Consider the following 72,089-nt stretch of genomic DNA (forward strand, 5'->3'; position numbering starts at 1 on the left):
ATGGCCTCCCACCCCCCTCCTTCCCCTCCATCATGGTTTGGGCCAATGACATCTTATGGAGAGACCACCCAGGTCATGATTCCAAACATGAATTTTGTGATTCTATTTGTAGTAGTAACTCACAGTTTAATAAGCTCTTCTAAATACCATTTGGAATATAGATGTTTTATAAATAAACAAAAATATTAAGTTAGCACTCATTGAAAAAGAAAAAAATACAAACCTGCTGAAATCACAGTTAACATGCAACTATGTACTTTTACACCAGTTTGGGAGTGTGTGTAGATGTCCATGGCTGAACTATGCAATGGAGGTGTATATTTTATAACCTACATGTGTACTTTATGACTCCTCCCACACTCTACCCAAAACATGCCCTGAACACATCTATACACTTTTGACAATGATAATTTTCCTCCTCTGAAGGGACACCACCTTGTAGTGGTGGAGTGGCTTGTGTGTTTCAATGACTTGGAGGACTATGCTGTAGGGCCAACCACATCAGACAGGCCTCTGAGGAGAAACCAGATGAAGAGTGTCCCAAACCTGTGTGAGTCAAGATGTTGTTTAAAGCAGTAGTGCTGTGAGTCAGCTCCTGTTTTATTTTCTCCCCGTTTATGCTGGTTACAATGGGAAATAAGAAAAGACAGATATGTACCTAATCATGGGTGCAAGGCCTTGTTCTTGATCTGATTCAGACCATCTTTGTTGCTTGCAGGACTCGATATTTAATGAGCCGAGCCTTGGTGCAGACTGGGTGTCATTGATCCCTGGAGTTAGACTGGTTCCACTGAGATCAGGAAGCAGTTTGTTGGCTTCCACATTGTCTGCAAAGTGGCAGAAGAAGTTAGCTTTATCATTCGGGGAGCCAGTGCCTATTCTCCCCCCGAGTTAACCAGAGGGAGTGGTTATTGGGAATAAGGCTTGACACAGGAACAACTTATGCTGGGTTGGTTCAGCAGGGTACCTTCATCATTGGATTATAGAAAACAGGACTTGATTGGCCCAAGTGCCTAAGGCCCCTCCTATAGTGGGAGGGGACTTAGGTGCCTGGACCAATCAGGCCCTAGGATCCTGTGGGTTGGGCAGGGGAGGGGCGGGCCCGCCTCATTTGGACGGAGGTGGGCCTGCTGGCGGACGTGCGAGGAGCTGTCTGGTATAACTTGCTGGTAAGGCCAAGGGGGATTCTGGGGTGGGGGTTCATGGGGGGGTCCGGCAGGAGGGGTTGGGCACCCTCCTGCCAGCGATCTTAGGGGAGGCATTGGGGGGGTTGGCAGGAGGGGTTGTGTACCCTCCTGCCGCGATCATCGGGGGGCAGGTTCTGTCGGCAGGAAGGGTTGAGTACCTTCCTGCCGGCGATCATCGGGAGGGTGGGTTCTGTCGGCAGGAGGGGTTGGGCAACCTCCTGCCGCGATCGCTGGGGGAAGGGGAGACTTGCGGCAATAGCCGCAGCCGCTATACTAATCATGGCAGGGAGATCCTTGCCGTGATTAGGTATAGTGGCTGCGTCTACTTACCATATAGGCCAGCATTTTGCTAGCCTACATTGTAAGCGTCTCCCATTCTGCTAGGGAGACGAGTAGGGCCGCCTAGGTTCGCTTAAGGCTACCGCCTAGCCTTAGGCAAGCTTAGGCGGGCTTGCGGGTTTCTCTTGGCTCCCTGGAGGCACCTTCAATATAGGCTGCCTGCCTGGGGAGCATTTTTTTTTTTTTTTTAGAAAAAGTGCCTCCCGATTGGCTGATTAGACAGCTGTAGGACGCCTACAGCTGCCTACAATTGGGAGCACTTTGCAGAATCAGGGCCTTATAGTATAAGCAAAATTGAAGGATACTAAGATATGCGCTGAAATCTCAATCTCTATACTTTGGAGGAAACGCGGGAGAGGGGAGATATGATAGAGACGTTTAAATATCTTTATGGAGAGGATGTGGTATATAAACTTAAGGCTTAGGGCTCCTTTTGTTAAGCTGTGCTAGCGGGGTTAATGTGCGTGACTTTTCATCACGCGTTAACCCCACGCTGGCCTAAAAACTACTGCCTGCTCAAGAGGAGGCGATAGCGGCTACTACGGTATTACGTGCATTAAACTGCTAGTGCGCCTTTGTAAAAGGAGCCCTTAGTTTAAATACCTACATAATGTAAATGCTCATGAGTCGAGTCTCTTTAATTTGAAAGGAAACTCTGCAATGAGAGGGCATAGGATGAAGTTAAGAGGTGATAGGCTCTAGAGTAATCCAAGGAAATACTTTTTTACAGAAAGGGTGGTAGATGCATGGAACAGTCTCCCAGAAGAGGTGGTGGAGACAGAGAGTGTGTCTGAATTCAAAAGGGCCTGGGATAGGCTTATGGGATCTCTCGGAGATCTGTGGATCTGCAGACTAGATGGGCCATTTGGCCTTTATCTGCCATCATGTTTCTAAATGCTGATCGGATACAAATCTACTATACAATACTCCCCCGCAAATTTGCAATTCGGAGTTTGCAGCTTCAGTCATTCGTGGGGGAGGGGAGGGGGGAGGTTCTTCCAACTTATGATCTTGTAGTAGAAGCCAGAAAGGGCTGAAAATGGACAAATAGGTATAGATCTAGCGTTTCATTCGACTATACGTACTTCAGCCGGTATTCCCGTTCAACTCTCACAGCAAGAGAAGCCTTAAAACCCTGCTGGAAGAGCTCAATCGTTTTCTCCCTGGTGTTAATATAGTGCAGGAAATGGCCAATGCGTGCATGCCATGTCAGAGACTGTGACTGAAACAACTCCACACCTCTGCCTGTGTTCCGGCAGGTCAGGTTCTTTCTCTCCTCCTGAAATGAGTGATGTTTTCCTACCGAGAGGCCCTGCCAGTGAATACTTCTGAATGACATTGCAGGAAATTAATACAGTACTTCCCCGTGAATTTGCAATTTTTTGGACCACATCCATTTTTTGCGGATTTTCACAATTCGCGGGGACTACAGGTACGTAACCCCTGCATATTTTTTTTTTTTTGGGGGGGGTACTGTAATGACAAAGTTTAAATTATGAGATAATGAAACTATATTTTAAAATGTTTGTGTTTCCAAAGTTTTCATAAGTGTGTATATGCAGGACACTTTTGGGCAGACTTAGTGCATTCAAAGAATCATGGGACATCTCCGCCACCTCTGCTTCCAACCTTTTGCCACCATAATCTATCTTGGGCAGGGTGGTGTTTCCTCTCTCATCCCTGCTGAGCAGTGGAGAGCTAGTTGGAATCAGGGTGGAGTACGGGCAGGTGGGTTGAGTGATACTGCCTCAAGAATCCCCTCCTACACTCTTTTAAGCAACAAGATCTCCAAATTCACTCCCTTGCTGTTGTACAACCACATTTTGGTCATCATCATCTGGTTCTTCAGAAGGGTAAGTTTGGTAAGTTTCCCTTAACTTCCCCTCCCCCATATACTTCATCAACTGAGGATCCTCAATGTAAATATACACAGAGAAGGGGCTCAAAAAATGGAGTCATTGGAAAAGGAAGTTCAGGAAACAATCCTTGCAAACTAGAGTCATCCAGGCTGTATGGTTCTGCACTGGAAATTGGAGAAAGTAGAAAATGCTAGGAATTATGTTAAAAAGGGGTGGTTAATAAGACTAAGAATGTTATAATGCCCCTATATCGCTCCATGGTATAAACTCACCTGGAGTATTGCGTTCATTTCTGGTTTCCTTATTTCAAGAAAGATATAGCCGCACTAGAAAAGGTTCAAAGAAGAATGACCAAGATGATAAAGGGGATGTAACTCCTCTCGTATGAGGAAAGACTAAAACGGTTAGGGCTCTTCAGCTTGGAAAAGAGACAGCTGAGGGGAGATACAAAATCCTGAGTAGAGTAAAATGGGTACAAGTGGATCAATTTTTCACTCTGTCAAAAATTATAAAGATTAGGGGTTACAGGGAAATATTTTTTAAACCAATAGGAGGAAATTTTTTTTCACTCAGAGAATAGTTAAGCTCTGGAACGCATTGCCAGAGGTTGTGGTAAGAGTGGATAGCGTAGCTGGATTTAAGAAAGGTTTGGACAATTTCCTGGAGGAAAAGTCCATAGTCTGTTATTGGGAAAGAGACCTGCTCTTCCCTCTCTCCTCAATAACGGTCCTCCCAACCTCTTACCCTTTTCCTCTCTCCCCTCTTAAGCCCACATAGAACTCTTGGTTCTGTGATATATATAAATTGTTATTATTATCATATCGTAATTTTTGCTGTACTTTCAGAACTGCACACAGAACTCTTGGTTCTGTGATATATATAAATTGTCATTATTGTAATTTACGCTGTACTTTTTGAATTGCACGGCCTTCTACTAACAGGTCCACTTGGAAATTTCTTCCAATCTGTATACCTTATACTCTCGCTCAGCAAATTGTATATCTATAATTTTGCTTCCTTAATGTTTCTGCACTCTGTATTTCCTCTGACTATCTGCACATTGTAACTCGCTGAATGTCCAGCTCTCTTGATTGTAAACCGCCTAGAAGTCGCAAGATTGTGGCGTTATAGAAGAATAAAGTTATTATTATTATTATTGTTATTATTATTATGGGGGGGATAGGTAGCATGGAATGTTGCTTCTCCCTTGGCCAGGTGCTAAGAACCTGGATTAGTCACAGTGAGAACGGGCTACTGGGCTTGATGAACCATTGGTCTGACCCAGTAAGGCTATCCTTATGTTCTTAAAATGAAATGAGGATATTCAATTTGAGATTCCTGAACTTTCAAAAAACGTTAGTTACATCACTCAAGGAACTCTTTCAGAGATTTCTGACTGATATCTGTAAATTTCCAGCTCAAGCAATACCACCTTTGAGCCAAATTTACTATTTGCCATCTAAAAAGCGCACTACTGGGAACAGTCATTGATTTCACTGGATAGTTTGAATGTGTCTGATCTCTTTGAAACTTCTGTGGAGGCTTTGGATAGTCATGCAATTCTTCTTGTAACTTTTGCCTCTGAAATGGACAGAAATCATGTTTTGACTTTGTTCTTTCAACATAGAACTGAGCTGCTTTTGTATAAATTAGTTTGGAACCCAAGAACACAAAAGGTAGTTCCTAGCATTGTGGAATAGGGTGGTGAGAAACGGGGGAATATTTTTTCTTCATTTTCCAGTTAAATGTTTAGTAAGAGTTAATAATTTGAGATTTTTTTTGCTTTGACCCTCAGCAGGTACAATCTTTTCTTGATCTTAAATTTCCTCTCCAGTCTGAAAATGATCAGGTTGTATGCGGTCACTGATTCCAGTACGGACTTGTTAGGATTCTTGTCAGGCACTATTTGCCTTTTTATTTGTTTTCTATCTAGTTTCCTCATGATTTTATAGCTCTCATCTCTTTTTGGGGACTAAGGGAACAAATTTTCTTTTGGAGTAAGGTATGAAGGATTGTTTTGATTTTTTGCCTTGATGTTCCTGTTTACTGTATTCAAGTGGGATTGCTTGAATTTGTATTTTGAAATAATAAATATAAAGTAAAAATTAAAAGAACATGTTCACAAACATGTTGGTTAAGTTGGTGTGGTAGTTGTGTAACAAAACAAGAAGATAATTTTTTTTTTTTTTACTACAGTAACTTAATGCATTTTCTGATCCAAAGAAGACGGCATTGACAAAAATGTGGGAGCTAAGTGTCAGTTCTAAATTAGCAATGTGAAGGGGTATTTTCGATATGACATGTAAGTCTGACTTTTGACATTTCCTGCAAGTCATGCAAAGTCAGAGGCATAGGAATGTCCATTTTCAAAACTGGCAAAACCGCTAGATGTCCAGTTTTTTGTGTATGTGTGTTTTTTTTAAACCGCGTATTTAGAAGTCTTGGCTGTCAGGAAGTCCAACCTTAGGATGTTTAACTATTTGGGCCATTTTTGACTACAAAAATGTCCAAGTTCAAAATTCCCAAATCCAGACCATTTAGATGTGGGAAGAGCCAGCATTTACTTCAATATTTATATACCACTTATAAACTAAGTAGCTTATATACAGGTACTCAAGCATTTGTCCCAATCTGTCATGGTAGGCTCATACTCTATCTAATGTACCTAGAGCAATGAGGGATTAAGTGACTTGCCCAAGGTCACAAGGAGTGGCATAGGATTTGAACCCACAACCTCAGGGTGCTGAGTCCTTAGCTCTAATCACTATGCCACACACTCCCCTGTCCATTGTAATGGACTGACCACACAGACAGGTCAACAGAGCAGAGGGGCATCTTAGAGGGCACTGCTATGAACTTCACATAAAGGGTGCCAGAAGTACATCTGTACTTTGTGTCTGCAGTGGTTAACTGGTCACTTTGGATACCTTCTGCACTTAGACCTGTTTTTAGATCGCCTAAGTCACTACATATAAGTTCCATCTAGGTAGTCTTGTTAAACTTTTGGTTATACTTGCAGTCCGACTAAGTCTAGGTCAGCCCACGTCCCGCCCAAATCCTGCCGTCACCACTCCTCCTTAAACACCCCTTTCAGCTCTGGGTGTACAGCGGCACTGAAAAGGCCTAAGCTGTTTTTAGATACATCTAAAACCCGTTTCGATTATCGGCACTTGGACGACCTGTCTTTAAGATCAACCAAGTGCCGATTTGGGCGGAATTTTAGACGTTTTTCTGTTTCGATTATGAGCCCCATAGTATTGCAGTACAATTGCTAGGATCAGCCTTCTATATAATAGGGTCTGCTCATGTCTGGGGGACTGAAGTGGGATAAGCTGCTTGGGTGGATAAAATGGAAGGGTTATGCTCTCAAGGGATGAGTGTTCAGGAAGCACATTCAGATAAAACCTTACATTCAACCCACTACTTGGTAAGCTAACTGGGCAATGGACAAAATCTGCACCTATCCGTCTGCATTCAGGACAAGGACAAAGACTGGCCAGATCTCTTAAAAAAACATTGAGAAAGTATGATTTTGTTTTGGAGTGCTATATAGAGCAGCCAACACACAGGTGGAATAAATTATATAGAGAGGCAGAAAGTAAAAGGGTGTTAGAATAATGTCAATGATAGCAAGCTTTTATATCTTCTAAGAGCTTTATTTGATTGCTGAAGTTTGTGTTACACCTTGCTAAGTAGTGAAAATAAATGTGTTCATGGTTATTTGTTGAACGGATTTCAGTTAAGAACTCCATCATTCATCTATAGGAGGCAGAACATATATTGCTTAATAGTTGTGTTGAATGAGAAAGAGTGTAATGATGCTCTCCTTTTCACACTGGAGCTACTTAATGGACGGCAGAAGAGCTGACTGTGAGCTGTGGGATTGCCAGGCTGACAGATTTAGTATTGATTTTCTGGCTCGCTAAGAGCCGTTCTGCAGTATCAGTGCTTACAATAAACAATCCTACAAGAGCTGACACTATTGTCAAGTAGGAATACATTATTTAATAGAAGTTAATCAATAGATAACAAGAATTCTCTTTGTTAAGGAAGTACTATTGGTAGGATGTTTGTCTTTCAATTTTTTATTACCTTGAATTGATTTCTGAAACTTGACCAGAACGTTAACTCCCACTTGAATAACAGGATAACCAAACTTCATTTCCTATGTTGACTAGTGATTTAAAAATATATATATATTAAATAAGCCATACATTTCTATAAAATCTTTCTGAGAATGTAGCATATGTTTTGCTCAAATATGCATAAATAGAATGAGAATAATGTCCTCATCTATAACTTGATAGGATGATTCACTACAAATCATATGAACATTCCATTGCTTTCATTATAGTATAAACTCCATCATATTAAAGGTAATTCTATAAAGGGATGTATACTGTCAGTGTAAAGTAAGTACCAAAATTGGAGTATTTTACATATACTGTGTGTGTAGAAGTGGCAAAAGATGTATGTAAATGGAAGATTAGGTGTATACCTTCGATAATCTTCTTTCTGTTAGTCCCTGTAGGATACCAAATGTTAGGTGTTCAATCCCAACCCGCAATCCAAGAGTTGCAGAAACCCAACACTTTTCTGAGCATAGGCTCCACCCCTCCCCCCCCCCCTTAACCTGAGAACTAGCAAGCATATCCATTTAAGTCCCAAAGCCAAGCCACATACCTGAACAAATCCATGACAAGGGGAAGATCAGAAACAAAATGCAGACTAAAGGGTACTAACAATACACCCAACAATCCCCCCCAAAATACTCTACTAATAGAAAATTATCTTGTTATTTCTAATTTTTGATCCTGTTCACGTTCACGAGGAGCTCTTGTGATTACCACTTGTAAAATATTTCATATGGTTATTTTATTAACGTCTCTTTTTTTAATATATATACTGTATTTTATTGTTATGTATATTTGCTTCTTTAATTCTCAATACACTGTGGCTCAGCAAAGTCATTTAACTTGCCATTAAGAGGAGGAAAAGCCTCAGGCTCCAACCCGTTGCACATACTTTCTATACAGGCAGAACCCTCTCTGGCAGAAAAACCTCCTCCATAGGCAAACAATGATGCAAAATCTTCTTCCCAATCAGTTAATCAAGTCAGTCAGTCACTCACTTATTTAAAGCAGGAAAATAAAGACCCCCCCCACGCTCCTCTCAATTTTACATACAAGTATGTTGATGTCAATGTCAAGTTGGGTCGAAAATTGTTATCCCCGACTCGACTTTGACATCTTTCTAAGTAAAATTAAAATTATTTTTTAAATATATGATTGAAATTCTTCAAGTTAATGCAAAGAATACTATTTAAAATACTATTTAGAATATTTAGATGACTAAAATTGCAGAGACCTATGATGATTTGATATGTAAATACTTAGCGGCTTTGAAGTGATTGGAGCCATGGTGGGTGGTATTGCTGAGGTCTAAGAGTGCTTGGATTTAATATTATTGAAGTAGAGAGATTGGATTGTAGGTACTATTCAGATAACATTAAGCCATGCCCGCAACATGTCACTTCTGCTCTTGAACTTAAATGCAAAGCCCAACCCTTTGATCAGGTAACTCCTGAAATTACTCAAAGTACTTTGACCCTCCATTCGAATTTCTTATACATTTTGAAGTCTGATGTATTTTAAGTATTTGGTTTTTAATGGATGTTATCATTGTTGTGTTCACAACTTCATACATTATTATAATCTATAGTTAAATCAGTAAGAGAGGACAATCTGAAAGAGCACTGGATTGGGACTAAGGCACAGAGCTTCAGAAGCTTGAGAGGTAATGCTACATACCATTTTTCATTTTAAAAGTACAACAATATACTGAAACTGCTTTAATTGTGAACTATGAAATGCCCAGCATTAGCAACTAACATCCAAATGCATTAACAGCCTACTTGGTATATTTACCATTAGCATATGGTAAGTCTCTCATTAAGATCATTTTTTGGAAGGGGACAGAACTGTTTGAGGCATGGACCAACAGTGCACCTAGACAGTGACACTCGGTTCCCTGCACTAAAGCATAGTTGGTGCAAGACCACTCACTGCTTTCAGAATAGAAAGCACTAGCACCCCGAATTCTGCATATGGCATTCAATATTGTACATGCCATTTTGGGTGTGTACCCAATTTGCATGCACAATTTAATTGAGTAACGAGCCAATTAGCCTCAATTGGGTGCTAAAATCAATTATTGGCATGAATTGGCAACAATTTGGATTTACGCACACATCTTGCTAGCTGCTAGTCTATAAAGATGCTTACATAAATCTTTTAACAACGTTGTGATCCAGAGTTAAACTATAAACCCCAAATACGTCATGAAGTAAAACTGTGTTTTTCTTCCTTCAAGGTTATTGTGGCATCTAAAGCCAGTTTTGACAGTGGAGAATCTCACGAAACTATCCATGCTTTCATTATTAGTCATTTAGACTTTTGAAATACTTTGTTTTTGGGATCAAGAAAGGTTAATTTGCACTGTTTACAGTTGATCCAAAATAGAGCTGCTAGGCTTCTGACTGGCGTACAAAGGAAAGATTATATTACTCCAGTCCTATTTAAATTGCACTGGTTGTCTGTTACCAAACTGAGTTGAAGTTCCTCGGTTTGGTTTTTAAAGCAGGGCATCTTGCATCCCCCTGAGTATTTATAAATTATCTAAATACTCATCTGGGAGTCCTCTGCGATCATCACAAACAGATCAGTTTAGGGTGCCTGGACCAAGAGAAAGTAAATTTAGATTACTTAGTTGTAATGGTTAACTTATTTAGGAGGGTGTAAATATAGCAAACTTAGAATGGTTAACTATAATCTTGTGTAAACATAGCATGCATACTGTATATAATAGTGTAATAATGCAAATGCAAACATGATACCCTAGCCAAGCAGCTAGGAGGCCGGCAACAATCATAGAGGAATCCATCTGAATCTGTATTTAAAATCCATTACAGATGTCTTTGAAAACTGCTCTGAATTAACTCCCCTGTCATTAGTAGCAGTATAGACGCTTCCAATAAAGATAAAGATAAATTAGAGTTAACCAGAAAGAGCTTTTTCTTATGTCGGGCCAGCTCTTTGACGCTCCTTGTTAAATAGTTTTTCTGATGGTTTTGTCATATTATGCTTTTGGCAAACAATTGAAGTCAGTTTTATTCCAACAATATTATGGATCTGAAAACATTCATCTGGGGTACATGACTGAATGTGAAGACATTTGTTGTCAGCTACTTTGTGTAATTGCTGTTTGTGATACAGTTGTATTGTAATTTTATCTAAATTGTAGTATTGCAAACCATTTAATACATTTGTCTTAGCGGTATATCAAGTGTAATAATTCCAATCCAATCCAACCGAAAAGAGGGCATGGACATGGAGGAGCATGGGTGAGTCGGAGTGTTCACTAAAGATGTGTGCATAGTATAGAATTCAGGGGATCCACAGCTGAGAATTTATACCAAGGGCTCCTTTTACAAGGTGCGTTAGGGCCTTAACGCGTGGAATAGCACGCGCTAGCCGCTACCGCCTCCTCTTGAGCAGGCGGTAGTTTTTGGGGTAGTGCGCAATCCGGTGCGGGCACTAAAAACGCTAGCCCACCTTTGTAAAAGGAGCCCCAAGTTTCAGTTGTTGTAAATTCTCACACTCAAAATCAGGTATGGACCCCAGTGCTATGCACAATCCTATAAGTGGTGCCCAATTCATTTTTTTAAAAATTCTTTATTGATTTTCTATAGCATATAAAAAGTGCAACATTTAAACATTCAACAATTCCATAAGCAGCACTTGTATACTTGCATTAACCATGAATCAATTAACCAAACCCTCCCTCCCCCCTCCCTCTCGTCCTGAATGTGTGTGGAAAACATAGTAACATAGTAGATGATGGCGGATAAAGACCCGAATGGTCCATCTAGTCTGCCCAACCTGATTCAATTTAAATTTTTTCTTCTTAGCTATTTCTGGGCAAGAATCCAAAGCTCTACCCGGTACTGTGCTTGGGTTCCAACTGCCGAAGTCTCCGTCAAATCTCATTCCAGCCCATCTACACCCTCCCAGCCATTAAAGACCTCCCCAGCCCATCCTCAACCAAAAGGCCGTTTACAGACACATACCATGCAAGTCATCCAGTACTGGCCTTAGTTCAATATTTACTATTATTTTCTGATTCTAGATCCTCTGTGTTCATTCCACGCTTCTTTGAACTCCATCAGCGTTTTCCCCTCCACCACCTCTCTCGGGAGCGCATTCCAGGCATCCACCACCCTCTCTGTAAAGTAGAATTTCCAAACATTGCTCTTGAATCTAGAGAGTAAAGATTGATTCAATCTGGCAGGTAAATTATTAATCTTTAAGGTATTTAACAAACATATCCAATGGACCCAAAATTTCTTTAAAACTTTTGATCCTTCCTGATTGCTCTGCCAATATTTTTTCATTTCGGTAATATAAACAGAGCGTTTCCCACCAAAATGTAAAATTTAGGCAATCCCAATTTTTCCAATATCTAGGGCTCCTTTTACTAAGGTGTGCTAGCATTTTTAGCGCACACAGGAAATTACCGCGTGCTATGCTTCTAGAACTAACGCCAGTGCAATGCTGGCATTAAGGTCTAGTGCGCGCATGTAGCTCGCACTATTCCGTGCGTTAAAGCCCTAACGCGGCTTAGTAAAAGGAGCCCCTAGTGATTAGTTGTATGGCCACCCCAGTCATTATAAGAAGAAGTTTATCTTTGTTACTATCAATTGGACTTCTAGGTTCCAACAATGTCCCAATTCAGAGTACAAAACACTCTCCTAATGGCAATCAACATACTCACTGTAAAATATGCAAGATACTTGCAGTCTAAAAGGTTCTTAAATCATAAATAACTTAAGCTTCAAGGATCAACAGCTTCAAAATTGGTTAAAAATCCAAGAGGTAGGAAAAAGCCTCAGAACCACTTCCATACCATATAATTTCAGCGTGGGAAGGCTTTTAGGAGGTTGGCAAACCTCATCAGCATAAAAAAACCTCCTCAATTGAATTTCATATCAAAAGCCTTATTGCAATGCAAAAAATGAAAATCGCTCTACTTTAATTTTTATTTATTTTAATTTTATTTTATTTCTTATATACCGCTATACCGTGAGGTTCAAAGTGGTTTACAGTAAAGATGCATTAAAGATACAAATAAAATAAAAATAAATAAAGATAGGTACTTGGAAGTTCTCTAACTGTCCCGAAGGCTCAGAATCTAGCTAAAGTACCTGAAAAAAACCCAAAAAAACCCAATTATTAAAATGGAAAAGATAGAAAAGATAAAAAACAAAGATAGAGACAAGATATTAACATCCCAACAAGTATTCAGTGAATAAATTAAATTAGGATTACAAAACTGAGGTTCAGATACATTAGATAGGAAATTATTTCTGGTTACGATACATAGAAGGTTATCTGGTTACTTCACATTACATAAAAATTACATTACATAGGAAGTTACATTACATTGGAAATTACATTACATAGGAAATTATTTCTGGTTTAAGATAGATATGCCTGGCACTCATCTGGCTGCTTCAGGATGCGAGGGCATCAATCATCTCTTTTTGATGAATAAGACTTGCATAGCGTCTTAACGGCTTTGCAAAACTGGCCGCGGTAAAGCCCAATTCAGAGTGCCATTTATAGAATATTGCTCAAAGCTCATTTAAAAAAAAAAATGTTTGAATTTGGGCATTATTTACAGAATCTAATCCTTAGGGCTCCTTTTACTAAGGTGTGCTAGGGCTTTAATGCATGGAATAGCACATGCTACATTGCTGTGCGCGCTAGACCTTAATGCCAGCATTGAGCTGGTGTTAGTTCTAGAAGCGTAGCGCATGGTAATTTCCTGCGTGCGCTAAAAACGCTAGCTCACCTTAGTAAAAGGAGCCCTTAGTGTTTCTATACTTAGGACACGTAGAGGGCATTTTTATGTGATAAACTGCAGGTTACATGTTGGGCACAATTGCCACTGGATACTGCATTACTCACAGTTTTGCACGTCACACATGTTAATTTCTTAGTGTCAAAGCTTGTTAAAATGAAAAATCTAGTGCACTTTAGTAAATGGGCCCCTATGAATGTTTAGGCTAATAATTTTTTTTTTTTTTTTTTATAAATCTTTATTGATTTTTAAACTTTGACAAAGCAATACAATTATCTGAACATAAATATTTCATAAAACGCATTATTAAACATACAATTTATACTTAGACAATCATTTTCTCCCCTTACCAAATTACTACAATAAGACAAATTATGTAATTATAATATTATAATTAAGTATTTTAATCAAGTTTTTTTCAAGTTTATTAGGATTTTATATACCGCCTATCAAGGTTATCTAAGCGGTTTTACAATCAGGTACTCAAGCATTTTCCCTATCTGTCCCGGTGGGCTCACAATCTAGCTAACGTACCTGGGGCTATGGAGGATTAAGTGACTTGCCCGGGGTCACAAGGAGCAGCACGGAGTTTGAACCCACAACCCCAGGGTGCTGAGGCTGTAGATCCAACCACTGCGCCACACACTCCATAATATCTTTCCCTCCTCCCTCCCTCCCCTGGATGTGTAAGGAATTCTACCAACCTCAAAAAAATAAAACAAAAAAAAAAATTACAATTATTATGATGTTACAAATATAGTCAATGGACTCCACACTCTATTAAATGTACTGCTAAACCCCAAACACTCTGCATTCATTTTTTCATATTTATACGTGGTACAAACATTTTCTACCAAAACGTGTAATTTAGTCTGTCATACCTCTTCCAATTATGTGTAATCAATTGGATTGCTATTCCCGTCATTATCATAAAAAGTTGGCTTTTAAAAATTGGCTAATAATTTCTAAGCAATATTTTAACCTTTCAATTGCTAAGAAAACTTTTTTTTTTTTTGGCAAATGTTACTGTTTGCCAAGGAGTGATATAAGATAAAATCAATTGTTATATTTTTCAATGAAAAAAAACCAGCCTGGTAAGGAAATGGGCAAGTCTTATCATTAGCATGGAGCACAATGGAGAACTCAGGCACCAGCCCGGGCTGGTACACCCATATTTCTTTCAGTTTCTGGGAAACATTACAAGACTGTAATCTTTCTAACTTATTAAACAATGCAGGATTTTAACCCCTTAGAAAGGGTTACATCTGCAAAGTTGATAGGAGGGTGTCAGCACATTTTGAATTTGAATCTAACTTAATGTCGATATGTTTTGAAATGATTTGAGGCAATAATGGGGGGGGGGAGGGTTTGCAGGAGACAATAATTAAGCATCTAAGAAAATGTTAAATACTCATTAAAAAAAACTATGCTATGAGACTTGGGAAGAATTCAGACACACTATCAAATTTATTATATTTTATCATTTGGAATGTCCAATACAGAGTATGGGGCTCATTTTCAAAAGAGAAAAACATCCCCCCAAAATGGCTTAAAGTGGCAACCAATGGATGGTTTTCTATACTGTTTGTTTGCAGTACATCTAATCTCAAGGCATCATGTGGGGGACATGTTTTGGGGAGGTTTAGGGCGGACTTATGATTTGGACCTTTTTCTACAACAATGGAATATTGCAGTAAGAGTCCACGGCAAAACTTGGATGTTTGAAACTAAACCTATTTCAGTAACAAATAAGTGCCAAAAAGGTAGCCAAACTAAGCATTAAAGCATGGCCTCCTTTCTCCCCCAGTGGTTACTCCCTAAAGATGTGAATGAAATAGTACATGCCAGCCTTTATGACAGCTTCAGATGCTATGGCCAGTCCTATTAGAGCTGCAAGCAGGTCCTTGGAGTAGCCTAGTGGTCGGTGTAGTGGACTACAGAGATGGGGACTCAGGCTTATATCCCACTCTAACTAGTACACTTGTAGAGGAAAGCGTGAGCCCTCCTAAATCCACCCAAAATCTACTGTACCAACATATAAATGACACTTACAGGCATAAGGGCGGTTGGGTATAATAGGTTTTGGGTGAGTTTGGAGGGCTCACCATACAATATAATGGGGTTATGGTGAGATGTGCACCCAGGTTCTTTTTTGTGAAGTTCACTGCCGTACCCTTTAGGGTGCCTCACTGCTCTGCTGTAATGTCTGCGTGCTCAGGATTGAATCGGTTCAGCGGATGGCCACCAGGATGGTCTCGGGGCTAAAGGGTCTCCCGTACGAAGAAAGACTGAGCAAATTGCAGCTCTACACTCTCGAAGAGCATAGGGAGAGGGTAGACATGATTGAGACATTTAAGTACATCACAGGACGGGTCGAGATGGAAGATGATATCTTTCTTCTCAAGGGACCCTCGACCACAAGAGGACATCCGCTCAAACTCAGGGGAGGGAAGTTTCGTGGAGACGCCAGGAAGTACTTCTTCACGGAGAGAGTGATTGAGCATTGGAACAAGCTTCCAGTGCAGGTGGTCGAGGCACGCAGCATCCCAGACTTCAAGAACATAGATACCTATGTGGGATCCCTACGAGGGTCATGCCAAGGGATAGGGTCACTAGGGTATGGACTTGAATGAGCGGGTCAGTAGAGTGACAGTATAATTACAATTATACTTTAGGGGGTCAGTAGACTTAAGAGGGTGGGTAAATAGTGTGGGCAGACTTGATGGGCTATAGCCCTTATCTGCCGTCATCTTTCTATGTTTCTATTTTACTAAGAATGATGGCCCATCCTATGGCTAGTTTTTGTACATTTTTCATTTGGATTTTGAGGACAAACTCATCTAGGAAATGGCCATTTTCTAAACAAAACGATAGACATTTTCCTGTTTTGAAAATAGTCATGTTCACTACTGGTTTTTGGACATTTTCCAGAATATATCTAAACTCAGATTTAGATGTCATATTGTAAATGCCTCTCCACAGTACATAAGTACATAAGCATTGTCATTCTCAGGAAGACCAAGATTCATCAAGCACAGTAAGTGAGGGAATCCGTGGGATAGTTGGATGATCAAGAAGTAAAAGGAACACTCAAGGAGGATAAGGCCATAGTGGAGAGAATGAATGAATTCTTTACTTCGGTCTCTATAGAAGCAGATGTATGAGATCTACCTGAACCAGAAGTGATTTTCAAGGATGATGCCAGGTACTTGTGACCTGGATTGGCCATCATGAAGATGGGATACTGGGCTAGATAGACCATTGGTCTGACCCAGTAAGGATTCAGCTCAGGAGCATTGGGCTGCAGCTTTCAGAGCTGATGCTCCTGGCACAGAAAACAATCCAGATTTTGGGATTATAATACCATGATTTTATGCCCATATAGTGACTTGCAGTGCTCACCCAGTGTACACTGCAAGTTGAGTTATGGTTTTTACATAGTAATGAGCTGCTTTACATGCATTTTCATGGTTTGCATTTTATTACTGTGTAGCCCATGGTGACCTAAATATCACCATATTAGAGCAAAATAAACTGCGCTAGAACCCTTTTAAGTTGCATATTAAGGGGCTAATAAAGTGACTTAGGGGCTCATTTTCAAAGCACTTAGACACACAAAGTATTTTAGAAACCTATGGTACTTTGTGTATCTAAATGCTTTGAAAATGAGCCACTTAAGACCTTAATGTACCTTGATAATGTACCCCCTTTGGTTTGTATTTAAAACTACATTAGCATACAGAGAACATAAACCTTTTATAAAAGATGCATGCAAAGAGGTGCTGAAAAGTTCTCAGCCCAACCAACTCCCTAAATTCTAAGCATTATTTTGCCACTGTAGCTGAAAAGAGCGTTATTTTATTTTGCAAAGTGCCAATTTGCATAATCAGAATGCTATGTTTTGACATTGTTTCAAATTATTGATTGAATCATGTTAACGAAAAGTGTGGAATTTTCAAGTGTGGAACTCCGAACTATCATGAAGTTCCTATTTCTGTAGAAGAAAACTCCAAAGGAAATCCATGAATGTGTGATGCAAATATTGAATGACAAATGCCTATCATATACCACACTGAACAAGTAAGAACATAAGAAGTTTCCTCCGCTGGGGCAGACCAGAGGTCCATCTCACCCAGCGGTCCGCTCCCGCGGCGGCCCATCAGACCCATTGCCTGAGCAGTGGTCCCTAACTAGCTCTATAACCTATCTCCACTCCTATCCCTATACTTGCCTCTTCTCCTATCTCTTCTCCTATTGGTGTGCAAACTTTCAGCATGGAAATTTTGAGACCGAAGATGCAACAAGATCTGGGAAGACTCAAACAGTGTCAACTCCTGAAATTGCTGACTATGTTCATGACCTGATTTTGGCAGATCAGTGAATATCAGCTAAAACAATTGCTGAGACACTACAGATATCCAGGGAACATGTTGAGTGTTTAATCTACAAGTAGCTGGGTATGCAGAAGCTGTTAGCCAAGTGCGTGCCCAAATGTTTGAATGCTGATGAGAAAATATTGAATAGACACTTCCATGTTGATTTTGTAGCATTTTAAGCAAGCTTGTTCCAACGTTTTGGAATGACTAGTTACTGTTGATGAAACATGGTTATACCACTATGATCCTAAGACAAAACACAGTCCATGCAATGGCGGTGCTCAGATTCTCCAAGGTCAAGGAAATTCACGACTCAAAAGTCAGCACAGAAGGTCATGACCACAATGTTTTGTGATCAGGAAGATGCTATAATGACTATCTTGCAAGGGGCCCCATACCTCTTTAAATTCCCTGGTGCGAGCAGCATTTCCAACTTGCTGCTCGTGCTGGCCTTGGCACTCCCTCTGATGTCACTTCCTGGTCTTGAGACCAGACTTGAGATCAGAAGAAGAGATGAGGATAGCACAAGCAGCAGGTTGGAGTTACTGCTGCTCATACTGGTGAAGAGACCAGGTATGCTGGGGAAAGGGAAGGTGCACGTAATGGGGGAGAGGTGAGAAAAGCAGGGGGGGGGGCAGAAAGGAGGATATGTGTTGGTGACGCTCCAAGATGATGCTTGTGGTAGTCTGCTTCTCCCACCCCCTTACTATGCCACTGGCTCACTGGGTGCCAAGACCCTCAGCCACACTCTCATCACCTCTTGCCTGGATTACTGCAACTTGCTTCTCATGAGTCTCCTGCTTAGCCATTTATTTATTTATTTTGATTTCTATCCCGTTCTCCCAGAAGTTCAGAACGGGTTACAAGTAGACATTCACAATCATTTGAAAACAGACTAATCATGACAACAAATAACAGAGGTTAGACAATAACAGAGGTTACTCTAGAGACCAGACTGGTCATAGCGAAGAGTACTAGGAGAAGTATATTGAGGAGGCAGTTTTAATGGCCCGATTGGCGGAAGAGGAAGGTCTTTACTGCTCTGTGGAAGGTCATTAGTGAGTATAGCGACCTGATCTGTGTGGGTAGTCAGTTCCATAGCAGAGATAGGAAATGGTTGTAGGATCTTTTGTACGCCGCACTCATTGAGAGGGATCTCCCTGCGGGAATGCTGAGTCTTTGTTCTGCTTTGGAGTGGAGGGGGCAGTTAGGGGTGTATAGGTGTAGCTTGGATGCTATGTAGACTGGGGTTTTTTAAGCCATCTCTCTCCCCTTCAATATGTTCAGGATTTTGCTTATGCCTCATGTTTTGCCAGTGTCATTATGCTCATGTTACCCCTCCCCTCAAGTTGCTTCATTGGCTTCCTGTCCACCTCTGCATACAGTTTAAACTCCTCTTACCGACCTAGAAGTGTATTCATTCTGCGACTCCTTAATATCTCTTCTCTCTTATACTCTGCCTCAGGAACTATATTTGTCAAGCGAGCCTCTCTTGTCTGTACCCCTCTCCTCTACCACCAACTTCTGAATCTATGCCTTCTGCCTTGCTGCGCAAGATGTCTGGAACAGTCTGCTGGTATTCAAATCAAGGCTGAAAACCTTGTTTTTCAAAGCTGCGTTTAATTCCTAACCCTACCAACTTGTAAAACACCATTTTTTTTTAAAATCATTCCCTCTATAGTCATCTACTCTCTCTATCTTTTCATCTCTTTGTATTTCCCTACATGAGCAGCTTATATTAATTCACCAATTTATTCACTGTGTCTGTCATAGTTAGAATGCAAGTTCTTTTGAGCAGGGACCGTCTCTTGCATGTTTAATATATGTCTGGTAGCACTATAGAAATAATAAATAGTAGTAATAATAGCCAATGTAGTTTCATATAGTAGGGCTGTAGATGTTCTGATTTCCATAGTCTGTATTTGAGTCTTACTGCTGCATTTTGAACAAGTTTTGATGTGACAGCAATATTTTAGAGCAAAGTAACTAGTGTTACATTACAGTAGTCTAATTGAGAAAGGATTAGGGATTGCACTAAAATTTGGAAAGCCTCTGTTTTGAAGTATTTTCTGATAGATCTTAGCTTTCTCATCACAAGGAAATAATATTTTATTATTGATTGTACGTGGCCGTTCATGGATAGGTGGTTATCAATTTCTGTTCCTAAGATTCGGGATTGTAGCTCTAATGGAAAATTGGAATGTAGCTTGGGTCAGGTGAGGGTCCTAGCCAAAGGGATTTGGTTTGTTCATATTTAGTTTGAGTTGAAGTCCAGTTTTCTCTGATGTGGACACATTTTTTGACGGTGGTGAGGGTGTTGGCTAATGCAGCTGTTACAGGTAGCTTGATCGTTATGTCGTCTGCATTGGTGAAATGTTTTATTTGTGTGAGATCTAGGACGGCTCCCAAGGATTGCATTAGAAGGTTGAACACTGATGGTAAAAGTGAGGATACTTGGGGGACTGCAATCAATATTTTGGATGAAGCAGATAATCATACACAGACAAAAAAATCCTGTTCCAAAATAAAAAGAGAAACAAAGTTTTCCTATCAGTCACCTAGAGATCATCAAATCGGCAAATAATCAAACACAGCCAAAGTCTGGCAAACATAAAGAAGTAGAGGAAAAAACCTCAGTTCAGCTTTATATGGCTAAAAAAAACCTCCACTCCTTTATAGTCCTGTATGGTAACCCACATCGGGGACTTAAACAAATTCAGTGTTGAAAGCCAAAAGAACAGAGATCTCAGTGACTTGAAAAATAGGAAATCACTTTGTTCATGACACTCAGTCCATAGTTGTAATCGTGACCATAATATACAATAAAGAAAGAGGACTTATCTGTTCCTTTGCCAGATAACAATTCGCCAACACATAGTCAGTCTAATATCCAAGTCTACTGGAAACAGATGTCCTCTGAACAGGGAAATCCCCGTTTCACAATTTGCTGCATCAGAGGTACTGTAAAAATTCCACACTACGGCACTGGAACTGTAGAGGAACTGTCAGAAAAATGGTGCTGGAATTCCCCTGCCAGGATCAGCTGAACCGCAAATTCCTCTCCCTCACACCCACTAATCTCCCCTCCACAGAGAGCCACTGTCCTACATTCATCCTCCCAATATCCCCTGACATCCCCCAACATCCCTGGACATGCCCCTGACATCCTTGGAAATCCCCTACATCCTTTGACACCCCCATACCTTCCAATGAAAAATTGGTAGGGGGGAAGCCCACTCCCTCCATCTGATAGGGCCACCTGTTCAGAATAATGGGCCTTCCCCTTCCCAATGCATCTTGGAATGATTGGCTCAAAATGTCCTCTGATGATCTGATTGATGCGGATCACTGGAGGCTTTTTGTTGTGGATACAGCTCAGAGAGAACAAATGCTTCCCTGAAAAGTGCAGGGGTTGCCTGAATCATAGGATCCTTATATAAACACAGCCCAAGTTAATCCCAAATTTTGTGGAGGATCCAGTGTATATTCAGCTCATGCTTACACGTGGGCATGGTGGATGTAGAGACTCTGCCCATGTTTATGGGTGGGTTGTACATTTACGGGTCAATGGTATCCAGCTCCTTGGGGAGGTTTGATCCACTCAGATGGGTGGGCGGCAGACTCAGAGGGAACTCAGCCTATGCCTACAGGTAGGCAGTATGACAATGACTCAGTAAGAGAGTTCCATTAAGGAAACCTGGGCTTACTCCAGGCATTACATAACAGGGAATATTTAGTAAAGTATGCTAAAGTGGGCTATTACTACATCTTAATTTGCAATGTGAGTGACTAGCCTGTGGTAGCTCAGTACTGTAGGTTAATCAGTCCTGTGGTAGATGAATAACACTGCTTACAACCAACCTCACAAGCAGCATTATTCACACTTCCAAGGAACATTGCAGTGGTTCACTGTTTAAGAATTTACATATACCTCTCATGCAAAGACTAGCTGCACTTTACAATTTATTTATTTATTCATTCATTTATTCGATTTTCTATACTGTTCTCTCAGGATAGCTCAGAACAATTTACATGAATTTATTCAGGTGCTCAAACATTTCCCCCCATCTATCTTTGTGGGTTCACAATCTATCTGATGTACAAGAGGCAATTTGGGGGGAATAAGTGACTTGCTCAGGGTTATAAGGAGCAGCGTGGGTTTGAACCCACAACCTCAGGGTGTTCAGGTTGTAGCTTTAACCACTAAATTTGTTGGGAAAAAGATGTAATGCCTGAAAAAAATCATGCAGAGTATCAACTTTGTGGCATTTTGTACATTTGGGCCCAGATTCTATAAATGGCGACCCGATTGTAGGCAGCCAGCTGCTACCTAACCAGCCAATCGGGATGCACATTTCCTAAAAAAAAAAACCTCCTGTGGCAGGCCACCTACACTTGAGGCGCCTCCGGGAGCCTAAGGAGGCATGCAAGCCTACCTAGGCTCGCCTAAGGCTAGGTGTGGGCATGGTTTGGCCCGGGAGTAGCTTTAGGTGGACCTAGGTGGCCGTACACATCTCCCTAAGCCAGTGGGAAATGCATACACAAATGCTGGCCTACATTGTAAGTAGACACGGCCGCTAAGCTTATCACGGCAAGGGATTTCCCTGCTGTGATAAGTTTAGCAGCCCCACCCCCTCCGAACAAACACAGCAGGAGGGATGCCCAGTCCCTCATGCCCGGAATAACTCCCAACCTCCCCTCCTGCCAGAACCCCCCTCCCTCCCCCCGAATGAAACCGGCAGGAGGGTGCCCAATCCCTCATGCCGAAAAACCCCACCCCCCTGAATGAAACCGGCAGGAGGGTGCCCAATCCCTCATGCCGAAAACCCCCCCCCCCCTGAATGAAACCGGCAGGAGGGTGCCTAATCCCTCCTGCCGGAAACCCCCCACTCCACCCGTCAAACAAAACTGGCAGGAGGGTGCCCAATCCCTCCTGCTGGAAACCCCCCCCACCCGAACTCCCCCCACCCCTCCTAACCTCCCATACTCCCCAGACCCCCCACTAACCTGAAGCGATGGCCAGCCAGCCTGGTTTTTCCTCCGTCTGGCTGGCAGGCCCATCTCCATTGGAATGAGGCGGGCCTGCCCCTTCCCAGTGCTTTGTGGGATGCACCGGGGAAGGACCTAAGGTCTGATTGGCCCAGGCATCTAAGGCCCCTTCCATGGGCCCCCCATGGGCTGGGCATCACTCCTGCCAGATTCATTCGGGGGGATGGCGGGTGTTCCAGGCAGGAGGGACTGGGCATCCCTCCTGCCGCATTCATTCGGGGGGGGGGGGGGGAACTGGCGGCCGCAGCCGTGGCTACTAAATTTATCGCGACAGGGAGATCTTTTGCTATGATAAGCTTAGTGGCTGTTTCTACAGCAACCCAATTCTTTAACCGGCATCTGTAACATGGATGTCAGTTAGAGAATCGGGTTTACTTTAGGCGGCCTTAGGCCCGATTCTATATAGGACACCCATCAGCTTCTGAGACCGGGCATCCTATACAGAATCTGGGCCTTTGAGTGCATTTTGCATGTCTTTTCATGGATGACACATTCCCCTCCAATAAAAAAAAATAAAAAATAGTATGTTGGCCTCTGAGTGTTAATACAAGTAGAGATTGGGTGGCTCATTGAAGAAGAAGGAATTAAGGGTAAGCATTCATGTTTTACAGATGATTACTATACCTTTAAGATAATTATAAGCCAAGAAACCATGGCCCTACTTTAAAAGCAATGGAAAACAACACAAAATGAGCAATGACAATAGTAAAGAGGTTATAATTTTAGGTTTCTTTTATTTCAGACACAGTCTTGTAAGCCTGCTTGCAGTTGTAAATATAAATTATACTTTCACGGTAAGTTTGAATTGGAATTTTGGAACTTTTTAAGCACATACATATACATTTGCAAAATGTGCTTTAATTACGGCTTAGGAAAACACAGGGAATGTTCATATCCATAAACCAGAGTCTGGATTCACATTAACAAATTCACACATTTTTCTTAACATTAATTATAATAAAGTAAGGCAATAATGTCATTTTATTATCAAGGAACACATAAAAACGAATTACAAGTTAATTAGCTTGAACAATATGAAATCAACTGCTAGTCTGGAATGGGTATAAGCAACCTCTACAATTAAATGTCAAGTTTCACAGCTGGAACAGGTGTCTTTTTCATCAGGATTGAGTCAAACTATAATGCTTATGGGCCCATATGCTTAATTATCAGTAAACCTCATCTGAAATGGGGGCAAAAGTTTCATGATAGCTCAGTCTAAGATCCAGCAGCTGGATTTGCTAGTGTTTTACTTTGGTCCTTTGAGAAATGAACTTTTAACTCTCAAATCCCCTTATGACTTTGATCTTTAAGCGGTCTCAGAGCATCTAAGTTAATTTTTCTACATTGATGACTTCTGTATGCCAGCTGTTTGCTTGAAATTACAGTAAACATTTTCCTTTGACAAACCCCAGCTAACTTTAACAAATGATAATGCAAGCATTTAATGAAACATCCTGCCCTAATGGACATATACTGCTCTACATTCTGTTTATATCCTTGGTTAGGATTGGAACACGTAAAGAGTGATCTATGGCATTTGCCTCCGAAAGGCACTCTTAAGTGTACATAGTTAAATCATATTCATATCAGTTCTCACGCTTTTCTACAAAAAGCAAAGCAAGGAAAGACTGTTCAGATAATTAAGATGATGTCCTTCATCTGTCTCATTAACTATTATACATAGTATAGCGGTAAGGAATGTTTTTAAGGCTTGATTTAGCAAATGTTTTCAACATAGACAAAAAAAAAGTATTTGAAAAACATCATACATTGAATCCAGTCCTTGGGGCTAAATTGTCAAAAGGAACTTAGAATTCTAAGTCTGAAACTTAAAAGCTTAAGAAAATTCTCAAAAGCCTGCTTCTTCTCATCTAAGGAGCCCTTTTACCAAACTCTGGTAAAATTCTTACTTAGTGTGGCTTAACATGAGATTTTATCCTGCTGTAGCTGCATTTTTTAATGGAGCATCTATTGGGGGCTTTCCAACTCTTTTCTTTTGCTGATTGTCCATAAATGTGTAAATCAATGCACGGTACGTACCTGCTCTTGTTCCAACTGGGCACTTTTTCTTCCAGCTCTTCACACCTGGTTCTTGTTTGTATGTCTAGTAATCTGAATTCCTGGACTAAGGCAGGCTGGTGCATTTCCATCCCCTCCTCTGGGCTTTTTCCTGTTGCTTTAGAAGTGTTCTTCTCAAGTTATGCCCCCCCCCTGAAAAACAAAACAACAACACAAAATGAAAAAGCCTGCAAATGACACATGAAACTAAGCACAGCAATCTGTGTTTATGTTTTTATTTTTTTGCCAGCACATTTCTAATATATTTGCAAGTTTCATGATAATTTTGTATGTTTTTTTGTGAGCCATCTTGATCAAGTCAGAATATAAATAAATTAATCGTTAAACCATATATTGTTACTACTAATGTTTATCATTTTTATAGCACTGAAAGGCGTATGTAAAAGATAGTCCCTGCTCAGAAGAGCTTACAATCTAATTCGTACAGACAGGACATATAGGGGTTGGGGAGTTTGAAGTAGAGAGAACGATAGGATGGACGTAGGTATCTTACGGTGACTAGGAGTTAAGAGTTGAAAGCAGCCTCAAAAAACTGGGTTTTAAGCCTGGATTTAAATACTGTTAGAGATGGAGTCTGATGTACTGATTCAGGTAGTCTGCGCCAAGCATATGGTGCAGCAAGATAGAAGAGATGGAGGCTGGAGTTGGCAGTGGAAGAGAAGGGTGGGGATAGGAGGGACTTACAGGATGAACGGAGTTCATGGTGAGGAGCTTAGGAAGAGATAAGTGAGGAGAGATATTGAGGGGCTGCAGTGTGAATGTACTTGTAGAGCAATAAAAGAGATTTGAACTGTATTTGGAAATGGATGGTGAACCAATGAAGTGACTTGAAGGGGGGGGAGGTTATTGCTATTTGAACAACTAATGGTTTAAAGCAGGGGTAGGCAATTCCGGTCCTCGAGAGCCACAGGATATCCACAATAAATATGTATGAGATAGATTTGCATCTCAAGCAGGCAGTGCATGCAAATCCATTTCATACATATTCATGGTGGATATCCTGAAAACCTGACCTTCCTGTGGCTCTCGAGGACCAGAATTGCCTACCCCTGGTTTAAAGATTTGAAACTAGAACTTAACTATAGCAAATAACTTGGCAAGTTTGAAACTTTACAGGGCACATTTCTTACTTGGATTTGATGGCAAAGTAGTAAAATTCTCCAGAAGATCTTTTCTTTCCCATTGCCCTAAAGCTTGAGCTCATCATTTCCTTCTCGGACACGTATCCCACACCTTGTCCTAGACCAAAACATGAATTCAACATACTCATCTTTCTCCCCATCAATCAACCATATCATACATCCTCTATGTACATTGAGAAGCCTGCAGTTCCTCATACAAAGTAGTAAACACAAAAATTCTTGTACTGGTGGGTATATTTCTACACAAACATGTTTTGCTTATTCTGCAATATTAGTGGTATTCTAATCATAGTGCTATAGTGTTCACATTCTATCATTCTGTTAGTAATGCATCAAAACAAATGCCAATAATCTGCTAAAGATAATAAAAACTAAAGCCTGGCCTCTGTAACTGACTCCTTTGTCAGTAGCTGCCTAAAAGCGGCCACCAAGCTTGTGTCAATCAGCACTGGGTACAAAATCGCACCTCCGGCAAAGGTAGCACTGAAATGTAGGCCAGGGTTTTCCAGGCCTACATTTACGGTGCCTACCTTTGAAGTGAATCATGCCTCCATAGGCGCTTTAGGCCACCTAATCCTACTTCCTTTGTTTATCGTGCCCACAGTGGCTTAGGTGGCCTATGGAAGCACGATTCTGTCACAGATTTTTAGGCATCGGTAGGCATTGAAACTCAGTTAAAAACATTGTTTAAACACACCATTTTTTTTTTTTTTTTACTGAGCTTGGGTACCTATCAACACCGGTTAGAGAATCTGGGCTTAACAGTTCAAGGCTTAGAATTCCTAGAAGAGACCAACACGTTTTTGAAATATTTCATGTCAAGAGGATTTTTTTTTTCTAAGCCAGATTCATTTTAAGTTGAAAATCCTGCATGCATTTTGTTCTCCAGTTCTGTGGTGATAGCATTAGCTAGAGAAAGAAGTTGGTGGTCTGTGTGTGTATAATGAATATTTTAGTTATCTTACTTGTAATGAAGTGACAAGCTATCATATATCATGTGGTGATCCTGGAGGATTATTATAAGTATAAAATATACAGTTGTAACTATAATCAAAGTATTGGAATGTATTTCTATTCTCCCACATTTAATCTAAATAGGGATTTAACATCTGTTGATTTAGGACCTAACTTAATAAGGAGTTCTATTGTCTCCATCTCTATAATAAGTCAATTCCATAAAGAGTCATACAGCCAGTGGAAAGAATACATTTCTGCTAGTTTCTTTCACTTTCATAATGAATGATTCCCTGATTGAATTTGGTAAACCCAGTAGAAACATGATAAGGAATACTCTGTTATCCTATTAAATACACATCATAGCTTTTGAAAGGGATACATAATATTGTAAAAACTCAGCCTACAGGATTCTGATTTATGGCCACATTTTTCAGCCATTTTGCTTCAGTGATTTGAATGTAGTTCTAAAGTTTTCTGTCTTCAGTACATTTTCTGAAGACTTGTTTTAATTTCTAATCAAGAACCTATTTATCTGTCTTATGCCGTCAATAGAGTGGTAAGATGCTACTATTTGGGTTTCTGCGAGGTACTTGTGATCTGGATTGGCCACTGTTGGAAACAGGACCCTGGGTTAGATGGAGCATTGGTTTAAATCATTGTGGCTATTCTTATGCTTTTATGGTATCTTTCAGGAGCTCGGCATATTTTACTCTCCCCCTTGTAGAGGAATCCTCAATGTGCAACATACATTAAAATATAAAACTCTGGCCAGTTGCCTAAGACCCCTCCCATGGGAGGGGCCTTAGGTATCTGGCCAATCAGAGTCTTAGCCACTCTCACTTCATCCCAGGCTGCACTGTGAATGAGGCCTAAGACTCTGGTTGGCCCAAGTGCCTAAGCCCCCTATGGGAGGGACCTTAGGCATCTGTGCCAATCATAGCCTTAGGCCCCTCCCTGTTGCATCCCAGAATGCACTGGGAAGGGGAGGCTCACCATTTTGGAGTGGTGAGCCCTGCCAGCCAGAGGGTGTGAGCATCCCTTTGGCCAGACTTTCAACTAACAAGTATGAGGGGATTGGAGGTAGAGTTAGGGTATGGGGTAGGGGTCCTGCAGCCTTTGGGGGGTGTCAGAGTTTTTTTTTAAACTTTTTTTTAGCTTTAGGTATTGGGGGTTCAGCTTCATGGGGTATCAGGGGTTTGGGGGTGGTGGCAGGAGGGAGTGTGCATCCCTCCTGTCCAGCATTCTGTGGGGGTTCAGGGGTAGGAGTAAGTGGGCATACCTCCTGCCCGGTGTACTTCAGGGGGTTCGATGGCAGGAGGGAATGGGTATCCCTCCTGTTGGCCAACTTTGCAGGGGGGTTTTCCCTGCTGCAGCTGTTGCCGCTCAAGGGGGATTCCTTGCCGCAATCAGCTGATGGCAAGAATCCCTCAGCGATTCTCAAACCGGCGCCTGTGACATGGCCGTTGGTTAGAGAATCAGGGGGGTGAAGTGTGGGTGAGGTGTCTTTCAACTTAGGGTAGATGCGATTCGGTTTAGGACACCAGTGTGCGATTCTCAGATGCTTCTTAGGTGGCTGCTGAGACCAGCATCCTATACAGAATCTCCCCCTAATGGCACCATTAGCACAGCAGTGGGAAAATGGCCTTTGCATGCAGGAAAGATCCACATATGGGCATGCTAAGACCACTTTCTACCACAGCTTTGTCAAAGGATCCCTAAAGCCAGAATACATGGGGCTCTAGTAAAGGGCTTAAGCTGGCATTGGACCTTCACATGTAAAAGCTGTGGCAATATTGGCATAACGAGGCAATTTGCAAAGCACTCTATAGCCCATCAGGTAGAAACATCAATTCTGCTGCAAAAAAAAAAAAAATCAGGTAGTATTTGTACCTCATATTTTTCATTTTAATTTTGAATAGCAATGAACAAAATGTTTTGTTTTTAATTCTAAGCTCCCCTGCCTTAATCATAGGATTTTGGAAGACTGGAATTCAAACCTATTATTGCCTTATTCTTACATCCCTTCAATCCCTTGTTAGTTTCTTATGTGTATTCTAGTGACATTTCAACCTCACTAGTAAGTTTGAACTTGCTTAGCCTAATCTTCGTACTTTCCTTCATCAGTTCTCAGCAGAAAGGTTCCAGCTAAGCATTTCTCTGTGTTCTGAGAAGGACTGGGGAGGTATTCTTTCATGAGGGATATGATTACCCTCCCATCTGCCCACTTTGGGTTGATTTTTTTGACATTTTGGGGTTGGGAGTAAGGTTGCAGCTGGAGGGGATTTTCAGAAAGTCACTCCTATGTATTGTTGCCCGAAGAAGGAGAATTTTGCAAGTATTGTATCCTGTTTGGGAAAGGAATTGGGCCCTGGTGTGTCATAATCATGGGCATATGAATGGGATCAATGCCTGAGTTGGTAATGCCACATTTCAAGCAGATGTGAAGATATCCACAAGGAGAATTTGTCTCCATCATCTTGGTTAGTTCATCACTGACTAATTAGATGATTTATTGTGAAGTTATAATGATTTAAAGTGTTCAAGTTTAAGTTTGTGCTAAGTTATTTGTGCAGGCCGATATTGGGATATAAGAGTTTTGCTGACTGCATTCACATTATTTTAATAAAGCTATGGCCGATTTATGCCAAGCTATAAATTTGTCTTTGGTTTTTATTTGGAGATTTAGGGAGGGAGAAGCATGTGAGTGGCAGTGTTAGCACATATCATGAACTAAATGAAATAGAAATTTAGAACTTGATAGGATTGAGTTGTAGGATTCATCTTGTCTATCTGATTTTATTCCTGCTGCATTACCATGACTACACATAATCTCTGACTTCTTTCATATCGCTGGGGAATATTTAAATATCTACATGGCATAAATACGCATGAGGCAAATCTCTTTCAATTGAAAGGAAATGTCAGAGAGAGAGAGGGCGTGTGATGAAGTTAAGAGGTGATAGGCTCAGGAGTAATCTAAGGAAATGCTTTTTTACACAGAAAGGTTGGTAGATATGTGGAATAGTCTTCCGGTAGAGGTGGTAGAGACAAAGACGTGTCTAAATTCCAAACAAGCGTGGGACAGGCACGTAGGATCTCTTAGGGAGAGGAGGAGATATTGTGGATGCTGGTGGATGGGCCATTTGGCCTTTATCTGCCATCATGTTTTTATTTCTGTTTTCTGTATTTGTCTGGTCCTTTAGCTTTGTGTGTAATTAATCCACTGAAGGGTTTGTCCTCTTCGATGGGCAGGTAATAGATTTATATTACCCACCCACCGCTGATAGCCACCATCCATTCTCTCTCTTTCTGCTTGGTTTCTTACTTGCATTTTGTGGCTTAAGCAGGAGAGCGAAGTGAGTGGTGGGACTGCTAAGCATTTCTCTAATTTGCTATTCTTGCTGCTATAACCTTTTTTAAAACTGTCTGAACCATACTTTGCACCATATGGCCTGTTGTAGAAATCTACAAAAGCACTGTACAGGACCAGCTGATCTGATCTGTGAAGTGCAATGGTAGAAGAGACACAGAGATCAAGACCAGATTAGAGATGCATTGGGCCAGTCATGCTGCTAGCTGTGCTGCTCTATTACCAGCTGGTTGGTTACCAGTGAGGGCTGAAAGAGGGATGTTCATTCATTTGAAATACTTAGGACGGGCCTGGGGGGCGGGTCTAAGGGGTCCAGATTTTTACTTTAGTAAAGTAAAGTAAAATCTGGACCCTTAGACCAGCCCCCCAGCCCCCGCCACAGCCCCAACCCCTGCTGCCTGCTCTCGTCGGGCAGGAAGACATCCGCGCATACACATTTGTGACATAATGATGTCAGCGCCACACTAGCATGATGTCATCGCATGGTTTTGAAAAAGCCATCCGACCCCCGACATGTCCCCAAAAAGAAGGACATGCCGGGGAAATCCGGACATCTGGTAACCCTAGAAATACTCAAATTGAACAAAAGAGATCAAAGAATTGCACAGCAATACCCACTAAATAAGATCTCTATCTACCATGTGAAAAATGAAGGAAAAAAAAAGCCTCAGAAGTCCAGAGGTGATACTGTGGCTGCCAGACAATATATGCTGACACTTCTTCATTGGACTAGATATCTTTCATAGGCAAAAAACACTCCATCACTTTGAACTTTTATATGAAATGTGTAATTAAACATAGCGTGTGATTTACTCAAAAAATTCAAAAGTAAGCAAGACACTTATCTTATATCCCATTCAATTGAAATGACATTTCACATGTTGTTTTACTCAAAACAGGAAAAAGCATGAAACAGCATTTTTCTTCTGTTGTCAGGGAACACTGTTTTGCAGTGGTGATGAATGTTCTCGCTACTGCAAGACTATGGGGCTTTTACTAAAAAGAATTAAGGAATGGTCTTAGTGTGTTTTAACAATGGACTAACTTACACACTAAACCTATTTCACACTTAGTCCCAAAATCAGTGGCGTACCAAGGGAGGGGTGTGGGGGGGGGGGCGGTCCACCCCGGGAGCAAGCCATGAGGGGGTTCTCCAGGCCTTGGAGTCATGGCCCAGGAACTTCCCTTCTCATGGCCCAACCCCAAGGCTTTCGCTTACCTGACTGCAGCAGAAAGCAACCTGCAGAAAGGATTGCCGGTACTTTAGCGATTCTTGCAGGTTGCCATAGGCCTCCGGAGTTGTCATCCCTTTGCCATGGTCCTGCCCCTCCTCTGATGTTCAGAGGAGGGGCAGGAACCGGGCAGAAGGACGACAACTCCGGAGGCCTATGGCAACCTGCAAGGATTGGCTAAAGTACCCGCGATCCTTTTTGCAGGTTGCTTTCTGCTGCAGTTGGGTAAAGGGAAGCGTGGGATGCCAGATGGGAACACACTGGCCTTCCTGGATGGGGGGGAGGGGAGGGAGAGTGGGGAAGTTACAGTACTTCGGGTGCAGGCTTTCGGGGGGGTGCAGGGGTTCAGGGGGGAACAGGCCTTGAGGTAGGGAGTGCAGTCCTTCAGGGAGGGGTATAGGCCTTCAGGGGGGGGACAGACCTTTGGGGGGAGGTACAGGCCTTTGGGGGGAGGTACAGGCCTTTGGGGGGGAGTGCAGGCCTTCAAGGGGTGTGGCATAGGCCTTCAGGGCGGGTGCAGGCCTTCAGGGGGGACAGACCTTCAGGGGGTGCAGGCCTTCGGGGTGGGGTGTAGGCCTTCAGGGCGGGATACAGGCCTTCAGTGAGGACAGGACCTTCAGGGGGGAGGTGCAGTCCTTTGGGGTGGACAGGCCTTCAGGTGGGGGTGTTAGGCCTTCAGGGATGGGGGTGTAGGCCTTCAGGGGGGACAGATCTTTGGGGTGAGGTACAATCTTTCTGGAGCATGCAGGCCTTCAGGGGTGGGGTGCAGGCCTTCAGGGCAAGTGCAGGCCTTCAGGGGGGACAGATCTTCAGGGAGAGGTGCAGTCGTTCGGGGGGGTGGACAGGCCTTCAGGGGGGACAGACTTCCATGGGAGGTGTAGAAGTACACAGAGTGAGGGAGGGAAAGGGGGGGTTCAAAGATATGTGCATATGCTGGACTTTAGGGGGGGAGAAATAATGGGTCTAAAAACAGGAGTGGGAGAAAGATGGTGGATAATGGGATTTAGGGAGGGAAGGAACAGAAAGGGGGAGAAGTTGGACACAAGGTATGGTGTGGATGGGGGATAGAGATACTGGATAGGAGGATATTTGGGAAAAGAAAGGGAGAGATGGTGGAACCTGTGGTGGTGGGGAAGGAAGGAGAGATGCTGGATGAAAGGGTAGTTGAGAAAAGGTGAATCTGTGGATGGAAATGAAAAAAAGGAAAGATGCCTGACCTCCGGGGGAGGGAAGGGAAATGGAAGTGGAGGACAGAGATGGCAGATGGATGGTTAGCACAGAGAAAGAAGAAAGAAGGAGACCCTGGCAAGCAAGACAACCAGAGCCTGGGACCAACAAGATTTGAATATTTACCAGACAATAAAAAGGTAGAAAAATAAGTTTTTTTCTGTTTTGTGATTACAATATGTCAGATTTGAAAACTGTATCCTGCCAGAGCAGGTATTAGACCGCAAACGTGAGCTAGGATTTAACAGAGAGAAAAAGTCCTTTGTGTTAGGAGAAGCCAAAGGGGGTGAAAAAGCTATAAAATAAACCCACCAGGATGTTTGAAAAAAACACCCAATTGTGCAGGAAAATCGAATCAAAAAACCAATTCAATAGGCTGAATCAAATCGAAATTTTTTTTCTTGAATCGGGCAGCACTAGTTTGCGCTACTGTCTTAGACTTTAGGACCTGGAAATGGGAAGAGATGGCATCCTCAGTACTTTATAATGCAAGTGAAATGAGGATTTGGTCAGACTTTTGAAGGGTCTGAAGAAGAAAGATATTGTATAGGCCGGGGTCATGAGACAGCAGGAAATGGGAACTTTTCTTCCTTCTGTTTTTGTGAATGGCAAGGCTGAGGATGTCAGAGTTCAGTTAAAATATGTGCTTTATAAGAAAATATAATAATGTGTTTTATAAAGTTTATAAGCATTGCTGGCCTACCCGATGAGGTGTTCCTAGTGGTGGTGGTGGTGGCGGCAGCGTGTCAATGTGTTGAGAGGAAGAGGAAGTCTGGGAAATTCTGCTGAGCAAATTCCGGGCCCATTTCCACTCCCCAGTTAGTCCACTCCACTCAACTGGTTAACACACTGAGTGGGTCTTTGGGTGTTGTGCCTGGGTAGTTGTTTTGGGATCTCTTCCAGTGGTTTGTCAGTATCTCCTTGTGGTCCAATTTTGTTAACCTTAGCATTGACCTTCAGAATATGTTTGTAACAGCGCTGCATGTGTGGCATTAGGCTATGTAGTGATTGAAAGAAAAAAACTAGACCTATGCACATTTTTGCACTATATGGTGGGTGTATGAGGAGATTCACATTTCCTGCACAGCTAAGTCCGTGTGAAGTTACCTTGTTCTGTATTTGACATCTAGCAAGGTCTCTGTTTGGAAGGAAAGATCTAAGCTTAAAAATGATGTTATGGTATAAGCAGATAGCATAGCTGATTTTAAGAAAGGTTTGGAAAAATTCCTGGAGGATAAGTCCTTAGTCTGTTATTAAGACATGGGGAAAGCATCTGTTTGCCCTGGATCGGTAGCATGGAATGTTGCTACTCTTTAGGTTTTGACCAGGTACTAATGACTTGGATTGGCTACCATGAGAATGGGCTACTGGGCATGATGGACCATTGGTCTGACCCAGTTAGACTATTCTTATGTTATGTTCTCATCTGTAGGGGCCTTTGTTTTCACTTCTTATTTTAATGTATTTTTTTTCTGGGAACTTATCAGTGTTTTTTTATAATGGGAACAAAAATGGAAGAGAATTAATGTGTGTGGAATGGGGGGGGTTAACTAATTTCTTCAGCTAAATAAATTTATTTGGTGTTCAGAAGCCAGTGCATTAAAAATGGATATACTAACAGTATAGGATCCCTATAATAGAGGTTCCCAAATTTTTAATGTCTCCTTTTTTTTACTTATCTTCCTCTTTCTTTCACCCCTCCCAGTATCCACTTTCCTCACATGTTCTTAAGATAAGCCATGCTATGTCAAGCCCAGTTCCTTGGGCAGTCTGCATCACAAGTAGCTGGCAAATACCAAAGAGTAGATCATATTTTTCATAGTTGATCTGAGACAATATGATGGCTTTTACTGCTCTTTTCATTCAGCCATCTCCGTTCTGTTCTCCATACTCTCTCTCTCTCTTGTTTCTTCTCCTCTGCTTGGGCTATCGGTTCAAATTTCCACCTTTCCAATCTTATTCCTATTCCTCCTCTCTTTTTTATGTACCTTGTGAAAAGTCTTTTGTCTCCAACAAGTTTGCCTACATTCATCTTTCTCTCTTATACTTACCAACTCCCAGAACAATGAACTACTCCTACTAAAAAGACAATGCAGACAACTAGAAAGAAAATGGAGGAAAAACAGTCAAAATTCCACAACCATGATAAAACAACTACAAACAATACAAAACACAGCCCTAAGACTGGTCTACTCACTGAAGAAATTCGACCACATCACATTGGCTCCCAATACAAGCGAGAATTCACTTCAAATTTTCATGCCTACTATTTAAAGCAATAAACTGAGACAGCCCAGACTATTGGAACAATCAACCTGTTCAATCCACCTCAACCAGACACAGGAGAACCTACACACCCTCCAACCAAAAACGTCAAAAGAAAAAAACTGTACGACAACCTCCTAGCCACTCGAGCTGCAGCACCCGACCCCCAACAATACAACCTATTGACCTCGACCACAGACTACAAAACCTTCAAAAAAGAAATAAAAACCCTTCTATTCAAAAACACATAAAATCAAACTAATTCAATCAGAAATGTCCCAAGCGTCACCTGCAACTAACTACTCCATATGTACTTCTAATGTCATGGACAATTCAGACATAATTTATGTTATGTTATGTTTGGAATAAATGGTTACATATAAGAGGTTCAATAAAAGAAAAATTTTCACTGCCTGTTTCTATTCTGACCATTTATTTCCATTTCATGATTATTACAAAAAATATTTTTTTACATGGAGGCGGGGGGGGGGTGTCAAAAAATGATGGGCCCCGGGTGCTACATACCCTAGGTACGCCACTGCCCAAAATAGCACTATTTCTTTTTGGAGGTCCCATTTACGAAGGGCATTTAATAATTTATCTACCTCGGTAGGGAATAAAAGAGTTTTCAAAAAAAATTTTGTTTTTTTTTTCCAATAAAGTCCCTGATAGCTCCATACACTTCATCCACTTTTCCTGCAATGACTTTAACCCTCTGAAAATAATTCTTCTTTATGACCTTCGAACCAGCACGTCACAACTTCCTTGACATCTTCATCACTTGAAAACTGCTGTCCAAGGAGAGATTTCTTCAAAACTTGGAAGAGGAAATAATCTGAGGGAGCCAAGTCAGGACTGCTGGAGGGTTGGTTCAGCTGATGAAGCCCACATTCTCAGATGGCAGCCTGAGATCGTTGTGACATGTGCACCGATGTATTGTCATGAAGAAGCAGCACACCTGCTGGGAGTTTTCCTCATCTTTTTTCCTTTATTGACTTCCACAAAGCGATCATTGTGTTGGCACAACTCTCCCCGATTATGGTTGTATTATGTGGCTAGAACTCCAAAATCAAAAGTCCTTCATCATCCCAGAAGTCTTGTCATGATTTTGCCTGCAGTTTTTTCTGTCTTGGACTTTTTGAGGTGGGAGATGACTTGTGCTTCCACTGCATTGGCTCCATTTTGTACTCAGGATCTCTGTGATAGACCTCAGACTTATCTCCAGTCAGCAAACAATGAAAAAAATGCACATGACCTTCATGGAGCATCTTCAAGTTCTCTTCACAGCACTGGAGCCTCGTGGTCTTCTGACATGGCATCAGCATTCTTGGAACCTATCTTGCACTAACCTTGGGCATGATCCCAACTTTTCATGAATTATTTTCCAAAATGTTCTACTGAGATGCCCATTTCTTCAGCTATTTGGAAAACCTTAATTTGTCATCTGACAAAATTAAGTCCTTAACTTTCTTGCTCATTTCTGTGGAAGTTGCTTCCACAGGCCATCCAACGTCATCTTCAATGGACTCTCTACCCTACTTAAACTGTTGCTCCAAAATTTTAATTTGTAGGATGACGGGGCAGATTGGCCATAAACTTCAGTCATGCATTCATGGATCTCCTTTGGCTTTTTCCTTTCTTTTGTGAGAATTTTTATAACTGAAAGGTGCTCCAGATCTAACAGTTTCTTATTTGATTCACACAAGGACTCTCCTGACATCCTGCCTCTTAGAATGTTAGACTCACCTGAGCTGCAACTGTTCATGAGTAACCTTGAGATATGTCACTACATGCACAAACTTGTTTCAACACACTTGCTACTTTATTTCATACTCAGGTAGATAAATTATTGAATGACCATCATAATTTGTCCATTAGCATGCCAGACTTGCAAAAATATTAATGTGGAATTACATAGGCTCAAATTCTATAAACAGCGCTGCGAGTTAGGTGCCATTGGTCTAATTGCCTTTAATCAACGAGATAATTGATCATGTTGTTGAAAAGCAATTAAAATTACATTAAAAAAAAATAGACGGGACCTCCACAATCAGCACTGGAATTGGAACTGGTGCCTAAGGGTGAATTGGCATGGTTAATGCCAGAAATACCCTTAGGCATTGGTTGGTGCCTCTGTAGTCACAATTCTTGTCACGGATAGGCGCCAGAAATTTAGACCTTGAAAACACTGGCCAACTTTTCTGGCATCTATCTGTGATGTAGCCACGATTCTATAAACGGTACCATTGTATGATTGACACATGATCAGTGTCGCTTTTGTGAATGGCTGCTGATTGCAGTGCTGTTTACAGAATCCAGGCCTTAATGCCTCCTAAGTTTGCATTATCAAGTTAGTGTGTGCTGTGAACATGCTAACTGGATAGGACTTCCACACCGATTCTATGCTATGGCATGTCCTTTCCAAAAAATTAACCAAACAATAAATAGCTTATGATAGGCAAATTACCACAAAGAGCTTGATTATATATATAGCACCCAAAAAACTGGTGCCAACTAAAACAGCGCTTTGCATGATTCTATGAAAAGAATGCAAAACATTGTGGAGTCCAATGATCTCGACGTGAGGTTTATTAAGATGGAATAAAAGTAATCCAATTTGGTAAAATATCCACTTTACAGAGTGACTGACACAATAGTTGGTAGCAGACCCGACACGGTCCATATTTCGGCTAACTATAGCCTTCCTCAGGGGTCCAGGTCAGTGAACACTTAATGGTATGAGAAGGCGGATACAAATCTATATATATAAAATCGGAGGTATGTATGTGTGTATGTATGTGTGTGTGTGTGTATGTGCCGCGATCACGCAAAAACGGCTTGACCGATTTGAACGAAACTTGGTATGCAGATCCCTCACTACCTGGGGTGATATGTTCTGGGGGTCTCGCGGCCCACCTGCACACATGGGCGGAGCTACAAACATAAAATCAGATTTCACCCATTCATGTCAATGGAAAGGATGTAAAAAGCTGCCATTCTCACAGTAATTCCAACTATAAAACACTTTCTATGACACTATAACCACTAGGGACATCGTTTCTATTCTACCACGGACACCATATATATAGAGTTTGTATGTTCTAACTGTGTTTGTAACTGTTTCCTTCATGCACCCCAGTTCATAATGTTATTACATTACATAAGTACTCACATATGCTGAACTAGGAACACAGGTTCCATTCTGAACCGGGAAAAAAATGCATGGAGTTTCTTTTCAACCTGAGTTTCCACATATTGAGTTGTTTAAATCAATACTGAAACTTTTGGATGCCACTTATTCCAACAGATCTTCCTTTTCAGTATAAGAGATTGCAAATTCCAGTGAGACTTGCATTCTCTATCACAATCAACAAATCACAGGGACAGACTATTACATACTGTGGAGTGGATTTAAGATCCCCCTGTTTTTTCCATGGACAACTCTATGTTGCTTGCTCAAGGGTGGGTTCACCCAAGAATTTATATGTTCTTGCTCCTGGAGGTGAAACTAAAAATGTTGTTTATAATCAAGTTTTGTGTTAGTTGTATTGTATTCATTTTGTCAAATATTTCACATTATAATTTGAATATTGTACTTTTTATAAAGCTGTAAAAAAATAATTTCATTCACCACTATAAAGTATCTTATTTGAATCCATTTACACTGTTATTGCTATAATTAAATACCCGTGCAACGCCGGGTCATCAGCTAGTATAAGATAAAATCCTTGCTCAAAATGAAAGAGGAACAAGAAAAGCAATCACATCTGCAATGAAGCAGCTATTGCGGGGGCGCCAACCGAAAGTGAAATTTAAAAGAACCGAATGACGTGGCAGCATTTATGCAGACTCAACAAGGGAGTGGGTTGGAAACAGCTATGAATGCTGCCCTATAGTTAGCTGAAGCACGGACATAAACATCACATCAAGAACATTGGACTCCTCAGTTTCTGCTTCTTTTGTTTTGGATTTCCATTTTTGACTGTGGAACTCTTGGGCTTTTTTTTGTTTATAAAAGGAATGTGCCATTATATAGAATCATGCTTAGCACTGGTGCATATTGTGGCCAGGCCAAGCCCTGAGCAAGTGGGAAAATCCGGCTCGGACCACAGGGAATATTTTTGATGCGCTTTTTATATGGCTGGTGTAAGGAAAAACCCAGACACCGGATTTAATGTAAATAAACTTCACCGGTTTATTATAAGGCAAAAGAAAAAAAAAATTCCAAAACATACAGTAGTTTCTCACAGGCTCCAATTATACAGTTCCTTCCACTTAGTTCCAGTGCAAGCTATTTGTGATCTAGTTCATGGACTGGACATCCTTGTCAGCAAAAGGTAAACCAAAATCAAAACAGGCTTTTCAGTCTCTCAAATGCCCCAAGTCTCCCTCCTTAGGGCAGCTGGCTTCTACTAGCACCAGTTCTTGCCAGCCCCTGCTTAGCACTGCAGGTGCCAGCCCTTCTTCAAAACACTTTTCACACAGAAAGGAAAAAAAAATGTTTTCTCTGCCACTGCTTTTCCTCCCTAGAACTTTGTCCCCTATAAGAACTTTCACAGCTTTGTATGATGTGTGGAGCAAGCCTCCCTTTGTATTAAGCTCTTCAGGCCCCCCACCAAAAAAAAAAAAAATGCCCCCAAAAGTCCTTTAGCTTTGATTATTTAGAGACTGCTAGGTGAGATTTTAAACACACTTAGGCATTGCTGCGTTATTAGTACCTGTAGCTTCAATTAGGCTTAGGTTTCTTTGGCAAAGACTTTTATTTTACTGTGAGGCAGGAAACAGCTTCTCATGGGTCATTCACATGTCCATGCCTTCCTCTAGCACACATTCCCCTGGGTCAGTCTCACTGTATCTCCTCCACACTATCACTGGGGCTATAGTCCATTAGGTCTCCTGTTTCACTTTCCACTTCCCATCCCCCTTCCTGGGTGTTTGGGACAGATTCAAAGGAGGATTCTTCCAAGCTGGAGCTAACCTCTAGCCCTTCCTCACAAGGCTTATATGGGGTATTACCATATCTCTCTGAAGGGAATATTCCTGCCCTTCCTTTCTGGCCTGGATTGCTCCTTGTGTGCCTGCCTCCCTTGTTAGAGTCAGCTGAGGTTAATTTATTCACCTGCAGTCCTTCAGCTTGAGGCTTATGTGACTGCAGAGCTGTGGCTAACTCCACCCCTCTCTGAGTTGATCTTATGTTTCTGTATAGCTCTGGGAAAGGAGTAATAGGAGATAGACTGTGTTTTCTGTGCCCTTCCTGCCTGAATTTCTGGCTGTGACATCACCTGCCTTTTCTCCCTTCTTTCTTGCTGTACTAAACTAGTGCTTTTAGCAGGGTGTACAGGTTTTATCTTAGGGATTGCAAGTTTGAGGGCTGTACTGTTGACTGGGCTAGCAGTCTTATTAGCCATGACAAGAGCTTCCCTGTCACAATATCATAACATTTAGGCACACCCATTTAGGCCAAGAAAACCCAGACCTAAATAGCTGCGCCTCAGTTGAGCGCAGATCAAGTATAAACTCCAACAGTGTGCATAAGTTTTAGAAATGAGCACAAAACAGGGGTCAAAACAAAACCACAAGAAAAATACCAAAAACCAAAGAAATGGAATTGTCCAATGAAGAATGATATGCTCTAATAAAGTGTCCACCAAACTCATCTACAGGTGTAGAGATCTTTATTCTTCTAATATCATCATGGTACAATCATGGTACAATGACTCGACACGTACATGTTTCGGCCAACAAGCTTGCCTCAGGAATCGCGAGAATCACAGAACAAAAAAGAACTCACTGCCAAAGATACGTAGATGCTATCAATACCCAAATGATATTGGCGCGGTAAACAGCTCGAACTGACTAAGATCGGGGCGTCTCACGTTAGTCATTTGTCAGTGAGTTCTTTTTTGTTCTGTGATTCTCGAGACTCCTGAGGCAGGCCTGTTGGCCGAAATATGTACGTGTCGAGTCATTGAATCATTGATTGTACCATGATTGTACCATGATGATATTGGAAGAATAAAGATCTCTCACCTATAGATGAGTTTGTGGACACTTTATTAGTGCATAAGTTTTAGAAATGCCCATGCTCCTCAAGTGGCCATGCTGTCTTTTGAGATTCACGCACTGGAAATGACACACACCACTTTATAGCATGCACCTACCAAATTGTTCATGTAACTTCTACGTAATGCCAACTAATGTCAATTAACAGGTGTTAATTGGCAATTATTAGTACCAACTAGGCTTATTGAACAATTAAATTGTAAACCTAAATTGTCTGTTTGCACCGATTTGCATGCACAGCTTAAGGCACCAAATACAAATTTGGGGGGAAATGCTTTAACTCGTTTTGCATTAAGCCTTTTTACCCATGGTCGGTGTGTGCTAGTGCTTACTATAGTTGGTTTAGTAAAAGGGCCCCAGTGAACGATACTGATGATATTGCCCTGAAATTTTTTTAAAAAACCCAAAACTGAACAAAATGAAAAATCCCATAAACATGGGAAAGTAACCAAAACATTTTTTTTTTTGTTCTGCATGCCTTTTAATGAGAAGAGGTGTAAATTCAAATATTGTCCCCAGGTACCAGAAATTCCATTGAAAATGTCAAAGGGGTCCTTTTACTAAGCTGCAGTGAAATGTGGCTTTAGCACACCCTTACAGAGATTTTTACTGCATGTTAAGACCCTTTTTTAACTGGTCCATAGTTTGTACTATATGAAATGGATTGATGAATATCCTTAGGGCTCCTTTTACAAAGGTACGCTAGCGTTTTTTTTGTTTTGTTTTGTTTTTTTTTTATTATTTTATTTATAACATTTTACAATATTACCAAGCATATACATCTTGTACAGAAAAGTGAGATCAAACTACATATTAAACTATAATTCCAAACTTAATATTGCTACAAGGAAATACCAAACTAGCTGTTCTCACACTAGTCCTCAATATTATTGAATCCATTATTAAGAGCAGAACTTATATACTTCAAATTAATTAAGCAAGACAAATCCTTGTCTAACTGAAGTGCAGGGAGCTAATTTCACATAGGCGTTATTACGTTGTTATTCCTTTTTCAAGACGTTTCATTGAGAGAAAACTAATCAATTGAGATGGTTCTGTAAATATATATTTCAATGATAAATATCTCACTACACATTTACATGGATATCTCAAGAAAAAACTACCCCCTATTTGAGTCACTCCAGGTTTTAAAATTAAAATTCTTTCCTTCTTTTTTGAGTCTCTCTGGAGACATCAGGGAAAATCTGAATATGTTGCCCCAGGAAGTCTTTAGACCTATTTTTAAAGAAAAGTTTTAATATCCAATCCTTGTCTGGAGCCAAAGCCACAGACAACAAGAGAGTAGCTGGAACCGCCAACTCTCTATCTGATTGTTCCAATATTGCTGAAATGTCCAATGACCTCTCCCGGGGTTCCTCCATGTTTTCTTCTTTGAATTGGGGCTTAGCAGGTAAGTAATACACTCTTGTAAGAGGAGGTAAGGAGTTTTCAGGAATTTCCAAAATTTCCATAAAATATCTTTTCACCATTTCTCTGGGAGAAGTTGACAGGATCTTTGGAAAATTTATAAATCTCAAATTATTTATTCGACCATTATTCTCCTGCATTTCCAACTTATTCCTGAGTAATATATTATCTTTTACCAACATATCTTGATTTTGTTTTAATAACATTAACTCCTTATTTGTATCTTGTGTCTCTGTTTTAAATTGTAACATATCCTGCTTTAAAACTTTTATTTCTTCCTTTTGTTCTTTTAATTCTTTATCCAAACTTTTTATTTGAGGATTTAATGAATTTCCCAAATTCACCACCAAGTCCCATAGTGCTTCGAGTGTGACTGTAGGAGGTTTTGTAGGTGAGAAAAGTTGTAATGGTGTAGTGACTAAATGTTCTGCAATTAGCTTTACCTCAGTGACGTCTTGTTTTCCCCCAACTTCTGTTGTCCCGGTCACAAGTCCTTGTGGAGAGATCATTCCTCTCTGCGTTGTCATATTCGGCGAGCTCTCCATACTAGCCTCTGTGGACAAAAAGACACCCACCTCCTCAGGTGGGTTCTGGTCCCTTGGAGAGCTTGCAGCTTGTGGCGTCGGTTGAAGGGGTGGCGTCCTAACATCGGGACTAAGAGTGACATCATGCTCAGGGGCACCCACCGCACCGCTCTCCGGCGGTGTCCCCAACGAGCTAGAACCCGACCCTTCTTGTTCCCGCTGTAGGCGTCGGAGAAAATCATCAATGGTAACCACTGGGGTTAAGGGTCGCCGGGAGGCTCCTCCGGTATTCTTCCCCCGTCTTTTCGGCATTGTTAAAATAAGAAAAATTCCAACGACGTCCTCACTGCAGCAGACATAGGATGAATTTCTTGGATCCAATAATAGGAAGCAGGATCCAAGCTGGATCTATGTACCCCTAATGAAGGGTACCCACTATCGGCTCCTGTACTCCACGTTGCTCCTAAGGGGCTCCCAAGGGGCCTTGCGTGCCCCTTAGGGCACGCCCCTTCGGCCACGCCCTGCGGCCGCGCGGCTGCGGCCGCAACCACAGCAGCGGCTGCCTTTACGATGTTGGAGACGGACCCAATGACGTCAGGGGTCCGTCTCTGTGAATGCCTGTCTGCGCCGCCCAGCAGGAAGAGAAGCCGCCGCTGTGGAATCCAGGACCAGCCACGGGTCTCCTCACACCTCTCCTCCAGCCGGTAACTGCTCCGAGCACTGCCACAGCAGCGGCTGCCTTTACGATGTTGGAGACGGACCCAATGACGTCAGGGGTCCGTCTCTGTGAATGCCTGTCTGCGCCGCCCAGCAGGAAGAGAAGCCGCCGCTGTGGAATCCAGGACCAGCCACGGGTCTCCTCACACCTCTCCTCCAGCCGGTAACTGCTCCCCGCTAGCGTTTTTAGCACGCGCTAGCCGCTACCGCCTCCTTTTAAGCAGGCGGTAATTTTTCGGCTAGCGCACGCTAATCATGTGCGTGCACTAAAAACGCTAGCGCACCTTTGTATAAGGAGCCCTTAATTTTAGGGTTAACGATAGCCTGTTTCCATTCATCTGGGACTATACTATGATTTAAACTATTTAAAATCATACTTTGAATAAAGGATACAAAAAAATCAAAACTTTTTTTTTTTTCCAAAATAATTGTAGGCACTGGATCATGTGGTGCATTTGTAGTTTTCACAGATGAAACTAATGATTCATCAGCTATGTACTAACCTGGGAAATAGCTGGACATGAAAACTTAATGTGCTGTGTTTTCATCCCTTTTTTTATTGGCAGCTGAAAAATGGCAATTAAACACACATGAAAAGTGGCAAGCTCCATACAGGCCAACTGGGAAATCCCCAATCCTCCTGACATAAGTGGGAGGCCTGCAAGATGCATGCTTATGAGTCTCTGGCTGACCTGTCAGTACAAATGCAATACAATAATAAACTTGATCAGAAAATGGACAGGTCCCCCGTTAGCTTGCCAAGAGCCTGGCAGAGTTTCAGGGCTGAGCGGAGAAGGCAGAGGCAACCTTTCTACCCTTGCTGTCACTCTCCCTTCCTTCAAAAACAACGGAGAGCATATTGCATTTTATTATGTTTCTCTTTCTTTTTTAGCTGCAAATTTGGAAATCGTTTGGCTGCTGTTTTGAAAGTTTTGATCATGAAATTTTGAAATATGGAAACACATCTCTAGACATCATTCATTTGCTATTCTTCTGAAGCCAATAACATAACATTTATTCTTATATTCCGCATATACCTGCAACTAGTTTAACACAGATCGCATATTAAAAATAAGGGTATACTCAGTAATTGCAATCACTTCAAAAAACACATTCATTCAAACAATATAACACATTTCAAGATACAAATTTACTGAGGAATTCTATAAACGGTGACTAAATAGATAGGCGCCTAACTTTAACAAGCTAATAATTGAAAAAAAAAATAATAATAATTAGGAGATAGATGCGGTTCTACAAAATATAGGTGCCTATCGTATGGTGCTTATCGGCACCTAACACCAAAGTAAGTGTGTTCAAGGGCAGAGAAAGACTTACCCCCTCTTTTACAAAGTTACGCTAAGCTTTTTAGCGCTTGCTAAATATTAGTGCACGCTAAACACACGCTAAACACTAATGCATGCATGTTATCCTGTGGACATGTTAGTGGTTAGTGCATGCATTGATTTAGCATGCGCTAAACCGCGCTAAAATGCTTAGTGTGCCTTTGTAAAAGAGGGCCTTAGGTGCAGCTAAGCATGATTCTCTAAAGGACTTAGGAGCCTATAATGCAGGCCTTTAAAACCCTGACCTACATTACTGGTACCTAAGTTTTAATTTAGGTGTGATTCTATAATGGACACCTAAGTTTGACTGACATGTAATAGGTACCTAACTTTAGGCACCTATCATTTTTAGGTGCCAGTTACAGAATCTGGCCTGTGGTAAATAGAAAAGTTTTCAAAAATTTCCTAAAACCTTTATAATCTTCAATGGCACTACACTGAGAAGGCAATGACCTCCAGCAGCCTGAAAAAGCATAATAGAAGTTAAATAATCTTCTCTAATACTGCTCTCTGAAAATAGGAAATTAAAAGGACAGACAGAATGAAGCTTTCTCTTGGAGTAGGTGGAAAAAAACCACAAGGTCATCCTCATAAATTGGAGCTTCCCAAATGCAAAATCTTAAACAGAAAACAACATTTGAACAAAACCTTTGCCTCAACTGGAAGCCAACGTAGATGCCTATAATAGAGGGAGATAAGGTTGGATTTAGAGAGTGAAAAAAGCATCTGAACTACTTTATTTTGAATCAACTGGAGCTTTTTCAGGACTTGCTTTGAGCAGTCCAAATACATTACATTATAATAGTATAACTGAGACAGTAATAAAGCCAGTAATAATATACTAGCATAACAGAAATTTGTAGATGCTTTTGCAAGCTCAAAGGGTGTATATTAAACAGATTTTGTACGTCTTGCATTAACTTCCACTAATCTAAAGTATTCATTTTCAAATACCAATGGCAATTATTAAGTCACTAGAAAAGCTATGCACAAACAATGAGGGATCTAACCATTTATGTAGCTAGATTTATTAATTTATTTCTTCCATTTGTGTGACATTACAGAGGAAGGGGTTAGAAGAGGTTTAGGGAGGACAATGGAAGGCAGGAAGATACAGGAGGAGAAGAGGATACAAGTGAGTAGGTGTCAAATAGATGAGCTTTCAGTTTCTTCCGAAATTTGGTGTGGTTAGGTTCTGTCCTGGTCATTTCAGTAAGACAAGATTAGATAAGATAAGTTTAGATGATAGAGGCTTCTAAATTCCATAGACACAGAAACTGAGAAATATAGAAACATGAAGGAAATTAAAGACCATATGGCTTATTTGTCTCCCCATCCATACCATTTACTATCCCTTCTTTGAGATCCTATATACTTCTCCCAAGCTTTCATGAATTCAGATATAATTTTTGTCTCCACCACCTCCACTGGGAGGCCATTCCACAAATTCTCCACCTTTTCTATGAATAAGTATTTTCCTCAGATTTCTTCTAAGTCTATACTTTTTCTCAATCATCCTATATTCCTTATTACAGGCCTTGCTTTCAGTTCAAAGAGATTTGCCTCCTATGCATTAATACCACAGAGGTATTCATATCTATAATATCTCCCCTCTCACACCTTTCCTTAAAAGTACACATATTAAGATCTTTAAGTCTGTCCCCATATGTTTATGATGAAAACCACTGTCCAGTTTACTAGCCACCCTTTGGACTGACTTCATCCTGTTTATATCTTTTTGAAGGTGAGGTCTCCAGAATCTTAAATAATAAAATGCTAGCCCGCGCATGCGCAGTAGCGAACCTTGTTCCCTGATCCCTTTTCTGTAGTGGTGTGGCTGCACGACTGCGCATGCGTGCTTAGTACATCACTAGCAGAAGTTTCAAGTTTCAAGTTTATTAGCATTTGATGAATCGCTTATACAATATTTCTAAGCGATGTACAAGTTAAAAACCGCCAGGTGGTAGTCTCACATATATATAATACAGATTAATCATAAAACAAACAATTGACATTTAAACAATAGGAATAGAGACAAATATGAATACGTAGGAAAGGAGGGAAAAGTTACAATCTCTTTATCTGTTGAAATTAACATAAAAGGAAAAACACAATAGGGAATGAAGGGGATTGGAAAATGTGATAGTCTTTACTAAATGTAAAGGGATTGATATGAGACGTGCTATGTATCAAAGGTGTCTTGAAACAAAAAGGTTTTTAAAATTTTCTTAAAAGATAGAAGGTCTTTTTCAATTCTGATATAGTTTTGGTATGGAGTTCCATAGTGTAGGGGCCATAACGGAAAATATATCATTTTTTCTTGTGCCGATAATTTTTAATGAGGGAATTGATAAAAGGTTTGAAGACCGTCACAGAGCGAGTGAACGCCGAGTCCTGTGGCACATCCGGATTGTGAGCAGTCCTGCCTTCGGGCCTGTCCCTGTTAAACTGGCTGGCAATAACAAAGTCAGATGCCATGGGTTCTTCCCTTTTGCCAAATTACTAAAGGCTCTGCCGGTCTCGATCCTGAGGGGCAGGATCGAGACCGGCAGAGCCTATAGCGATTTAGCAAGAGGGAAAGCCCCCGTGATGTCTGGCTTCGTTATTGCCAGCCGGTTTAGTGGGACCGAGACAGGACCGAACTCCCCCCTCCTTCCAGCGGCCAGCAAACAATGCCTTCCTCCCTGCCATGATCCTCAAGGCCTGGACTGCAAGTTTGAAGGTAGGGCACGGACGGTTTGAGAATGAGGGAGAGAACATAGCTGGGGAGAATGGAAGATTGAAGGAGAGGCGCTCTCTCTGAATTTACTTTACATTTTTCATTTGTAATGCACCGTTACCAGAATCAGATCAAGGCTCACGGAAAGAATGCTGGGAATTCCCACAATTAATGTAAGTGTGGGGGGCAGTTAACTGTGTGTGTCACAGACTTAATGGATGTGACTTGGTATTTTTGGTGTCAGGTTTTGGTTTGATTGCATCCACCTTTGTCACCCCGTGGAAGCCAGCTGTTAAACTGGCCTGGTTTACACAGGGATCCTAAGTTGTATAGAGATGAAAGGATTTGAGCTGTGCAGGTACGCTTCAGATCAACGTTTTCTATCACCATTACTTCTCCCCCCCCCCAAAAAAAAAAAAATTATATTTTACGTTCAAACTATCCCTGATCTGTCGGTCTTTGGCGATAAGAGTGCGCATGCGCTGCAAAGGACTCCAGGGGCAGCATGGGATTTGAACCCACAACCTCAGGGTGCTGAGGCTATAGCTCTAACCACTCACTCGGGCCAGAGGGAGAGGTAAAGGGGGCTGCTTTGGGGGGAGGGATGTGCTGGGGGCCAGACAGCAAACATGCTTTGCTCTGGGAGGGGGGGAACAGAAGGGGGCCATGGAGCAGGCAGGCATGACACAACAGGGGGCCAGGGGGAGAGGGAAAGGGGCCTGCTTTGGGGGGGATGGGTGTGCTGGGAGGTAGGCAGCAATCATGCTTTGCTCTGGAAGGGGGGAACAGAAGGGGCCACAGAGCAGGCAGGCATGGCACAACAGGGGGCCAGGGAGAGAGGGAAAGGGGGCTGCTTTAGGAGGAGGGGTGTGCTAAAAAAAAAAAAAGACAGACAGACAGCGGCCAAGGAGAGAGAGAGAGAGAAAGAAAGACAGACACACACATCTATTCTAGCACCCGTTAATGTAACGGGCTTAAATATTAGTTGTACATAATATTCTAAATGTGGTTTCACTAGAGTCTTATACAGGCGGCATCAATACTTCCTCTTTCCTTCTGACCATATCTCTCCCTATGTATCTATGCATCCTTTTATTTTACACCTTTGACTTTTCTACCTGTATGGTCACCTTAAGGTCATCACATATAATCATACTCAAGTCCTGCTCCTTTTTTGTGAACAAAAGTTCTTCATTTTCTAAACTGTACTGTTCCCTTTGATTCTTGCAGCCCAAATGCATTTTTTAACTGCTAAATTCCAGACCATTCTTCAAGCTTTGCTAGGTCTTTCCTCATGATATTTGCATCATCAGGAGTATCTAACCTATTGCAGATCCGGTATCATAGTGCAAAAAATGCAAACCTTACCAGACAGTCCTTCAGCAATATCCCTTAGAAAAATGTTAAAAAGAACCGGGCCATGAAACGAAACCTGTGGCACACCACTGGTACCATCCTTTTCCTTAGAGTTAGTTCCATTTATCACTACTCTCTGTCACCTTCCATTCAACCAGTTCCAAACAGAATTTGTCACTCAGTTTATTTATTAGTTGTCTATGTGGAACAATGTCAAAAGCTTTGTTAAAATCTAAATACACAACATCTTCCACTCTCCCTTGATCCAATTCTCTGGTTACCCATTCAAAAAAATGAATCAGATTTGTTTAACAAGACCTATCTTTAGTGCATCGGGTACTGCAATCCATTGGATTCCAGAATCATTATTCTATTTTAAAAGCCTTTCCATTAATTTACTTACCACAGAAGTCAGAGTTACTGGCCTTTAGTTCCCAACCTCTTCCTTACTTCTACTTTTGTGGAGATGGAGAGAGAGAAAATTCAAGGGAACAGGGAAGGAAGGGTGGATTTAAGAAAAGAAGGGAGGCAAATGTCCCTCTGAATCCTCCACTGCACCTCAATATCCTACCTGTCCGCTCACCTAAGACATCACTCCCCTCTGTGCCACTGCCCAAGATACCTTTTTACAGACCAGATCCACAAACATCTACTATGCATTTGATACCCTCTCCTGGATCTTTGCTGCAAAAATTAGATAAATATTGCTTTAGTTTTGGCACGATCATTTTTATCATGGTTTTAGTTTTAAATAATGTTTTAACATGATTTCTTAGGATTATTTGTATGTCATGATGATTCTGTTTTTAAATTATGTATGTAGCTTTGTGAACCGTTTAGTTATAAACGGTATAGAAATTTATAAAATAAATATGCAGCATTTTGACATTTTGGGCATAGAATGCTACAAAGTTTGTGTGCAGAATTCCTACAGGAGTAGCATACAAATCAGCAATATTTTTTCATTGCCATAGTCCATGTTGTCCAGAAGGAACTTGCATGGAGGTGACCAAGGTGTGCTCATCTTGATTTATGAGTGAAGATCAATAACAATTATGATGAATATGCCTATGAGGAACATGGCAACAATATCTGAATCTACAGTATATCAATGACACAAATAATACTTTTTCATCTTCTATTACTCCACATCCAGTCCTTTGTCCCCCCTCCCTCTAATATTGCCTCCTCCTAATTGGTAGTCCACAGGCTATTTATTTTCCTTAATGTGTGAAAGATTGAATGATTTTGCAAGAAACCATTGATCTGAAATTGCCACTCAGATGGGTATTGTAGGTTATAGAAGAAGAACAGAGTCTAACTCCCATTAAGGATAAGAGAATTAGACTCTTTTCAATCATTTCGTAAAATTTTAAAAACTGTTTTCTAAACAGCTAACAAAATAGCTCCATTAAATAGCTTTGCATCTATATTGGTGGTCACTGATTTCTCTCAGACTTTTCGCCATAATGTAATTCATATCAGTGATTGTTAACCGAGTTGAGCTCCATTTTATGGAGATGATCCGGTTTACAAACTTAAGTTTTTAGTTTAGTTTAGATTTAGAGGGTCTTTGAACCTCTGAGAAAGTCAGCTCCATGCCATGACCTCGCAATTCATCACGGGGAATTTGGAAGCCAACCTGTGGGTAGGTAGATATGTATCTTTTGTGCTTGTTCATGGTAACAATTCTGATAGTAAAGACATAGTTAAAAAAAAAAAAAAGCAGTAGGAATAAGAGAAAAACAATGTTCTTGCAAGTGTTTTCTGTGATGGCTTCTTCTATAATACAGTTAGACTGATGTCTAATTGTCTATGAAAAAATGACAGTGAGAAAAAAATTGTGTATTATTGAGAGAATGTGCAAATAATACATCTGAGAGTGAATGTCAGAGTTTGTGAATCACTGTCTATTGAAAGAGCTGATGTGTATGACAGAACAAGCAATATGTGTGTCTGAGAGAGAATATATGATAGGGAGCGCCTGAGTGCTGGTGAGTAAGGGATAAAAATACAGCATGTGAATGAGAGGGAGGCTGGGAGCGAGACAGTATGTAATACAAAGAGAAAGGGTTTGTGTGCAAACTTACCAAATCAGATCAGACCAATTGTTTCAAGTTTAATGGTTTTTTTGATTAATCGCTTAATCATATTTCTAAGCGATGAACAGTTTAAAATTACATTTGGTGGGAAACAATACAATACAAAACTTTATATAATAACATTAGGGATTAAAGTTTAACTTAACATACTCATAACACAAGGAAAGAGGGGATGTGAAATACAAATCAATATAGGAAAGTAGAACAAAAAGGGAAAAGTACAAAAAGGGAGACAAATAAAAGGTATAATATAATACAGTAAAAATAGTTTAGCCTAAGGATTATTAAGTTAGTTACCAAAGGCATCTTTAAAGAGAAATGTTTTTAAATTACTTTTGAATTTTCCCAGATCCTGTTCTTCCCTTAAATAAATTGGAAGAGCGTTCCAAGTCTGTGGTGCGGTGACCGAAAAAATAAATTGCCGTCTTGTATTTATAATCTTAAGAGAAGGAATGGTTAGTAAATTCTGTCCAGTAACCTGCTTCCAATAGTGTCCAATTCAGATCACCGGGTACTTAGCAGACTGTCAAAGAACAGCAAGATTTCATGTCACTGACCTCAGAGATAAGTAGTGATTTTCCCCACGTCTATCTTAAGAGTATCATGTGGACATTTCTTTCAGGAACTTGTCCAAACCTTTTTTTTAAACCCAGATACACAACAACTTTTAACACATCCTCCGGCAATGAGTTCCAGAGCTTAACTATTTATTGAGGTCCAGATTCTCTAGGGGGTGCCAATACTGGCAGCTGCCTAAAAAGCGGCCGCCAGTCACATGCCAATCATATGATGGCACCCTATAGATAATCATTACATTACATCTATTCCGCCATTACCTTGCGGTTCAAGGCGGATTACATCCACACTAAAACAAAATTACATTCAAAATTTGAAGGAATAGAATAAGCGATGACATAGAATTTTTAAGGTAATATATATTGGGTAAAGAATTACCAAAGGGAAGTGGAGGTATCTTTAGGAGATAAGAATAGGGTGAAATTATGGGTTTTAGATAACGTTTGGTAGATAAAAGGGTATTAGAGAGCTCTAAGGGTAAATAGAGTGTTGGATATTGGGTTGGGATTGGTTGTGCTGGATAGGTTTTATGTGTTTTTTGAAGAGTGTGGTTTTAATGTCTCTCCTGAAGGCTTTGTTGTCTGTAGTCGAAGATAACAGAGTGGTGATTTGTCTGTTCGGTTTAGCTGCTTTGGAGGCTATTAGGTTATCATAAAGTTTTTTTTGTTTGACATCTTTGGATGATGGGTGAGTGAATAGTGAGTGCCTCCATGAAAGATAGGCACCAGAAATATAGGCCAGGGTTTTCTGGGCCTACAATTCTGGTGCCTATCTAAGCTGTGAATCATGCCTAGATAGGCGCTTTATGGTGTCTAATGCCACTTCCGGCGTTAGCCATGCCCATAGTGGCATTAAGTGCAGTAAAATCCCTACATAGATGCGATTCTGGCGCCAGCAGGTGTTTTACTTTTATTATTTTTCACCGTTTTAAATGGCATCTCTCAATTAACAAAACAAAAAAGCAGTAATTCCACAACCAAATATCAAATACACAAAAAAATTGGACTGAAACAATGTTCTTTATATGCTGTCTGTCAGGCACTATTGTTTTTCTAACTCTCTCTGAAAAAGTACTAACAAAACAGATCCGTCAGTTAGTTATTGTGCCACTAAGATAAGTGGTTTCCATGAATTTTTTTTATTTTCTGATAAGTTTTACAGAGTTAGTCACTGTGCCACTAAGATAAGATAGGTGGTTTTCATGAATTTTTTGATATGACAGTTAGTTTCAGTGATAAACTTTGAAATCTTTATCTATTTATGATAAAACTACTATTTTTTCACAGAATTGCCATTTCGTACAGAACTTTGTATATGACCTTATACAACTTTATTATTAACTTTGACAATCACAATAACTTTATTTATACAAAATTACAAAATCTATTGATTTTTTTTTTTTAAAGACATCAATTATAGCACTTAACGTTTAGATAACGTTAATAGACAGCATATAAACACCTAATAAACTTGAAACGTCTGATATTCATGAAGAAAGTTAATTACTAAGAGTTTTTGACTCTACAGAAACTTTCTTTATAAATTATCTTTACAAATTTCTTTACAAATTATCTTTATTAATGATTTATATCTAACTTTCCAGTGCTTATGCTGATTCCTGTTTTCTTCATTCAAATTCTTTTTCCTCTTTCTGAAAGATGTTCTTTTGACTCTAATAACCTTTTAACTATACTGACCGTCATTTAGTTTTCAACCAAAACCAGGCTTTTCATTTTCATCTGAAATGGAACTGTTGCCAAAATTCACTGCTCAGTTTCAGCCAAAACCAAAACCGGCCAGACTCTGCTCCCAAACAGTATCTACCCCACCACTGTTGGCACCACAGCCATCAAACAGAGCCTCCCTTCTCCCTTCTGGAGCCACCCATTAGCCCCCATCCCCCCCTCAACCTACCTTAAACCCTGGTGGTCTAGTGGCCTACCCAGGGCAGGAACAATCCCCAGGCACATCGGTCTCTGCAATCTTTGCCATTAAAATGGCTGCTCAGACCTTCAGCAGCAGAGGCAGCTGGTTCATTCCTGCTCTGGTTAAGCCTCTAGACCACCAGGACTCTAAGCATATCAAACTATTGCATTTTTGTGCCTTCCTGATTACTTTTTTTTTCCTTACTCTTAGGCATTATTGTGTTTCTCTTTTATTTTTCTTTCATTCGGTTTAAATTTTTTACAGGTTTTTTTTTTTTTTTAGCTTTCAGATGCTCTGCAGCCCGTTTTCAGGCTGGGAGCATCAACACTTTTTCAGGTTACCATCTACTCAACCTCTCTGGATAATTGAGCCCTTTGACTTTCTTGTATGATCCCTATTTGTTCTTTACTATCTAAATATTGTAGTTCTTTTCCCTTTTTCCTCTCATTCCAGTTAGTCCATGTTTTTATATTTTGTATACGTCCTTTACCTTTATGTTTGTTGAGTTAATTTTTATTTTTCCACCGTTTTTTATTATTAATTTTTGTAAAATTGTTATTTTAATTCTGTAAAACTACTTTGAATTCGGATAAGGCGGGATATCAAATTTTGGTGAAGGGTCTTAAGCGCGCGAGACAGATGTGCGCTGACAAACGAGCGCTGACAATTCAGCGTAGGACTTCATCGCACCGAAGAAAAACCACTCTACTTAATAGGGATCGTGCTGGTGTTGGGAGTGTGTGGGGGGTGTTGAGTTTACAGTATAATGTGGGGTTACAACCCCCCCCACCCCCAAAACACTAGCGCGATCACTATTAAGTAAAGTGGGGGGGTTCACCCACCCTCCAATCAGAGCCCTTTAAAAGAAGGTTTTTCTTCGGCGGGATGAAGTCCTGCGCTGAATTGTCGGCACTCGTTTGTCGGTATGCGTCTGTCTCGCGCGCTTAATTTAATTTAATTTCTTGTATACCGCTATACCGTGAGGTTCAAATCGGTTTACAATAAAGATGCATTAAAGATACAAATAAAATAAAAATAAAGATAGGTACTTGGAAGTTCTCTAACTAGACTATGAACCCAAATTTTAATAAACCTTGAACCTTGAACTCTTAAGGTAGGCCCAGGGAAAGCTTAGGGGTGGTAGGAGGGCATCAGTGGTTTTGGTCAGGGAAAGGCAGAGAGTGAGTGGCAGGTTTAGTAAAGGGGGGGGGGGCAAGTAGTTTCACTGAAACAGAGCTGAAATAGAAATTCAGATTGTTTTTTGTGCCAAAGCCAAAACTGAACCCAAAATCGGTCAGCATCTTCTCTGCTACTTTTAACGTATGTGGGATTCCAAGATGGTATTTTTAAACAATGTCCATGCCTGATTTAAACTATTAGCTTTAGTAGCTACTGCTTTTAGATCTTTTTAGACCATTTTCCTCATTTTAGTATAGTTGCTGTTTAAAAAATTAAATTCTGCTACAGTAGATTTCCTTAATATCTTCACTCCGGTTATTAACTCAAAATTAATCATGTTATGATTGCTGCTTCCCAGTGGATCAGACACTGCTACATCTTGTACCAAGTCCTACATTCCACTAAAGACTAGAGCTAAAATAACTTTTTGTCTTGTCAGTTCCTGGACCAGTTGCTCCAAGAAGCAGTCATTTGTGACCCGCTGAGTAAAAAGGTACCAAAATTGGGTTACAAATAACAGAGGTAACGACTATAAAATTTGGGGGTGCATCTTTAATTTTTGAAATTTCTGTGTACTCTAGGGTCAGTAAAATGGGACTAAGCAATTTTTTTTCACAACTTTGATGTTTTAATGTTCTACTGTCTAAAAACTAAAGGTGCCTAAAGTATGTTTGTAATTTATGGGGTTAATTACTTTTTTATTGACACACATTTCTCATTTTTTTTAGTTGTAATTCGGTGTTTCCCAAGTTGGTCCTGGAGGCAGTATATGCAAATAAATCTCATGCATATTCATTGTGGATATCCTGAAAACCTGTCTGGCAGGAGTGTACTCCAGGACCAACTTGGAAACACTGTCGGAATTAGTCCATACCTGAGACTGAAATTTTGCAGGATTATGTAGTTGATATCCCTCTATCTTGTGGTATAAATAAGTCACAGCAATAAAGAAGGGCATTTTCTATAAGATGTCTAAGTCTCAATTGGGACGCCCAAAGTTGGATGTCAAAAAATTGAGTCTATAATCAAAAACACATCCAGAAACAGAAGGTTGTTTAAAAATTAAATATCTGAATGTCTGAAACATCATCATCTAAAATCCATTCTACTGGACATCCAAGAGTTTTGATTATATGGCCCCTAAGACGTCTAAAGTAGACGTCCCATAAGTTACGATTATACGACCTGCAGGCTGCCTAAAGTCAAAAACGTTACACACAGTAGTAACAGGAAATTCCTGAAGTCCTACACACCTATATATAGCCCTGCATATGGAATGATGATTCTTTGTAGGTATATAAACGAGAGAGTGAAAGAGTATGTGAGCGAGTGACTGTGGGAGTGAAAGAGGGTGTGATGGGGGAAATAAGGGGGCCAAATTACTCACCATGGAAGATGGAGCTGTGCCTCTGTAATAGGAGGCACCTGTTTGCATTCCATGACAAGAGACTCTCCTGGAGTGTCCTCTTGAGAGCTTAGTGCTTAATCATGAGCACCTTTCAGAGGTGTGTGTCAGCCAGTGGCCTCCACTATTTAAGTCCTAGGCACAGGCAGACTGTGCTTCATAAGGCTTCAGAAGCCATCAAGCGGCCCACATAACACCAATGGCCTCCTAATATCAAAGGTCCCAATGATGTCAGCCCCCCAATATGAGGGGCACCAATGATGTCAGCCCCCATTAGCCCCCACAACCGTCCTAGCAAGCAGCCTGTCGCTATTTGTCTAAGGCCACATGTAAAGCATTGCACAGCATTTCACAAGTAACAATCATGTATGTGAAAGCAAGAAGACCCACCCATCACTTGATCCCATTCTCCAGGAATTATAAGAAAAGGCATGGTTAACAAGACTAAGAATGTTATAATGCCCCTGTATCGCTCAATGGTGCGACCTCACCTGGAGTATTGCATTAATTTCTGATCTCCTTATCTCAAAAAAGATATAGCAGCACTAGAAAAAGTTCAAAGAAGAGCGACCAAGATGAAAAAGAGGATGGAACTCCTCTCATATGAGGAAAGACTAGAGAGGTTAGGGCTCTTCAGCTTGGAAAAGAGACAGCTAAGGGGAGATATGATTGAAGTCTACAAAATCCTGAGTGGTGTAGAACAGGTACAAGTGGATCCATTTTTTACTGCATCAAGATTTACAAAGACTAGGGGACACTCAATGAAGTTACAAAGTACCGTATTTTCACGCAGATAACGCGCACCCGTGTATAACGCGCACACGGGTATAGCGCGCAGAAACCACAATATTATGTATAAAAACTTTTGTATACCGCGCTCACGGGTATAACGCGCATGCTGCCCGACTGTCCTTTCGCCCGCCCCGACTCTCCTCTGGCCACCCCGACTCTCCTTTCGCCCGCCCCGACTCTCCTCTGGCCACCCCGACTCTCCTTTCGCCCTCCCCGACTCTCCGTGCGCTGTCCCGACTCTCCATTTACCCGCCCTGCCCTGCCCCCCCCCGGCAGGACCACTCGCACCCCCACCCCGAAGGACCGCCGACTCCCCGACAATATCGGGCCAGAAGGGAGCCCAAACCCTCCTGGCCACGGTGACCCCCTACCCCCACCCCGCACTACATTACGGGCAGGAGGGATCCCAGGCCCTCCTGCCCTCGACGCAAACCCCCCTCCCTCCAACGACCGCCCCCCCCAAGAACCTCCGACCGCCCCCTCATAAATGCTTTTATTAGAAGCTTATGGCTTGCCCACTAAATATCCTCCCTTCTGGAAGACACAGCATAGAGTCTAATAAGAGCCCACGAGATACAAAAGTTTTTCTACATAGTTCCCACCCCGCCCGACGCCCAATTCACCCCCCCCCAGCAGGACCACTCGCATCCCCACCCCGAACGACCGCTCGCACGCGCTCCCACCCGCACCCGCGATCGGAGCAAGAGGGAGCCCAAGCCCTCTTGCCCGGCCGACTCCCCGACAATATCGGGCCAGGAGGGAGCCCAAACCCTCCTGGCCACGGCGACCCCCTACCCCCACCCCGCACTACATTACGGGCAGGAGGGATCCCAGGCCCTCCTGCCCTCGACGCAAACCCCCCTCCCTCCAACGACCGCCCCCCCCAAGAACCTCCGACCGCCCCCCCAGCCGACCCGCGACCCCCCTGGCCGACCCCCATGACCCCCCCACCCCCCTTCCCCGTACCTTTGGTAGTTGGCCGGACAGACGGGAGCCAAAGCCGCCTGTCCGGCAGGCAGCCAACGACAGAATGAGGCCGGATTGGCCCATCCGTCCCAAAGCTCCGCCTACTGGTGGGGCCTAAGGCGCGTGGGCCAATCAGAATAGGCCCTGGAGCCTTAGGTCCCACCTGGGGGCACGGCCTGAGGCACATGGGCCCAACCCGACCATGTGCCTCAGGCCGCGCCCCCAGGTGGGACCTAAGGCTCCAGGGCCTATTCTGATTGGCCCACGCGCCTTAGGCCCCACCATTAGGCGGAGCTTTGGGACTTATGAGCCAATCCGGCCTCATTCCGTCGTTGGCTGCCTGCCGGACAGGCGGGTTTGGCTCCCGTCTGTCCGGCCAACTACCAAAGGTACGGGGAAGGGGGGGGGGGGGTGTCGTGGGGGTCGGCCAGGGGGGTCACGGGTCGGCTGGGGGGGCGGTCGGAGGTTCTTGGGGGGGGCGGTCGTTGGAGGGGGGGGGGTTTGCGTCGAGGGCAGGAGGGCCGGGGATCCCTCCTGCCCGTAATGTAGTGCGGGGTGGGGGTAGGGGGTCGCCGTGGCCAGGAGGGTTTGGGCTCCCTCCTGGCCCGATATTGTCGGGGAGTCGGCCGGGCAAGAGGGCTTGGGCTCCCTCTTGCTCCGATCGCGGGTGCGGGTGGGAGCGCGTGCGAGCGGTCGTTCGGGGTGGGGGTGCGAGCGGTCCTGCTGGGGGGGGTGAATCGGGCGTCGGGCGGGGTGGGAACTATGTAGAAAAACTTTTGTATACCGCGCTCACGCGTATAACGCGCGAGGGGTATGCGCGGTAGGTAAAAACGTGTATAACGCGCGCGTTATATGCGTGAAAATACGGTAATCCTTTTAAAACCAATAGGAGGAAATATTTTTTTTTACGCAGAGAATAGTTAAACTCTAAAAGGTGTTGCCAGAGGATGTGGTAAGAGAAACTAATGTACCTCATTTTAAAAAGGTTGGACAAGTTCCTAGAGGAAAAGTCTGCTGTTGAGACAGACATGGGATGGTAGCATGGCATGCTGCTACTATTTGGGTTTTTGCCAGGTTGTTGTGACTTGGATTGGCCTCTGCAAAGACGGGATACTAGGCTAGATGGACCATTGGTCTAACCAAGTAAGGCTATTCTTATATCCTTATGATGTTATGTATCTTTCAGGAAATTTAGCATCCACCAGGTCTTGTAATCCCTCAGGTGCCAATATAGGCAGGTGCAGTGTGACAACCCAGCTGTCATCCAGTGTAGGTATTTTCAGTAGGGTAAGCTGCAATGAGTGAGCATGAATGTATATGTAACTTCCACTCATTTTGGCTGCACATTGTAGGTGGGTTGTTACTAAACTACTCTCTTGGAGTTTCTGAGAAGAAATTTGTCAGACTTTGTTGATCCAATGCTAAATATACTGTAGATATTTGACCAAAGTTTTAGCCACATGAAAATCCATGTTGTATATTTTGTAAAGTGTTATATATGAGATGAAAAGCTCAACACAGTGTTTCTTAGTCACATCCTAGAGGCACCATTAATTACTCATTTTAAAGATATCCATCATGAATATTCATGAGATATATTTGCATAGGCAGGATCTCCAGTGTATAAAAATCGAGGTCATGCGTATTCATGATGGATATCGTGAAAAAGTAACTACTTAAGAATTGCTCCATGACAGGATTGAGAAACGCTGGCTTCATAGATGTCTTCATATTGCAGGACTAATGGAATGGAACAATTAATCTGTAAATCAGTGTCTCGCAAACTATTTCCAGCCACAGCACACAAAATAATAATAACAGTTTATATACCACAGGACCGTGAAGTTCTATTTTGGTTTACAGTGGTTAAAAATGCTATAAATTAAGTAAAACTAACAAAGTAAAAGCTAGTGATTAACAGGTGGCCGCGGCTCGAGGGCACCCAGAAGTGCTTGGAGATCAAAGCGATGACATCATGTGCACGCATGACGTCATCACACTGATGTCTTTGTATGCGCGAAAGCCCTGCATACAAGGCCTTGAGCCAGCAGTGTGTGTGTGTGTGTGTGTGTGGGGGGGGGGGTTCAACAGGAGAGGCGCCTTAAGGAGTTGATGTGCCAAGGAGGAGGAGATGCGCCAGTGCTTGCTGACTGTTTACAGGAAGTGCCTCTTTCCGTGAGAGGCACATCCTGTAAATTAGCCGGCGCCAATGACTCTCCTCCCTGCTGGCATCTCATGGCACACTTCGAATCTTGCTGGGGCAGACTAGTATGCCGCGGCACACAGTTTGCGATTCACTGCTATAAATTTTGCTTTGAGAAAATTGTATAAAATGGAGAAGCTATCACAACCCATGGGAAAGACCTTGAATGCAGTTATATATTTAACTGCCTGACAGAGAAAATTAAAATTTAACAACAGATTGTTACTTTTCTTATTTTGAATAAGTCAAGTTATTGTGCTTATGTTGGCAAGACTGCTTTGCACACTGGACTGCTTTGTAAATAACAGCTCTACAATGATGTAAACATTAACAAGGGTCATTATTTTTTAGTTAATCTTTAACTGCTGATTCCCAAATGGGCATCCAAAACTGCTGATGATTTACTGCTTTGAAGAAGTATTTTAACAGATTTTTAAAAAATGATTTTTAAAGCATAAACTAGTTAATTATTACATGTTCTGCTCTATATTTAACTGATTGCCAGAAGATTCCAAGACTATGATAGCATATACTAAAGAAACATGGCCCAAGTCATTAAAATAAGGTACTTGGGAGATTACCGTAGTAACTGCTGTATTATTTTCCAAATGCCCATTTTCTCAGTTCGTCTTCTGGCACGAAGAGGTTCTGGGGCAGCATTGAGATTGCCCATGAAAGCCCCACATGAAGGATTTCAGTAAAAAATAAAAGCTGGCAAAACACCAGAGAGCAGAGTTAAATTAACCGTCAGGGCAGTAAGTGATTTATACTGTAGAGAAACACATTTCATAGAAAGCAGCAAGAGAAAATGCTGAAAATGTGGAACAAGCATACAAAGCCTTGAAAATATCTCCTGTGATTTTTAAGTCTTTCATACAGGAAACTGAACCTGCAGACAAAGAATGGGTCAGTACAGCCTTTGCTACCACTAGCATGTCATGTGACCAACCAATAAGAAAAACAACTCATATAAATGAGGCTAGGCCTTTCAAACAGAGGAAATGACCCACCCACCAACTACACTGCTGATTTTAAATACTTAGGTCACACAATTTGTAACAAGTCTACTCTCTTTTTTCATGCCCTACATATTTTCTTTAATGTAAATAGTCAAGAAATTCATGCATTTCCTTTAAAATAAGTTAACTTTTTTTTTTTTTTAGTGCTTCCCTACTGCATGTTTCTATTAATTGGTTTGTTTATAAAATGATATGATTTATAAAATAATTGCAAAATAGTTTAGAACATATACAGTACATGGCAGCAGAGGGAAAAGTTGCAAAGGCCACATTCTGAGTTCTGGTCAACACTTTTCTGACTGTGAAACCTTACAGATTTGCTTTATTTCCTTCTTGCTATAAGTAATACATGAATGTTTCCTGTTAGGTACCAAATGAATATGTCTGATGTCAACAATATAATTTCATTGGTGCATATCCTGGTGACCTCCTAGCTAGTCTGGTATTCCAGATACACACAAACAGGTTGTTCGTTCACTGGCAGCTGGTGAATATATAACTTCTCTTTCCATAGGAAATCTCTATGAGATATTGAATGGCACTGTAGAATGGAATCCAACTTATAATATGGACAGCTGAGTTAGAACATCAAAAATACCATATTTTTCACTCCATAAGATGCACCTGACCATAAGACGCACCCTAGATTTAGAGGAGGAAAACAAGAAAAAAACCCACTGAACCAAATTCTCCCTGCCAGGCTCTGCACCCAATCCCACACTCCTTGTCAGGTTCTGCACCCTGTTCCCCCTCCTTATCAGGCTCTGTACCCTGTCCCCCCCTATGGTGGTCTAGTGGTAGGACAGGACAGGGCACAGGGCGGGCAGGGACAGGACACAGAGCAGGCAGGCCTAGTGGCATAGTGACAGACAGGCAGAAAGGCCTAGTGACCTAGTGACAGGCCTAGTGACAGACAGGCAAACAGGCAGGCCCCATACCCCCCGTACCTCCCGTACTTTAAATCATCCTCAATCCCCCATGTACCCCCCAGTACCTTAAATCATCCCCCCACGTATCCCCAGTACCTTTTTTAATCATCCTCCTATACCTTTAATCATACCCCCCTTGTACCTTTTTAATCATACCCCCTTGTACCTTTAATCATACCCCTCCTTGTACCTTTTTAATTATACCCCCCTGTGCCTTTTTTTAAAACTGCGTACCTTTTTTAATTTTTCCCTTCCTCCCTCGATGGCTCCTTACTATTTCTGGGCAGTAGGCGCATAAGTCAGGAGCGCAGACGTCATGACCAAGCTTTACCACTTGAGCCCGTGCCGCTTTCCGAATGGCTGCAAGCAGTTCTCGCGATATCCATATTTTGAGCCTTCCCTAGTTCCCTACCCAAAACATATCCAGATCGTGCTCCCATGCCATGTGGATGTATTGCAGCGTTAGAGGTTCATATCCTGCTTTTATAAAATTGGGATTTGGGCGTCCATTCAATATAGATGTCTAAATGCCAGCTTTCAAATGTCTAAAACAAGAATAGAGCTTCTAAAATAACTACCTTTATTATCATTGTGGGCTACTGTGGGTTATTTTATAAGAACATAAAATTTGCCACTGCTGGGTTAGACCAGTGGTGTATCATGCCCAGCAGTTCGCTCATGCGGCGGCCCTTAGGTCAAAGACCAGTGCCCTATTTGAGACTAGCCTTACCTGCATATGTTCTGTTCAGTAGGAACTTATCTTGAATCCCTGAAGGTTGCTTTCTCCTATAACAGTCTCCCGAAGAGCGTTCCAGATTTCTACCACTCTCTGTGTGAAGAAGAACTTCCTTACATCTGTAAGGAATCTATTCCCTTCTAACTTTAACGAGTGCCGAACTCTATGCAGATTACAAATTATTCAGGTACTAGAGCATTTTTCCGTCTGTCCTGGTGGTCTCCCATTCTATCTAATGTACCAGGGGCAATTGGGATTAAGTGACTTGTCCAGGGTCACAAGGAGCAGTGCAGGATTTGAACCCACAACCCCAGAGTACTGAGGATGTAGCTCTAACCACTGCACCACACACTCCCACCAACTTTATCACTAACTTGTGTTGTTTTAGAACAGGCCCTATTTTATGCAATGAAATCTGTAACTGAGGTTACAATTTGGAAGTGTACTTATCAATGTTAGCACCTTATTTATAGATTTACTCCTATATATTTATTTAGCACTACTACTTGTATGGGTAGCCTTGTGCAGGATGTCTTCAAGTGTCCAGGCATTCAGCCAGCTTATAGTTTAGATCAGCGTCTCGCAAACTTTCCAGCTGGCGGCACACTAAATCCACTGCTCCCGGCTGGAAGGCATGGACGTCGAATCGACTACGTCACGTGCATGCGTGACATCATTGCATCGATGTCTGCACATACGCAAAGGCACATCTGGCCGTAACCCGTTTCGGTGGAGGGATCTGGGAGGTGTGGGGAGAGGAGGAGAAACACTGGCCAGGAGGTAAATCATCTCTACCGGTTGACTTCCTACAGGACGTGCCTCTGGCCGTGAGAGGCAGGTCCTGTAGGCAGTCAGCCAGCATTTGCGATACACTGGTTTAGATAGTCCACCAACAGCACCAAATCTCACCATCAACATGCAGAATGCTTCCCACCACCAGGATTACCAAATTTTACTCAGGAAGATGTGTTTTATTTGATAGTTTAAAGATGTACATGACCTATCACTTGATGTTTCCAAGTGCAAGGCAGGATTTATTTTTTTTAAAAATTTTATACCACCAAAAAAACTCAGTGGTTTTCAGAATTGACAGACATAAAAAATATAAAATACAAATTCACTGAAAACAAAAAAACTCAAAATCATCATACATATAACTTTAACATCAGATGTCACCCATGGTGATATTATCAGTAAAACTCTTTGGTGCTAGCCAATAAAAATAAAGCAGTTTCAGAATAATAGCTATTAAACCATGTCGGAAATAAGCGTCAACAAATTACTTTGTCATAAGCAATTTCTTAAAAGTCACATGTTCAACACATAACCTTGGGGTCCTTTTACTAAGGCGCGCTAGCCGTTTTAGCGCACGCTAAATATTAGCATGCGCTAAATGCTAACGTGCGCTAACACGTTCATTATGTCCTATGGACACATTAGCACGCGTTAGCACTTAGCGTGCGCCAAATCGGCTGGTGCGCCTTAGTAAAAGGACTACCTTATTTGGTCAGATAAATTATTCCATAGGGACATCCCTGCAATCGTGAACATGCTCTTTTCTGTAGACACCTAGTTTACCCTCATGGAGGACTGACATACTAGTTTCATTCTACTAGCAGATCGCAAGGCTTGTCTTTAATCATCCGCTCAGCAGATAACTTTCTGCCGTAGTTTTTTCCAAATCTTGAATTTGAGAGAGAGTTGAGCCCAAAGAGAGAAAGCTGACAAGGAAGGGGAGGAGGGAGGAAGGCAAGATGCGATGGAAAATAGTGAACTGAGCAGTTCAAAAATGCATTATATCAGGATTTTAAGAGAGGGGTAAGTAATAAAACTCTGTCATTAAAAACATGCTGTTGATTTACTGGTTTCAAGATATGTTTGTATTAGTTACTACTGTGGTCCTTTAAAAGTAATGTTTCTTCCAGCCAGTGTGAAAGCTAATATATGCCAAGTAGCTGTTATGACTGAAATAGTTGGAAACGTAATGCAGAATTACATATTAAATCAAAGTCAGCATGACATTTGGACTGGCTTGATAATGGTTTCTAAAACTATAAAATTTGGCTGCCTTAGTGCAATACTAGACTGGTGAGAAAACTCAGGAGTTGTGATTGCCTTTTTTAAAAAATAAAGAAAAATAAAAAGACCATGAAACATATTTCATGTATGTTTTTCTAACGAGTGAAAAGGAAAACCACACAGTACAAAAAAGTGCAACATCTAAAAATAGGAGAGCATATTTGCATTAGTTACATAAAACTTAAATTTTATCTGGCAAAAACCCGAGGGAGAATCCTTAAAAATATTTGTGATCCATTTCTTGATTGGTTTGCACTCTGTTTACATATTATAGAGACCATATATGTATATCCATAAGTCATTACTTAGATGGCTTGGGGAAATCCACTGCTTATTCCTAGGATAAGCAGCATAAAACCTGTTTTAGTATTCAGGATCTAGCTAGGTACTTGGGACCTGGATTGACCACTGTTGGAAACAGGATACTGGACTTGATGGACCTTTGGTCTGTCCCAGTATTGCCATTTCTTATATTCTTATCAATATTTCAGAAACAAAAGATGTAAATCTACAAAGCAAAACACATGCTAGCTTTTGGTTAGGTCCATGAAAAGCACAGTGTAGTAACAGTAACAATTGTTTTTTATCCACAGTTTCCAAACAGTCCACATTGGGTCATAGATGATGTCCACTGATTACTCAAAGGCTTTGATATGTTTTCACTGAATTTTTCCTAAGCTATATATTATGTGTGGTCACTTACACCTGTTTGTTTTTCTGGAATTTTTCTGGATAAATGTGTGTGAAGAACTGAAATGCAAACTAAACACACCCCTGACAATGCCTCCTCTCAACGAGGATAGTAACATAGTAAATGATGGCAGATAAAGACCCGAATGGTCCATACAGTCTGCCCAACCATACATGCTCCATAAATTAATCATTTAATTTAAATGGTCCTTTTTCTTAGATATTTCTGGGTCAGAAACACAGAGCCCTGCCTGATAATGTGCTGAAGTTCTATCTACTGGAGTCTCCGTCAAAGCTCACTCCAGCCCATCTTAACCATCCCAGCCATCGAAACCCTCCCCAGCCCATCCTCAACCAAATGTCCATATAAGGGACACAGACCATGCAAGTCTACCCGGCCTTAGTTCCTTCAATATATACCCATTATTTTCTGATTAGAGATCCTCTGTGCTCATCCCATGCATGTTTGAACTCTGCCACTGTTTTCCTCTTCTCTCCCTTGGGAGCACATTCCACCCATCAACCACCCTCTCCATAAAGAAGAATTTCCTAACACTCTTGAGCCTACCACCCCTCAACCTCAAATTATGCCCTCTGGTTTTACCATTTTCCTTTCTATGGAAAATATTTTGTTCTAAATTAATACCTTTCAAGTATTTGAACATCTGAATCATATCTCCCGTCCCTCCTTTCCTTTATGGCAGCGGTCTCAAACTTGCGGCCCACAGGCCACATGCAGCCCCCCAGGTCCTATTTTGTGGCCCGTGGTCTGTTCACGATGTCGCACAATGGGCAGGAAGAGAGGAATGAGAGGAAGAGGGACTCCTGCCTTTGCATATCTGCCGGGACTCATTACCTCCTTTCTCTTGCCTGCCGCTGCTGGTGCCGAGACAAGACGAAGGCAGGAGTCCCGGCATACAAGATGGCAGCAGGAAGTTTCAAGTCAGCTGGTGCCAGAGCCTCTCTTCCTGCCTAGGGTGCGAGATTACGTACAGATCACAGGCCGCAAAATAGAGGTATTGCTGGGGAGTTGAGGAAGGAAGCAAGAAAGGATACTGCTGGACAAAGGGAGCAGGGAAGGGAGAAGGGGTACTGCTGGACAAGGGGAGCAGGGAAGGGAGAAGGGGTACTGCTGGTCAGGGGGAAAGTAAAAGGAAGGGAGAAAAGGTACTGCTGGATCTGGTAGAAAGGGAGGAAAAGGAAAGAAGGGGAGGGTGAGTTGGTGCATGGGAAGAGAGCATGGGTTGGTAGTGGGAAGGAGGGATGCTACTGAGGTAAGAGGCAAGGACAGAGAAAAAAAGCGTGCAGGAGGCAGAAAGTGTTGGACTCATGGAGAGGGCAAAATGGATTGGGAGGATAGAAAGGAGGGAATGAGAAATGTTACACTGTGAAAGGGGGAAAGGGCAGAGAGTGAAAAGTTGGACTCATGGAGGGAGAGAGAGAGAGATGATGTTTGGTTGAGGGAAGGAGGACTAGAGGAGAAGCATGCAGGAGGAAAAGAGAAAAAATGGACTGTTGGAAAGGAGGGAGAAATGGTGTACTGTGAGGGGGGCCAGGAAGGGAGATGAACTGCAGTGGGCAGAAAAGAGGAAGGAAAGAGACATGTTATGCTGGGGGAGGGGGGAAGGATGGAAGGAGAAAGATGTCAGACCATAGAAATATGGAGGGAAGGAGAGAGAGATAGGAAGGGAATGTAAGACATGGAAAAGTAGATTTTGAGAAGAAAGCAGAAAAATGGAAAAATGTAATGTTAAGTTAATGCCAAGGATGGATGCAAGCAGAAAGTGAAGACAGAGAGAAAAACAGTCAATGGAAGGGAAGGGAAGACATGGAAAAGTACATTTTGAAAAGAAAGCAAAAAATTGAAAAATTGAATGTTAAGGGGGCAGAAAGGAGGAAGGGAAAGAGAAATGTTGCACTGGGGGGAAAGAGGGAAGGAGAGAGATGTCAAACCATGGAAATAGGGAGGGAAGGAGAGAGATAGGAAGGGAATGTAAGACATGAAAAGTAGATTTTGAGAAGAAAGCAGAAAAATGGAAAAATGTAATGTTAAGTTAATGCCAAGGATGGATGCAAGCAGAAAGTGAAGATGGAGAGAAAAACAGTCAGTGGACAAGAAGGCCCTAGAAACATAGTTAAAAGCACAGAAAAATAAAGTCACCAGACAACAAAGGTAGGGAAAATGATTTTATTTTCAATATAGTGATTCAAATGTGTCAGTTCTGAGAATGGAAAGATGTTAAACTTTAACTGTGAGGGCCACAGAAAAAAATAATTAATAATAATAATTTATTTTCTTATATACCGCCCTACCAGTAGTTCTGGGTGGTTCATAACAGGAAAAAGCTGAGACATTTCAGCACATGATACAATTTCAAAACACACAAACTGCATACATCAATCTGGTATTACATAATAAAATATTACAAAAAATTAAAAGATTAAAACATGCATTAAAAAGAATAAGAACTGAAACAAATAAATGGGATTTTAATGTTTTCCTAAAGGTAAGGTAAGAATAGGATTGAACAATCATCAGATTTAACCAGGAGTTAATCTTCCCTGCCTGGTACGCCAAAGTCCTGTCCAAAAAAGTCTTATAATAGCAGGCCTTTGGGGTACGGAAGATAAATTTACCCAAATTTCTAGTACCTTTTGTTGAATAAGAGAATTTCAAATAGGAAGTCAGATATGAGGGCAATAATCCAAAAAGTGCCTTATAACAGAAGCACCCAAACTTAAAAAACACTCTGGCCCCAAAAGGCAGCCAATGCAGTTTGGTATAAAAAGGACTAACATGGTTGTATTTTTTAAGATCAAAAATCAGGCGAACTGCAGCATTCTGTACCAGTCGAAGTCTTAATAAAATTTTATGGGGTAACCCCAAGTAAACTATATTTCAATAGTCAAAGGTAGATAATACGGTAGATTGAACCAGTAATCAAAAGGATTCTCTATCAAAAAACTTTTTGATGGTTCTTAATTTCCATAATAATGCATAGCTTTTTTTAATTAATAAATCTGTATGTTTCCTAAAAGTTAAATTACGATCCAACGTAATCCCCAGGATTTTCAGATTTGACGCTATCCCAAAGCTTTGGCCCTTCAGTTGGATGTTTGTTTCTTGAAGTTTTTCGTTAGGACTTGCCAAAAAAAACCTAGTTTTTTCAAGATTAAGCTTCAGCCTGACCTGTAGCATCCATAGTTCTACCTTTTCAAAACTGTTAGAAATTTGCGTAATTAGTTCATTGGACATGGTCTTACAGGGTAGCAATATAGAAATGTCATCTGCATAAATATAAAAGGTAAAACTCTTTATAGTTTATAAATCTTTCCTTTAACAGTTCTTCGGCCCACCAAGTACCTACAAATCCAAAATGTGGCCCTGCAAAGGGTTTGAGTTTGAGATCACTGCTCTAGGGTATACATAGTCAGGGCTATCAGTCTCTCCTCATACATCTTTTGGCGCAAACCTCCTACCATTTTTGTTGCCTTCCTCTGGACCACTTCAAGTCTTCTTATGTCCTTTACCAGATACTGTCTCCAAAGCTGAACACAAAACTTCAAGTGGGGCCTCTCCCTTGACCTGTACAGGGGCATCAACACCTTCTTTCTTCTACTAGTCACGATTCTCTCTACAGTATACAGTCTAGCATCCTTAACATATCACCTGAGAGGAGAATCCAATAGGCACTTATTTCAGGCCTATTTTACATACTAGCTACAATCCTATAGAACTGGAAGATATAAAGTGCTAGCAGCTATGGGTAAGAATATTAAAAGTATGAACAGGATTTGAAATTCATCAGTGGGTAAGACAAATCAAAGATATGACACCTCCCAGAGTCAGGTCTGAGAAGTTCAGATGCATAAGAACCCCATCTCCACATGGGCACAAACAGCTGAGACACTAAAGACCAAAGGGGATAGATGAGGCCATCAAAAATATAATGACATGTGACATGTGGCACATATATGAAAAGAAAAACACAGTGTACACTCAAGGGAAAACAGCAAAACAAGGACTTATTTACTGTTTATATGTATATATTTGTACAAAAATAAAATCTCATGAACCCGGCATGACTATTCACCTAAGATTGCAGGATCAAGGATTGATACATTTCTTAAACAAAAACCTTCAAATGACTTAGGAATTCTTTTACTAAAAGGAGTTATGGTTTTACTATATAGTTAACATGTAGGAATAGGCTACTACTTCACAACCGTGTTAAGGGACTAGGCAGAAAGTGGATATGGAAGCCAGCTGGCACATTAAGGGCTTGATTCTCATTAGGACGCCAATCTTGGCAGACACCCAAGAGGTGGCTACCAATCACATGTCAATCACGCATCACCATCCTAAAGAGAATCACGTCTGCATCGCTGAACAGATGCCTTAAATGTAGGTCAGCATTTTGCAGGCCTACATTTAAGGCATCTGTCTTGCACCTCTGGAGACATGTAGGGATGCTTAAGCATGCCTAAGGCCACTTCCGGGTGAAACCATGTCCATGCCCTGCCTTGGGCGTACTTAAGCGTCCCTACGGTCTCCGTAGACATGTGACTTATGCTTAAAATGTAGGCATCCTCCCCCCCTTAAAAAAAAAGTGCTGAGAGATGATAGTAGGATGTCTACCGCCACCTACCATTGGGATGCGCATTTGCAGAAACAGGCCCTATATGTACTGTGTGCTAACTGGCTAATGCAGAGTTCACAAGCATCTTATTTAGAAGGCCATAAGTGGTCAACAGGTATCATGAGCTAAAGGTAAATGTAAGTTTTAGTGCATATTAGTAAATGAGCCTTTAAAACTATCCAGGTGGTGTGATGTTAAGATAGTTAGATTACTTAGAAGGTAGTCTTTCTTACTATATAACAGTGATTTTAAGAATTTTTTGAAGAGTTGCTTATTTAATGATTTTTGCTATTGTCTACATCTATAAAGGTGCCCCCATGGATGATTTGTTTTGACAACATTTGATGGTATGCATTTTAAGCTTTTATTTGTTTAATGCGATATATATGAATCATTTTGTGAGATACAATTTAGGAAGCTGCTTGCATAGCAATGTGATATTTATATGTTTGATATTTGTTTTATTCTTCTTATTGTGTGAATTGACTTGTGTCCATTCTTTGGGGTTCTTTTACTAAGCTGTTGATAAATAGCCAATGCAGGGTTTACCGAACTGTAGAGTAGCTAGCGCAGGCCTCGGTTATTGTCTCTAGCACTAAAGAGGCAGCCATCACAGTAAAAATCTTACATTAGCTCTCTGACGTGGGAGTGGGTACAATCTGAGCATTACAAGGGTAGGTAGAGGTGTGGCCAGCTGTGACAGCTAGCACATAGGTCAGCGCTACCGCATGCTAGCTGTGTGAACTGCCAAAAGAACAATTGAAATCCACTCCAATGCTGGAAACTGCTACACACACACACACACACCCCTCTGCCTGCCAGGTTCGAAGGAAGGTTCTTTTCAAGACCACCTTCAAATTCCAGGGCCCCAGAATCTGGAAACAGCCTCCCACGCAGCCTGTGACATGCGCTCATGTACTTCCAATTCAGAAAAGCACTGAAAACACACTTCTTCTCACTGCTCTGAACTAATCCTATGCAGTCACTGGCATGATATCTATATCTATGACCCATTTCCATGTAGTTACCTGTTTGATATCTATGTCTCTGTAGCATTTCTAATATTATGTAAGCCGCAATGATTCCTAGCTGACATTTGCGGGATACAACAGTTGGTATGGTATGATATAGTTTGGTATGAAATTACCATCACTTTAAGAGGAGTCCATAAGTGCAGCTGCAGGAAATGTACTAAAAATGGTGTTTATTTCTAGAAAAGAAACTAATTTTGTTTAGGACCATACTTGTATGTGCAACTGGTGGCTTCTAGGAAGTCACTTTCAAACACTGCACTGACAGGTGAAAATCTCCAGGTAGTTTTTACCTGTAGACTTAATATCATTTTCTATTTTTTATTTTTTTAAAAAAGGGAAAACAATGCATGGTAAAAACTTATTGGAGACTTCACATGCCTATGCAGTGTTTGAAAGTGACTCATTGGAAGTAACCAGTTGCACATTTGCTCTTAAACAAAATTTTTAGGACATTTCCTGCAAAATGTTTTTAAAAATGTGTATACTTTTGGAAAGGACTCAGTTGGAAAGTGAATGTCCTAAGTAGTTACATAGAGCTACAAGAGTTTTCGGTATGCACAAATAAGGCATTGACCTGCAGATAAAAACTTGTTCTAAACATCCATCAGTAGTTTGATAAGTTATAGCTGGGAAACTTGGCAGCATGTTACATTT

The sequence above is a fragment of the Geotrypetes seraphini genome, chromosome 2 (genome assembly GCF_902459505.1).
Source record: "Geotrypetes seraphini chromosome 2, aGeoSer1.1, whole genome shotgun sequence".
NCBI lineage: Eukaryota > Metazoa > Chordata > Amphibia > Gymnophiona > Dermophiidae > Geotrypetes > Geotrypetes seraphini.